Genomic DNA, 69,088 nt, shown 5'->3' on the forward strand with positions numbered 1-69,088 from the left:
GCAGAGAAGGTGTCACAGAAAACAGGCCAGGATGGAAAGAAATAACCAGTGTGGAGACGGCAGCTGGGGCTTGTGTAGCTCTCTTGTCACCTTGGGTGTTTCATGTAAGGGTATTTTCAAGGAGCTGGTAATGGCTGTGATGTAAAGCTGTTCTCTGCAACTTACACTTTGTAGGATGTATTTTTCTAAAAGATAGCAGTATCAGATGTGGTTCAGGTACATTTTATTGATGGCTGTTAGATCACATAGAGCTCAAAAAAGTGTATTTAAGAGACTGAATTGTGGAACAAACTTTGCATTCCTGAGTACACTTGCCTGTGTTACTCATTGAAACAGTTTTGGGTGTTTTACAGGCTGCAAATATTTGGCAGGTTTGTGAATGTCAGGATAGCGAGGCCCAGCAGCACTTGGAGATGGGTTTAGGGGAGCAGAATGGAAATTAATTTGTCTTTTTCTCAAGTTTTAGTACTTAATAAAATTAACAACAACAAAAAAAATCACACCAAAAAATCCTGAACTGTGACACTTTTTAAATAAACATCTTGGGTTTTTTTCTCCTTCCACTGGCTGAACTATGGGACTCATTGCTGAAGCTGACTGGATTTACACCACTGCTTCTCTGAGGACATTGAAGATGTCTGAGGTCAGTTTCAAAGCTGGTAGCTAGAAAGACACAGACCATTTGTAAAGTTGCCATTTATAAAACCCCTTTGAGAAAGTAATGGGCATCCTTACTAAGTCTCTCTTCTGCACTTAGATAAGCTTCTCTATTTGACTCTAGAGGATGCGCTAGTAGATCATTAGCGAGCTCCTTAAAACTGTGAGAGTAAACATTTTGAGTTAAAATGTTTTGAATTGCCCAAATATAATAACTAGTTTTCTACCTACAATGTCTGATTGATAATAAAGCTAAACTTTTGTAGCCTAAATATCTTTGTCCTTTGTAAAACAGTGGTCACATTTGCTTTCTCTTACTTTATTAAACAATTAGATGAGAGAGAATCTCTCAAAAAGGCTTAACTCTTAGGATGTGCATAGATACCACTTAGCGTTGCATGGCATCTGCAATGCAAGTAATGCCTGATTACTGAGATTCTGGTTCATGGTGACTTGGTTACACCTGTCCTGTCTTCTGTCAAAGGACAAATGCAGCCTGGTGACATTTGACTTCATCTTTACTTGTGGATGTAAACCTAAAACTGCTACCATTACACTTGTCCTTCATTCTGCCCTGCTGCCTTCAAGAGAGAGCTTCTGCTTTCATGAGATTTGCTGCAAGGAGAAAGCTTGGGGATGTGGGGGAGTGGAGTGTTAGCTTCTGATAACCTATAATAAGGAGAGTAATTTGAGAATGTGCTGTTCCCGCACATTGCCATTCCTCTTCCTCTTGTACTGAAAGTCATAAGCATCTGGACAAATGGGAAGCCCTGTTTGCACCCAGAAGGAAGCTGCAAGGGCACAGCCACATGATTGTGGACAGTTCATTTTTCTTTCTCAGGGTTTCATGTTGTCCTGAATCCAGTCAAGATAACGATTCACATTTGTATAAACGCCAGGTATGTCTTTGCGGCCACAGCCTATTCCCCAGCTGATGATTCCAATTAGATACATACGATCATCCTTCATACAGACCAGAGGCCCTCCAGAGTCACCCTACAGAGAAGTAACAGGTTAGTAACAATCTTTGATTGTTTTGTGTTGTTTCCCCCCCCCACTCCCGATGGCTTTAGTGGTGCACTAGTGTCTACAGAACTACCCTATGTGGTATTCTCACAAATTAAGAGCTCTTAGTAATGGCCCTTTTACATAAGCAACTCTTGTGTTCCGGACTCCCTCAATGCTCCTCTCATGGGGAGAGACCCCCAAAAAACCTGACACTAAAGCATCTGACTTTGTATGGTGCTCATTTATGAAATGTAGGTGAGATGTTGATAAGAACAAAACCAATACATTTATTCAGGCTGTAAAGATACAGGGTGTTTTATACTGCTGTGTGTAACAGTAAAGCAAAATTATTAGCTGTTTAGATGAAAAGAATGTGGATTGAATGCATGCCCTCCTTTTCCTCGTGTTACAGCTACTTGTTCTCTATCATCTTCTGGCCTTTATTCTTTTCTCCACTTTTCAGTAGAGTGGCACCCCCTTCCTTTTACAGAACCTCCTGCTGAGTGTTTTGTATGCTCACATAAGAGAAAATATTAGGAAATGCTGCTGAGGTGGAGTTTCCTGCTCAGTTTTGTGGTATTTCCTATATTTGGGGTTTTCAGTCTGTATTGTTCTGGTTTGCTCAGTTAAGTGTGGCCTGCTTTCCCAGATATGAGGGGCAGGGGAAGAAAAAAAGAAAGAAAAGCCTGCAGTTCTGTTTTGTTCAACAAAAGTCTGCTAGAACTTCTATGCAGCCAAATGCAGAACTTCTTCAAACTATTTTCTGAAGTGTTTTGTTTGTTTAGCTTAGACAGACAAGGACAGACCTACAAAGAAAAGAGGAACAGAACTGGGTTTACCTTGCAGGCATCATCAAGGTGTCTTGTGTCTCCTGCACATAACATATTGTCTGTAACTGTCCGGTTGTCTAGATGCCGTGTTGTGCACCGACTGGCTGGAAACAGTCTGACATGGCCTTCCTTCAGGTGCTCTGAATAGAATGGAGAAACTGGAAGAAAAATGACAATATAAATACGTATATATGTCTGTGTATGCATGTATGTATTTTTAAAAAATTGCAGTTCAGTTTCTGTAGTTTAGGGAAGAGTAAACAGAAGTGTAGCTGCGGGGGAAGGTGTGTGTGTGTGTGTGGCTAAACTAGTATTTTATTGCCAAAGGGTCTTTTTTAATTCTTGGGGGTTCTGCTTTGCTAGTGAGAACAGCTTAAACCTAATTGAGAGAGATATTGTTTCTTTACCAAGCTTAAATGCTAAAGAAGTTTTTGTAGGCTCCAAATGAAAGACTGCCGGGTTTCTTGGATGGATAAGTTATCTTTGCACAGTTACATCAATCAAAATGAAGTCACAGGAGATGCCTATGAAAATCACTAACTGTATGAAATAGGATCCTGGCTTTTTAGTATTAGACTTGCGCTAACAAAAATCAGATGCCTTGTCATACACTGTGCTGAGTAACTGGATAGGCAGGTATGCTTGCGTTATGTTAGAACGGAAGGGGGTTTTTTGTTTGTTTGAGGTATTGGTTTTATTCTCCTGCATAGCTGTAATTGCACAAAGCTGAAAGTTGGCAGGATGGTTGTTTTTCAGTTACAGCATCCTCTCCCTCTCAAACAGTTTATCCTGTGCTCCCTGTAAGTAATGCAGGACTAGCTTTAAAAGCGCTTTAAAAAACACTTGATGCCACACTTATATGTTAAATCTTCACATCTGTTCCAAAAACCCTATGGGTTCAAATAACGATTAGGTCTGGTTATGATGGATGCTTCACAGTCTCTGTCTCAAAGAGTTTACAAGTCAGAGAATAAAAAGAAATTAGTAGAAAGTGAAAGTAAAATAAGAGCTGGGGTTTTTGTTTGTTTTAAATACAGGTCAGCCTGTGTATACTTCCAGACAGGTTTTATTCCTGTTTATTGTAGCTCACTTTAAAAAACATTTAGACAGCCTTTTAATATATATATCTGGAATTGTTATTTCTTTAGCTTTTTTTTTTTTGCTTGTTAATCACTGCACAGGCAATGTATCTCTTACAATAATGCAACTACCTGCAAATATATAGTATATTAAATCTTGACAGAAATGGATTTCTGTCAGAACGACAATATCTAAATGTACTCAGTACAGCAGAAACGTGGCAGCCCTGACTGCAAATTTTCCATCTTTCCTGCCTTATCTATTGCACCATTTCTTTGTGTTTCTACTGTTGGAGGTTATCAAGGAAGACTCTACTAGCCCATGCAGCTGACAGAACTCAGATGAGTGAAATAACTTTCAGCAAAACTCGTTTTTGTGTATCTTCCACTTGCATATATGTTTTGTAATGCTGATATAAGCCCATATAACAACACAGGGGGTCACACATTGAGCAATGCTAAAGGCTTGAATTATTTGAGGGCAGGGGACCCAAACTTTGGACATAGTATCTTCTACTTACATTCCTCATTTCTGCCGTAACCAGAGATCTCGCATTCAGTCCAGTCGGGCAGCTGCAGTTCTGGTGTGGGGAGGCAGGCAGCACGGACAGTGTCTGTTTCAATAGCACAGTCTTCTGCATTTGATTTCAACTGCAACAGAGCTGAAGAGGGGAAAAAAGTGACCGCTTCATTAACCACAAGCTTGAGCCAGCTGTGACCCTTCCAGTCACGAGGTCAGAAAAGCTCTTACCAATATCATTGTTGAAATTTTCTGAGTCAAATCTCTGATGCACAGTGTAGTTCTTCACTTGAAACTTCTGTTCATTTTCCTCAGGAGTTGCTCGGGAAGTCCTACCCAGCACAATCTTCAGCTGATTTGTACTAAAGCTGAAGAACGAGAGTCTTACTTTCTTCCTGTGTTAACTGGAGTGGACCCCTCCTTCAATGATGTGCTGTTGGAGCTTCTGCTTATTTTAGCAGTATTATTACTTCATTACTCAGGCAGTTTGACCTCAAGTGTCCTACTTGCCTTTGGTTTTGCCTGTCTTGGTTACAGCCATCATGGCAAAGCTCCTCTGCCAGCCCACTGCTGTTACCAAGTTTCAGATGGCGCTGCATCTGTATTGACAGCTTTGTTCTTCAGCTATTTGATATTCTGTTGTGGTGCCTTAATGCCATCCTGCTAGTTTGCCCAATAAATGCCTGTCTGTAATGCTCAGCACAATTAACTCTATAGTGTAGAATGACTTACTGGGTTAAAGAGCTTTTTTTCAAGTCTTTTACCCTTCCAGTGAGGCTATATTGGATGCTTCCATTTTCCAGATTCCTCCCCCCCTCCCCAGACATTACTGAATCCTCAACTTACCCTTCCTCAAAACAGTGAGCAGCTGACAAAACCCAGCAGGAACTGATCAGAACTCCTCCGCAGAGGAAATGTTCTCCAGGTGCTCGGCGATACTTCACAAAGATGGCAGCTTGCCATGGGTGAGCTGCAATGTCTGTATAGGAGCCACCTTTAATCCTGTACTGGTGTACTCCGTGCTGCCGTAAGCCACAGGTGGCTGTGGATGACAAACCCAGAAATAGCCTTTTTGTTCACGCAGTCTTGCTCTGAGTGCGGGTTAAGAGCCTGTGAGTTGTGCGTGTTGAGGCTGCCTGGCATGAACTGTTTAGTATCTGACTCATTCCTGTTTCCTAGGAAACTTGTATTCTGATTTGAAAAATATAGTAAGGAAATCCTGTCTTTTCTGTCCTCCATTTCTGCAGTCTTCCCTTCTGGCAGAGACAAAGGCACTTCTGTGAGAGTGGAGCCACAGAATCTGTATTACAAAAAGCTTTTTTTTTTGCTTTTTTTTTTTTCCCCCAGCTCTTATTTTACTGTAAGAGGCTTGAGTTTAATACAAATGGCATGCAGAACAGTAATGCCTTAAAGAAAAAGAAGAATCAGGAGTGCTAGGATCCTTACAGCAAGTAGGGACATTGCAGTACTCCCATGTGAGCTGATTTCCTTTCAGTACATGGCACCAGGGCTTGCTGTCATTGTCAGGATTCCTGCAGCACAGGAAAGAGAAGAGCTATTTGTATTATCAGATCTGCAGGGAGTTTGGGGAGACCTAAAGATGGCAGACTGTGACCTGAGTGTACTCTTTTTGAGGGCCCAGGGGGCATGTGGAATTTGCATTTACGGAGTCTGATGTTAGAGAAGCATACATAGGTTGGGTGGAATAAAATTACTATTGTCAGTGAGCTTCATTCCCAGCAGTAATGTATTTCCTGTGCTTTAATAATCCACATAAAAGACTAGAGCCCTGCCTCAAAAGTACCACATGGAAGTTTGGTGGGATTTTTTAAAATTCTGTAACTTGACTACATACCGGCAGAAATTGTGACTACCAAGGCCCAGCTGGTAAGCATCTCTTCTCCAAGCAGTATATAACTTGTTGACAAGGATTCGAGAATTCCACCTTAAACAGGTAGCTCCAGAACTGGTAACACTGTGGCTGCCTCGGTAATCTGTGCCTCTTCCAGATTTGCAGTTGATGTTCCCAACTTCAATAAGAAAGCCGCACGTTAACTGATGGATGTGAACCCGTCAGCTGTTCCTAACTGTAATTTCTGTCAAGGCATCTATATATTAGCTATATTTATCTCAGTCTCTCGGAGTCATAAATACTGGAAACTTAAACAGGATTTAACGTGAGCATCGCAACTTTTCAGGCCACAGAAGTAGCACAAGTCCACAGAGAACCCTTACATATGCAGTCAATCATGGAAGCTCTAAAGTCCATTCCCTGTCCCCCTGCATGTACCTTTTGAACAGGAGGGCACACTGCAGTGTTCCCAGATGTACTTTCCTCCTTTATAGATATAGCACCAAGGTCTGGAATCCTCATCTGGGTTTCTGAAAGAGTTATGATAATATGCATTATTATAAAGCTATTGTTATTGGTCCCATGTCTGTCATCTAGTTTGGTAACTTAATCCTGCTCTGCAGTGAAGACGTGGACTGAACCACCAGAAGTCATCTGGATTCCTATTTTAATTATAAAATTGCAGAATACATGGAGGTGAGGATGAGATGGCCAGTAGCTAGCAGGAGTGGACAGCTTGTTTGTGCAGTTTAGTTCACGTGCAGGAAGCCCTATATTTTTAGAGTTTTGACCAGGATCTGGAGCTGCAGGAATCTGGCTTACAAAGGGAGTTTCAGGCACTGAGAAGCGACAAGGGAAAGACTATGGGGTAAGATATGTACGCATTTTGTAGTCTGTCATAAGCATCCAGTCTAGATAGATCTGAAGTTCAGATATGTCTACAGAAGTTGCAGTTGTTGCTCATGGGCTGTGCAGTGTTCTCTGGTGTTAGACTGCAAACGGACATTCCTTTGCTCTAAGCTTTTAGAATGGGCTGATTCCTGTGGCTCTGGCCTTGGGTGTGACATCAGCCCCTCACCTGCAATAGTTGTGATTGCCCAATCCCAGCTCCGCAGCATCCTTTCTTTGGCCACTGTATGTCCGGTCCATCAAGCTGTTGCTATTCCAATTTAAACATTCAATTCCACTCTCTGTCATGCTCCATGTACCCCTGTATGTTACTCCAGCATCTTTGTAGCACTTAACTTGAGTATCTGAACAAAAGGGAACAAAATGTTACTATAAGGACAGCATCCCAAACTCTGCTTCCCCAGCCTCTGTTCTGTTTAAACTTGGCTCCCAGATGTTTTGTATAGTAAGTCAGTGAAAATGCCTTGCCAGGCAGACTGTAAGTGTACCTGAAAGTCTTCAGCTCCAAAATTTACAGTTTTATTAAGAGACACTGAGAACAGCTCAGGTGTCCTCCTTAAAGTTCTCTGTAGTATTAGCTCTAGAATAAAAAGAGGCAACTTAACAGAGAGCCTAGTATACAGCAGCAGCTTCTGAGTACCTCATCCTTTTGCACTGCATGGCTAAAACCAATAGCATTGTTCACAGTAACTGACAAGTTATACTTGCCTATTTCACACTGCTTCCCAGAGAAACCTTGGTGGCACTGGCAGATGAAGAGCTGTGGGGAATAATATGCCTGTGAACATTGGCCCCCGTTGTAGCATTTATTTCTAGTGCAGGCTGTGGAATAAGCAAAAGCCAGGAAATACTGTTAGATTTTGCAGAAGTAAGAAGTTGGGAACATACATCTATCTTTCCTCTCTGGTCAGTCTCCTTTAGTCTGTTCTGGTTTTCCCTGCCTACTTGTTATTGTCATGTGCTTAAAGCCTTTTTGTGTAGTGCTTCCATTCTGCCTTTGCTCTATTCTCTCCACATAAATTATTAGGAGCCTTCCTCAGCCCCTTGCCCACTCCTGCTTAGTCCTGCCCGAGTCTGTATATATTAGTATTTTAATTTCTATCCTATTCTATTTCAAGCCAAATTTTCTGTATGACAACTCCTTCCCTGACAGTGGAGTTCTTCTTTTTTAGGATTATTAGATGGACAATCTCTCATCCCACACCATTTCCTTTCTCTTTTTCTTCTTCATACTCACCTCTGACAGGCACAGTGTGGCAGCGACTCCGACCACTGTCGCACCTACAGTATTCTATTCTGCTCCCTGAGAGCCTCAGCCAGGTCCCCCTGTGCTGGTAAATTTCTCCAGATGAATTGTCTGTGCAAATGGCTGTAATTGGAGAAAGGAAATCCTCTTTTAGAGATTCAGGGAAAAGACCTGGCTGAGCAAAAGAACTCCCTTTCCTTTCCAGGAGAAAAGTATCCATGATGGAAGCATCTGTCTAACCCGCTGCCCTTTTTACTTCTCAGACCACAATTGTCCCATCTTTCTCACTGCTATGTGGCTGGATGTACTGTTGAACGGCCTCTTTTTCTTTAAAGAAGAGCAGAGGGAGGGGAAAACTTTGGCCTCTGAGTTGTGGATAGTATTAATGGTCTGGTATTTTGCCTTCCGAATCTCTCATCCAGATAACCATGACAAACAGCTTTTGGGCTCCGTTCCCTCAGCATCATCTGCTTCCCCTCCTGTGTTCATAAAGCTTCAGGTAACATGGTTATGCTTTGCCTGGCTTACCTCTAGATCTGGCTCCCCGTTTGAAACGCATGTGTAAGCCCTGCAAGCAAAGAAGGTTAATTCTGTGAGTAACTGCTCTCTTAAGAAAACTGGGAGAACAAGTGCCTCCAAAGAGCCAGACCTTTTCTTGAGGTCTTGTAAATCAGGGGAGCTCTGAGCAACTGTCTGCCCTCCTTCTCAGACAATACAGTGAAAAGTGCCTTTAGTACCTCAGCATGGGTACTGAGAATTGTAAATCATTGAGTTGCCACAAATTACGAGGTGACTGCGTGTCATCTGAGTAACATGAACTTGGGATGCGTTGTACTCACATGGTGTGTGAAGTGATTATGTGCTCTTTGGGCATTGCAAGTGCTAACTTAAGTTTGTCAGCTTTCTGCTATTTGAAGGAGGTTCAAGCAACTAATTTCCAAAGAAGTAAACGTGAACAAGCAGTTATTTTTGCTCATTGACAGGCAGTTTCTCCATAAGCCTTTGTAGCTTGATTACCTTTGAGAGATTGTCTCCTGCAGCCAATAAATAAAATATTTTGGATAAATTTTTAAGGAAGAAACCAATTTAGAAAGCTTCTTTGATCAGGCCACAAGAGCAAGAATAACATAAAAAGAAAGAGGAAGGCTGGGATAACAATTTTTTGAGAAAGAGACTAAACATTTTAAATTGTGTAAGGTTTACTCAAGCTGTGCAATGTGAGGCTTAAAGTAAGGGGACATGGGAACCATCAGTGTCCAGCTGTAAGTGAGAGTACCGATGAAGGTGACGACAACAGAAAATAAAAGGGTGATCACCTTGGAACTTATTAACAGTGAACAGATACACCAAGAAGATCTGAAGACTTGCTTACTGAAATGAAAACCAGCCAGGACAACCATTACTGGAAATCCCAGCTTAGAGGCAGGCTAATTTGTAAAGTTTTCCTTCCTCTGACTTCTGGTGATAAACCAGATTCTCCTTCTGTCTGATGCAGACAGCTGGAGTCGATGGTAAGGAAGTGCTGCTGAAAACACAGGAGGATGGCAAGAGCATTATTTCATGCATTAGCCTCTTACCTGGCATTGAGCAGTCGTGATTGCTCCCACCAGCAGCAGGAGACATGGGATTTTGCATTCCATTCTGAGTGTTTTCCACATCACCTCCAAATATCACGTTATCTATAGAGACAAAAGAAAAAATAAGATGTTGAACAAAGGCATTTTACAGTGTGAATGGAGTTCAAGGTTGTAAGTTTAAATAAAATTTTTAAATTATGAAAATTATTTTTACATTAAAACACTGCAGCTCTCAGCCATCTGGTCTTGCTGTCCTGGTGTCCCTGGACAGGGAAAACTGCCAGGCTGGACCCAGATGTGCTTTCACTCGATAAACTTAGAAACCTGACAAAGTGTACCCTTTTACGTCTGGAGGAAACTCAGAAAGTGTTTCCTGGGGATAACACTGGCAGAAGTAAATTCCAAGTCCTCTTTCCCAAGGTTGCTGCAAGCCAACAGTATCATCTGCATTACAAGAGAGGTAGACTTGTCTAATGAAGGAGTGTAATGCTAATTGGAAAGTGTTAATTGAGATTCAGGTCACTAAGGCCTACCTAAGAGATCTCTTGCAGGGGCACAAAAATCTGTTGAAGGATCGATCGGTCTGTGGTAATAGTGGTTTAAGAGGATTTGTGTTTTCTGCACAGACTGCTGCTTTGGGTGAGAGTGAGGGCTTCTTTCGTGTAGAGGATGCATCAGCAAGGAGACTTGGTTGATGATAGGTGGGGACAGAACTGCTATGTCTTTGATTTTTCAGTATTTCTACAGCTTCTCCCCAGCTGAGCTTCTACTATTCTGCTATTGTCATATGCTTTTGCTAAAAAGGGAGAGTATGGCAACTGGCTGGCACGCTAGCTTTTGGTCTGGTGTTCTCATTTATTTGTTGCAGCACCTTACCGTGTGTCACTTCTATGCAGTCATAACTACATCTTAGTCCCTCTAATCCCTTCAGCAGCTTTACACTTCAGACAAAGCCCTCTTCCATCCCACATAAAGCGTTTGTGCTTCTTCCAGACTGATTTACATAGCCTGTCTCCTACAGCTGTAGTCTTGGGAGAGAACCTCCAATGATCTCCAGTGGGAGATCGCTGGCTGGTATGGTGTGGCTGGGGTTAAGGATGAATCTGGCTTTCTGCCTCCATTCATCTCATTTGCTTTGAAAATCTACTTCTCTCTTCGCTCATCAGAAGTTCATTTCTTATCTGGTGAAGTTGCTGCTCTGACCTGGACACAGATAGCTATAGGAAGGACATTTGGGTACTGTGATCTATCTGTATTTCTTCCTACTGTAGCAAAATTTATTTCGGTCTGGCCTTGGAGCAGGGAAGTTTCTTGGCAGAAGCATGAATTTAGATTTCTGTAGCCGCTGACTGCAGTGAGATATGCTACCATCTTATGCCCTCCCTGACAAAGGAGAAAAAATTACTTGTTTGACTGAAGCAGAGCGCCTTGCACACACGCTGACTAGCTGCTGGGCAGAGAGAAAGTTCTGAATAGTGGGGGGCACGCTCGTAACTAATGTGGCATAGGGTCCAGTGTATACAAAATTCTACTGCTGAAATTAGTGACATGGGATTTTTCCCTTGCTGTACTAAACACCATTTCATCCTCAGAGCAGAAAAGTACACTGGATGTGACAGACAAAGGCAGTGAAGGGCTTTCTGCGGTGGTCTGTTGCCTGTGAAGGCAATGTGCTTTGCTGTGGGCTTCCTGCTTCTCTGTTAATCCCTGTAGGAAAGATCCCAGAGAAGATTTATTTTGCCCATTCTTGTATCTTGGTGACCTTGTAGTAACTGTAGAAGATCAGGCAAATGTATGCATGTAAAAGCATTCCAGTAAAGCCTGACCTTAGCAGCATGAGTTGGGTAGCTAGCTAACTTCTATGTTATGTTTAGAAACACTGCTGAACTTGAGGACTTTAAATGAGGATTTATTGGTACACTAACAGGACTCTCTGTTGGGGTGGGGGGAAGGCTGTTGTCCATGGCAGAATTTAAATTAGTAAGATGGATACAAATGATTACGCAGTGTCAGAAGTTTAAAACCTAGTGTCTAGGGACTTCTTTGAAACATGGCATTAAATAGCAAGATCCAATACATCTATTAAAAATTAGGAAGATACTGATTTTCACAGTTGAATAACAGGCTTTAAGGACCAGAGTTGGCATTATTATGTAATCTGAAATCTTAAAATAAGACAAATAACTTTATCACAGGTTTCCTGACTTGAACCTGTAGTTTTCTTCCTCAAAGTAATAGTTACTGCTGCATGCAGTAATAGTAGCTCTTTTTTACGATTGAACGAGACATATGTAATCACCAGTGTGAACAGATTTAGCTTGATCCTCTGTACTAACCAAGACTGCTATAGCAGTTAGTCTAGATGGCTGAGATAATGAATCATGAGTGTGGTGTAGATGGAAACCCCCTTGCTTTGAACAAGTCCAACACCAGAGGTTCATTTTCTCTCTTTTTTAAAAATATAATGCCTCCTCTACAAACCAAGAGCTGGGAGTGTGGTAGAGTACCAGGCAAGAAGATAAAATTTCATTCCCCATCTCTAGGATTGCTCTGCAATTCCAATTCTTGGAAATAATATTCAGGCCCTGTCTCCCATACTGTCAGTTTTTTATCATCTGCATTATATGATCCCTGAGCAAGCAGAAAGCTAACCCAATTATTTGAGAAAACTGCTGCTTCCGGAAATTAGGAGCTCAGACTGTTTATATAAAGCCAGAGAAGGCAGCTGGATAATAGCTGGTGCAACTGGAGTATGACAGATGAATGAGTCATAAATTGGGATTCAAGCTAAAAAGGGAGAGAGCTTGTTTGTGGGTTGTTGCGTGTTGGGTTTTTTTTTTTACAGACTTGTTCAAAGAAAAGCAAAATGCACAAATATTCCAGTCTCTGAAGCAGAACTGGGAGTACATCAGGATAGCTTAGGCTGTGGTTTCTCATCATTAGACTGCACAAAGAGGAGACTTAAGTTGAAGTCAGACTGAAAAGATTCACAGAACAGCTTCCAAAAACATTAGTTGCTCCAAGTCTTTAGCTCACATCTTGATGAAGAGATCCCTGTAATTCAGAGCATCTCTTGGGGATTTATATTAGTATGCAGACTTCATAATATACTTTTTATATACTTTCAAGCCCTTTCTCACCTCTTAGGAAGCATTTTGCATTGTATAACAAGCCTTTTTAAAAGCTGCAAGAGTGATTTCCAAATAGGCATTGACTTCACTTGAATCTGAACTAAATCATCAGCATTTCCAAAGCTGAAGTGGATGATCTGAACTGCAACCCTGAGTCACTTGTTTGCTGCTGTAACCCTGGGTTATATTATCCTTACCCCCTGCAGCTGTAGTTCATCATTGGAGCTATGCAGGCTTGTGTTCCGAATCCCACAGCAGCAAGGTTTTAACTTGCTAATTGTTAGTACCACTGGAAATCTTTGTTGCTATCTGTGGAGAAGCCTTGAAGTTCTTACTGACAGCTTTAAGAAATGAGATTCTGCTAGCTAAGACCTTGTTAAGGAAAGGTTCATTCAGTGAAACTACTTATCTGAGTTGAGCTGCTTTGTTAGAATTTCTCTCTGGGAAGCACGGTAAAGTGTTGAGACCTCATTTCTAAGGTACCAGCTAAGATGCCCCAAAACAAAGGCAACACGGTTGGACCTGATAATCTTAAAGGTCTTTTCCAATCAAAATGATTCTAGGATTCTAAATCTGCAGGGTTTTTTTTTTGTGGGAGGACAGACTGGCAAAGCTGGCCAAACTAGTATATCAGAGGCAATCCTAGCTGTTTGAAAACAGCAGGAAAGTATAGCTAGTTTTCAGGGGGAAGTGGGAAACATCTTTTAAATTTAAAAAAAAAAAAAAAAAGAAAAAAGAAAAAAGCAGCATTTGGGTCTTGGAGATTGACATGAAAGGAGATGTCACTATTTAAAAAGCATCTGCCTGGTTTAATCAAGTTTATGGTTATAATAATTTATCCCATGTAGTCTACTATACAAGCAGATTTTAGTCTTACACAGCACATGCTTATACTGCAGAATGCAACAGAGAGTCTCTCTAAAGTTGTCTTGTGTCAGATGCCACATCCTTTCTCCCTCTTCTTTTCTGCTGTCCCTGTTCAGGCTAGCTTATCTTATAATGCAGCAGCCCGTTTTCCCCCTCCTTTCCCCATCTCCATGGGGCGATGCCTGTCCATCCATTGGTGGCTGCTGTCCCACTATGTGTGGAAAACTGGTAACAGATGTCGCCAGATTTTTTTTAATTTTTTTTTCAGTTTCGGGAAAGGTAAAACTTAGGCCAGTCAATTGGAATGTTCTGAATGATAAGCCCTATCAAACTGAAACCATATGGCTATTTGAAAAATACCATGTTTACAAGACTCCAAGCAGAAACCTGCAAGCAATGTGCTTTCTGGAAGGGCTCTCCTAAACAGTTTTGTGACTTCTGCTCTCGCCCTTTGCTTCCTCTCTGATCAAAAATACTCTAGCAATAAGCCCGGGGCCTAGATGTGGTGTTCCGACATTTTGATTCTATACTTACAGGTACATTAGGACGTTAACATATACGCTACCCTAAATGTATCTCTCTTTGCTGAAGCATCATCAGCAGGAATACTTTAAATCCCACATATTAATTTATTATTAATAACAGCCTTCTAAGCAGTAAGAGTGTGCGTATTATCTTACCAAAGTGGAATAAGACCTAGAAAAGGAATGTATCTTATCAAGGTCAAACAAAAAGTCATTACTAGAAATTATAAGTAGCTCTCCCTCCCCGTATGCATCCCAATAACCTAGTATGTCCATTCCAAAATACTTTTGATTCTGAATCTATAGCACAAATATCTTTTTTGATATCTCTTTTGATATTTCTTGAACAGCTATCTTGATCTAGTTCAAGCAAGAGACTGCATATCCTTGCTGCCTTTTCCTGCCTTCTGGAGAAAGTGCTTCTGTATCCCTTTTCTGAACTGAGCAATGAACATCAGACTCGTGCTATTTCTCTTTAAAGTATAACAGTGGACAGACCTCTGCTTTTGGGTAAAGAATTAAAAGAACCAAACCAAACCAAAAGTAAGATTCTGTAGTCTTCGAAGGCATTGGAGGAAATGGATACTTCAAACTCCGGCTTTGTTTTGGGAATCATTCTTTGGCCGCATTTAAAAAGAAGCGTGTTTAGGGAGAACTGAAGACGACCTGCCCTGCCCCTCTTTGTCCCTCTGTTACCCTGATTGGGAGCCTGGGGTGAAAGGCACAGTCTGACCTCTTCCCAGGAAGATGGTAAGTTACCCTTTCATAGCTAGCTCAATAGGTCTCTCCTTACCATCACGATATTTGTCTGTAACTCCCCCTTAAAGTTCTTTGGCTAATGCTCTTTGTGCAGGAGACTCCTCCCTGCTAACTGCTCAGAGTCTGAGGCTGTCAGCCCTTTCCCTGGAATAGCTGAAGCTTTCTTGAAACATCTGAGAGCTAGCAGCCTTAGCCAGCATTATGAATCTCTTCAAAACCTGAAAGGCAATCGCTCAGTTAGTTAACTACCGTGGTGCTTCAGTGGGATTTATTAAATAGCAACATTTAACGGTATTTAATGACAATGCCATTGATGTTGCAAACAGGACATGCGCTTTTTGAAGCAGGTGCAGAGGAGTACCTACCTTTTTGCTTTTTCTCTTCTGTGTTCTGATGATGATTTCCTTTCCAGACTAGCCTGGCTTTGTGTTTTCGGCCTCTCCGCTCTGGTCTCTCTGAGCAGCTCCTGCCCTCCTTGGAACTCCGCCCGAGGGGGCGGTGACTCCGGGGAGCGGCAAGGCGTGCTGCCCCCGCCCACCGCTGCAGGGCCAGGGGGGGCCTGCGTGCGGGGCGCTCGGGAGCGGTGTATGCTGGATTTCGCACCCAGGGTGTTCGGTTCTTTCCCTTCCAGCCAGAGAGCAGATTCGGTCTCCAGAACGACTGAACACCTTGACCTTCGGGGACGGTGAGACTCGTCTGTGTCCGCAATGGTGAACTGTCCCATCATGCTTCTAGGATGTGAGGGGTGAACGCACAGGTGCGTTACTTCTCGCATGACCGGCGGTCTGCAGTCTGTACACTTAGTCCTAGTATGGAGAAACTGTTGTTTCAAGCAAGAGCGTAGCATGCTTGAAACAACAGTGATGCTCTGAGTGGCATCCGTTAAGAATCTTTGGCAGAGAGATCTGTGACCCATATGTGGAACGGTGTCACTGGGAGAAGAAATGGTCAGGGGAGCTCTCAAGTTAAGTGGGGACAAGGAGCAAAACTTCTAAGGATACTTAGATAGAAATCAGGAATAGCATGTTGAGGACCAAAGAGTTAACCATTCACTGATACTGTCCGTCCTAGAAAATGAAGATCATTTCACCAGGGTGCAGTCACAAGGTACTAAGTTAGACGAATCTGAATGATCGGTCTTAGACCTGAAATTAGGGCCGGGTCATGAAAACTGCTGGTGACGCAATTGTTACAGTAATGGATGTGTTCTAACTTTTAGGAGCTGATTCATTAGAAATCAAGTTCCTGACACAGTGTAGTGTAAGCACAGACATAAGAAACGGTGTGTGAGGGACCTCCGTCTTCAGGAAGTAGCTGCATAGAAGCTGGGAAGCGTGGCAACGGTTAGTTTGCATATTGGCAAAGATGAAACACTGTTTACTTCGAATGTTTATCTCTTCTCTGTATGGGAGTCTATGTCACGATTATCACGTGTATTTCTCTGAGAGTCACGGTGCTGGTGGTAACGCTACTGCTATGAATCTGATTTAAGGTCAGCTGTGTTTGTTTCCAGAAGGGACTCCCAGTTGTTGAGGGAAAGATGACTGGACACTGCTGACCGAGCAGGGACTAATCTATATTATTCTTAAAGATAACAGCTATTTTCTACAGGATTTCTAGAATAAAGATGAACAAAGTAATGGCCGTGGGGGAAGATTTCAGAAGTTGTTATTCCCTGGCTTTTCACAGCTTAAGGACAACTACAGCTGGCTAGAGAGCGTGGTGTGGGTGCCTTTTGTAGTGCTTAGCATATTTTAGGAAAGCCAGCAATGACAGTGTCTCCTGTTGGCTTACCTCAAAGCCGGTCCTGTCTCAGAATAAGAGTTTCGGCAGGACCGTTTGACATAGCGATGCAGTGTGTCGTCGCACTCCAGCAGCCGGCCTGCTCCTCGGGATGCCCCTGGGCCTGGTGGCCTTTGCAGGTTCAGCGTACGCAGCTGGCCGGGGTGCAGGCCCCGCTGGGCACCTCCCGCCCGGTGCTGCTGTGGGTCTTTGCAGGGGCAGAGCAGGGCCGAGCGCCCGCCAGCCCGGGAGGACGCAGCATCTGGGCCCGCGTGCGCAGCACAGTGCTCTGGCTGGAGTGGCGAGGCGGGGAGCCGAGGTAAAGGGTGCGATTCCGTACGTTTAGCAGACGTTAAAGCAGCTGGGGGATGGAGACAGCAGTTCTGCTCTTCTACTGAACTGCGAGGTCTGCTCTCCTCCTAGGCCGAGTCCCCGACTCCGTCCCGGCCGCGACGCCGCTCCTCGGCGGCGGGGGCTTGGCGGCAGGGCCGGGCGCTCCCGCCCCGCGCGGCTCCTTTAAGGGCGGGCGGGCGTGCGCATCGCCACTTGCCGGTCGCGCCGGAGCCGGAAACGTCGGCGGAGGCGGCCTAGGCCCTGTGGAGCCGCAGCGCGGTGGCCCCGTCATGAGCCGGCCGCCGGCCCTGCAGGCGCAGACCTGCGGCCCCTGGGAGATGAAGGAGCGCCTCGGCACCGGCGGCTTCGGCAACGTCATTCGCTGGCACAACAAGGTAGGCGGCGGCCGGCTCCCCCCGGCCCCCTCGGCCCGGCGCCCACGCCCCGCGCTCAGCCGAGCCTGTGCTGTGCCCGCAGGAGACCGGCGAGCAGGTGGCCATCAAGCAGTGCCGGCAGGAGCTGAGCCCGCGCAACCGCGACCGCTGGGCGCTGGAGATACAGATCATGAAGAGGTGAGGCGGCGGCCCGGGGGACGGCGGCGCCGCCGGCCCTCGGCCTGGCGCTGCCGGCCGGGCCAGGCCTGGCGGCCACTCGCCGCCGGGGCGGGCCGGGCGGAGCGGCCGCCAGACGGGATTGCGTCACCGCCCGCGGGGGCGGCCTTTGAGCGCGCATCTAACGTCTCCGCTGCGCTGAGCGGTGAGAGAGGCCGCCGGCCGCTTGCCGCCTCTTCCGGGAGGGTGCCTGGCCCGCCATGGGCGGGCGCATAGTAGTACGCGCCGAAGAAAGCCTGGCGTTGTGTTTCGTCGGAGTCCTGATGGGTGTTGGGCTGCATTCTTCGGCGTTCTAGCCGCTGCCTTCAGCGTCACAACGGTTCTGCTATATAGCCGCTCTTTTGCCTAGCTTAACGCCTGTGCTGGGTTGTCCTTTGAGGCATTGGATTGGTTTTGTAGGGCGCGATGGCCTGATTGCCGTTTGGGTCTTTTCTGGAGGGTGGCGACAGACTGTCACACTCCTTTGCAGGGCACGTTCCTGTAGCTCCGAGGCAGGTCTGTTGTGCCTGTGCGTTGGAGGAACGTGCTGACAGCCCACGAAATACAAGGAGCTGGCATGATGCCAGGTCCGTGAAGGATGGATGAATTGCAGACCTTTGGAATTTGTTAGTTCAGTTTCTAAAAGGATTCATGGCCTTGTAGGACTTTGCGTGATGATCATGAGCACGTGGCACTGCATAGCTGTTGCAGAACAGTAATTTTTCAGGTGTTATCCTGGTTCTGCTCATCATGCGTACTTGCCTCATTTCCACTCCTTAGGCTGAACCATCCCAACGTGGTGGCTGCTCGTGACGTCCCTGAAGGGATGCAGAGACTTGCACCAAATGACCTGCCATTGCTGGCCATGGAGTACTGCCAAGGTGGAGACCTCCGCAAGGTGAGGTCCCTGGGATGGTGACGAAGGGCTGGATCAGCTTCTCTAGGGTTTCTGTTGGAGTTTCCCTGTAAAACCTCTGTTTCCACATCCTGATGCTTCCTAATTCTTGTCATGGCACCAACAGGTTTTGAAGGGTTAGTGCTTGATATTACGTTCAGCTTTTGAAGTCTTTAAGTGCTTGCTGAAACTTTTCATATTTCTTTGGTTGCAAGTGACACTGTGAGGGGACTGGACATAGAGGATGAGGGCATGTGTGAGGGATGTGCAGCAGGATGTGAGTATGGTTAAGACCATCGTAGGGCAGGGTACATCTCTGCGCTATATGCTTCCTGAAGGTGATTAACTCCTGTCTGTCATAGGAAAAAATAACACGTTAAATCTGATCTTACAGTTTTTCTAATCTTTGCTATGATCTGAGCGTAGATAAAACCCAGAGCGTAGAGCTGAGATTTGAGTCGATACTGCCAGGCACTTCACAGGAAATGGCTGTGAAGGATGGAGCAAGTAGAAGGAAGAGAATGGGGATGGCACTGACTTCTTTCACCCACTCTTTGTCTCCTCCCATGCGGTTAGACCAAGGCCTGAAGCTGTAATTGCTGCTGTTAGAGGTTACAATCCCATAGAGTTTTGTGCCTCTAAAGAATTTCATTGCTGTTACTGGAACTTCTTGCATCTGTGAGAGTTTATGGGACTGTGAGCCTCATTCACGTTACAGGAGAGAAAGACTACATTCTGTGTTGTTTTCTTGCAGTACTTGAATCAGCTGGAGAATTGCTGTGGCTTGCGGGAAGAAGCAATTCTTATCTTGTTATCTGATATTGGTAAGTGGTAGCAGTACCTTCAGTTGTCTGAACTATGGAAGCCCTTTCAGTGCCAAATCTAAGGATACGCAGCAGTGACCTTAATGATTCCATCGTAGACTGACCTTTGAAGAGTATACGTGTTTCCTGTCTTGTTCTGCCACCCCTCCCTGTGGCAGTGCCAGCCTTTGATTTTTGTTCTTGAAAATACAGGGATGGATTTTCTTGCCCAGCACAAATGCCACTCAGGATTTCCTGGAAGGTTCTGGATAGCTGAACACTTGCAAAGTGACCCTGCTTTATTGTTGCACGTCAGCCTCCACCCTTAGCTTAACAGCTGATCATCAGGACTTCAGAGTGTTTGCGATCAGTGGGTTTCCTCCTTAGTGACCAGGAAATGATACCGAGTGCTGACCGGTAACAATGGTAGATCATGTTTAGAGTGAAGTTTGTGGTCACGTGCTTGTGTGCATACGGGAAGGGGGACAGACCCAAATTTTCAATTGTATGATCTGAACTATAGCTGCTAAGAAATATTTTTGGCTATTGATATACCTTGTTCTCCTGATAGCTTACAGTGCGTGCCTAGTTGGTCTTTCTAGGGTTACTGTCCTTCAGAAGGACAGTTACATTGTTGGCATTGCTGGAAGTCTAGCTGGATCATTTCGCATTGAACAAGAGAGATCTGTCTGGGAATGCAACACTGTCAGAAGGGACACGGAGTCTTAGAGAGCAGAAAAGTGAGTCCCTTTTTGCTTAGGCCTGAGGTGTGGCTGAAAAGCACAAACTGGAAATGCTGCCAGGTTCTGTTTTTCCTAGCACCACAATTTTTGGTTTTATCCACATGAGGGGAGATATATTAAGGTATTACCTTAAGCAAGCATGAGAAAAGAGAGGACATTTATTCTGCCTTTGTACTCTTGTACTCTTAAGATGAGATTTTTGTCTTTCCAGTATAGATGGAATTCATCGGTCTGCCAGTTGTGGGGTCTCAGTGGTTCTGAGCAGAGAAAGTATGTTGCATAGAAATTTCCTGTGAAGAATTTTGTAAGTGAAATGGGGAGAAGAACACCTTGTGGACAGGACAGAACAAAGTGATTGGCAGAGCAGCTTTTGGATTGAAGGTTAAGGCTGTTGAAGAAACAGATAGGTAAAGAAAAGCTGAGTATAGCCACTCGATTGCCCGGCCAGGGTGTTAGCACTGAAATTTCTGGATTGGTAGCTCTTGTCCTTATGGGAGATTTCAACTTCCCAGACATCAGCTGAGGATGTTGTACTGCTGTGACAAGCAGGTCTTGGAAATTCTTTAAGTTTGTGGGAGATAATTTGTTGTCACAAGTACTCAGCCAACTAGGAAAGGTGCCCTCCTAGACTTGCTGTTTGTGAATAGAGAAGGACTTGTGGGAGATGTGATGGTAGGTGGCTGTCTTGGCCACAGTGACCATGCAGTGGTTGAGTTTAACATTTTCAGTGTAATGAGTAAAAAGGACAGCAGAGTTGCTACCCTGGACTTCAAGAGAGCAAACTTCAAACTATTCAGGTAGCTATTTATCAGAGTACCCTGGGAATCTGCTTTTGAGAGCTTAGGAGTCCGTGAGTGCTGGTCAGTTTTTAAGAACCACCTTTTAGAAGCATAGGGGCAGGCAATTCCTATGTGTTGTAAGTCAAGCGAGCGGGGCAGAAGACCAGTGCCTAGCTTCCAGTCCATGGGGCCTGATGGGATTCACCCCAGAGTACTGAAGGAGTTGGCAGATGTTATGGCAGGACTCCACTTCATTGTCTACCAAAGATCTCGGGAGTCTGGGGAGGTCCCTGCTGACTGGAAGCTAGGCACTGTTACTTTAATTTACAAGAAGGGTGTGAGGGAGCAAACTCTGTGTCCAGAAGTGTTTGACGCTGACTTTTCCTCTTGCACTTAGTGAGTGTTCCATTGTATGTTCAATTGTACAATATTTGACCCAAAAGCCATGGTTACACTAGGTAGAAATTAATCCAGACTGAGTTTATGCCAGGTACTGTTAGTTACACTCTTACAAGTGGCTTTTTCTGTCTCAGCGTCTGCTCTCAGGTACCTTCATGAGAACAGGATCATCCACAGAGACTTGAAACCAGAGAACATTGTGCTGCAGCAAGGAGAGCAAAGGGTAAGCAGGAACCAGCTGTCTCTGCCTACACAGACAAGTAAGTTTGAGGAACATGCATGTGCTTCATGCAGTTACAGTGGTCCCTCTGCAAGAGCGCTCAACCCAGGATAACAGCTAGCTCAGATCTGTATGTCAGATGCAGTATTCTACGTGCAGCTGAGATGAAAGGTTATATAAGAATTCTGGTAACACCTGACATTTTGATTTTCAGCTATTAAGGAAAGAACCAGACTGTACCAGTTGACCAAAGATATGAATTAGGAGTAATGTCTCCAGCAACGTGTGGATCAAGCCAGTAACAACTTTACATACTTTGTGGTATTAGGAATCCACAGGAGCCTCCTATTTCCGCTTCCATCTCTCCATTGGCACCTTTCCTGCATACCTTTGACGAGCGTAACCTTTTCTTTCTCTGCTGTATGGTGTGCTTTTTAACAGGACTTGTCTCTAGTGTTATTCTCTGTTGTGTCTTTCAGTTGATACACAAAATCATTGACCTTGGTTATGCTAAGGAGTTGGATCAGGGTAGCCTATGCACATCCTTTGTTGGGACTCTACAGTACTTGGTAAGGAAGGAATTCAGCTAGAAGAGCAGCTACCACTTTACAGGGGCATAGAGTTAACTGTTATCAGGTTTTGGGCTGGGATGAAGGTTTTATCCTGTTATGGGGTGTGTTTGGGGTGCTGCAGCTAGCAAAGGTAACTTTTTTTTGCTGACACCGGGTTTTCACAGTGTCTGCTAGCTATGTCATAAATAAGAAGTGCGAGTGCCTATAACCTCTGCTGTTCACTCTGAGAGGATCTCAAAGCTCATGAGAGGCAGAGCATTCAGCACCATCTTTGTTGTACAAACATTAATAAACTCTCGGGATAGAGAGAGCTAAGAGGTAGGTGGCTTGGTCTCATGTGTGTGTAAACTGCCTCAGGCTCCAGAGCTGCTGGAACAGCAGAAGTATACGGTAACGGTGGATTACTGGAGCTTTGGCACGCTGGCCTTTGAGTGCATTACAGGCTTCCGACCATTCCTACCCAACTGGCAGCCAGTCCAATGGTGAGTGAGCTGGGGCCAGGTGATAAGAAAAGTGCATGCAATTCAGCTGTCCTGTTTACAGGAAGTAGAAGGGTGGTCCTTTGATTCTTGGGGCAATAGTCCTATGTTTCTTGCCCATATGGAGACAGGCTCCCTTCACAGGGAGTTTGACCTGCCTCAGCAAGTTCAGCATTCCTGATACTTGCTCTTTGGGATCAGGACTGACTCCTGCTGGGCAGGTAGCAGAAACCAAAGCGACATCTGTATTACATCTTTCAAGACTAGCTCTAAGAGCCTACTAACATGCAGGCTGGGAAAGGCAGGTGATTCTTTCACCATTGTACTTGCTTGAATTCATTAGGCATACAAAAGTGCGACAGAAGAGTGAGCTGGATATTGTCGTTTCAGAAGACTTATCTGGAGAAGTCAAATTTTCTAGCAGTTTACCCTGCCCAAACAATCTAAACAGGTGAGGACTAGAAGTCTGTTACGCCATGCTGGGATAAACTGTTTCTTCTGCAGAAGGACCGGGTTTATATTATATGCCTTTCTACGTTAATCTGTGAATAAATTGAGTGCTTGTGTCCTTTGTCTGACTTGCGTAATTGTGAGTCTCTGTTTCTGCCTTCTAAACACTGCATTTGTGATCAGGGTAGGTGGGTAAGTTGTCAGTCCTCCTGCAGAGACCAGGCCATATGGTGACTGCAAATGCACTCTTACCTCTTCTGATCCCCTTCTTGTATTGGTTCTAACAGTGTTTTGGCTGGGAGGCTGGAGAAATGGCTACAACTCATGTTAATGTGGCACCCACGACAGAGAGGTACAGATCCTACATATGGACCCAATGGGTGTTTCAAAGCTTTGGATGACATTTTAAACTTGAAGGTGAGCAATGGGTCTGTATTATCCTGAAAGGTTTTCCAGAGGGCAGTTGCCTGTAGCCCATGAGAGAAGAGGCTTGAGTCACAGATGTAGAAGGAGGAGCAGCACAGCATCTCATTTAGCTGTCTCCTGACCGTTAGTGACAGGTGCTTTCCTCATGCTTATTTGAGGACAAATACTCCCTGAGCTTGTTGGGATTAGCATGTAGCTTCTGTGTGTGCTTGGTTCCATATTCTGGTAGAGGATTCTGCAGCTGAAGCTGTTTAATTGCCGTGTGGCCTCTCTTCCAGTTGACAGAGGACACAAACTTTAGCATAATGTTATGAAGTAGCTGCAAAGTGACTTTTTGAGCCCTGCAGGTGCTTTGAACAGTTTATCAGTGGCCGGTGTCTCAGTCCTGGGATCTCTGCTCAAACATGACCAATGTATCTTCAGCCCTTCTCATGTCACGCTACTCTTCTAGTTGCTTCATGTTTTGAACATGGTTACGGGAACTGTACACACCTACCCTGTGACAGAGGAGGACACTCTACAGACTGTGAAGGCCAGGATCCAGTCAGATACGGGAATCCCAGAACAGGACCAGGAGCTACTGCAGGAAGCTGGCCTCGCGTTGTTTTCTCAGAAGCTGGCCACTAAACATATAGCTGATAGCAAAGTGAGTCTGGATATTTTCTTCCTTGCTGTTGAGGGGATCAGCAGGCACTGTTCTTGCTTCGGGAGCACAGCACTCCCTGGTGTTCTGGCAGGCTTTTGTCATAGTAACCACACAGACTTAACAGCCCTTTCAGAATAGGCACACTACTGCCTTTGGTGTTCAGTCTTTGGCTGAGGAGGAGTATTTCTGTTTATGGTGTTACTCAGGCTTGCATTTTCTGAGAGAACCTAGTTGTGTCTTTTGTCTTCTGCAGGTGAATGATACTGCAGCTGTGGACACAGACCTCCTCTTCCTCTTTGATAACCAAAAAGTTGCCTATGAAGCTCAGGTTGCCTTGCGTCCTCATCCAGAAAGCGTTGACTGCATTCGTAAGGACTTTCTCTAGCATGAATGTGAGAGGTTGTCTGCATTTGAGAGGGTTGCCTGTGTTCTCTGGTCTGTATCATGTGCAAATAGAGAGAGCTTTTGCATATTGGGACTGAAGAAGCAGTAGAATGGACTGGCATAGCATTCATTCAATTTGTCAAAATAACTGAGGAAAGGAAGCGTTTGATTTTGATACACTGGGGAAGCTGCATAGGGGTTAGCCAACAACAGGCTTTGCAAGAGGTAACATGCCCCTCAAAGAGTGATGTTTGATCTTTTTTGTCATGTGGTAACACTACTTTCAGGCTTCATGCTGATACGTATGTTTCCCGCCCCCCCTCCCCCATCTGTTTCCAGTTCAGGATCCAAAGAAGAATCTCCACTATTTCCAGTTGCGGAAAGTGTGGGGTCAGATCTGGCACACAATCCGGATGCTGAAAGAGGACTGTAACCGGCTTCAGCAGGGGCAGCGAGCAGCCATGTACGGTGGCAGTTTCTCTAGAATACTTATCTCTGCCTTTCCTCCCTTATGAAAAGGACAGGAATGGGACCCTCTTGGAATGGGGAAGCCCATGAGTGGAGCTGTTAACGAGTAATGAAAAGCTGAGAGTTCTGTCCTCTGACAGAACTGCTTTTGTGCTTACCGCTACACTCTGAAGTATCTGCTTCTGATAAAAGTGGAAGTCTGTGTTTTTTAGTTTGGGAGGGTAACAGGACCTTCTTCTCCATGCAGGATGAATCTGTTGCGTTACAATAGTACGCTCTCGAAGATGAAGAATTCTATGGCCTCTCTTTCCCAGCAGCTGAAAGCAAAGCTGGACTTCTTTAAAACAAGCATCCAGATCGATCTGGAGAAGTACAAAGAGCAGATTGAATTTGGAATTAGTGAGTATAGCATCTGGCAAATGGGTCATTTTATGCCTCTGATGCCCACAAAGTATCTACCTTTTCCTGTATGAATCTGAGAAAAACAATCATTCTTCTTTCATTCCTGTAGCTTCTGAGAAGCTGCTGTTTGCCTGGAAAGAGATGGAGCAGGCTGTGGAACTTTGTGGACGGGTATGTTTCTAAATCTAAATGCTTATTCTAAAGTAAAAGGCTTGGTTTTCTTTCCTTTTTTTTTTTCCTCTCCTTTTTTTCATTGTCCTCCCTTAAATAGAAACTTCTTGTGTCTGGGCTGATTCCAGATGTCACATTGCCTTGGTTTGGGTGGCAGCGTTTTTGTCGACAGTACTTCATGAAGCTCACTGTGTTTGTAAGGCTTAGGGGGAAGAAGGGAGATCTTGAGGAATGCGAGAGGAGATTTTGCAGCAGTTACACTTACATATTCTGCTAACCAAATCCTGGAGCCAGGATAGCCGAAAAGAGGATAATGGAACATAGGTTAAACTGAATGGGAAAGCGAACGATTAGATGACTGAACGCAAGAATTTTAAGCATCAGCCTTGAATTTTGAAAAGGCAACAGTTTCCCATGCTTAATGCACATTCCATACCTGCTCCCAGTAAGGCATTCAGCCTTTTGACACAAGACAGTAACCCCTGTAAGTAGGGCCGAGGACCATTGCTCCAAGATGATGAGCAAAAGGTGACTAGTTCCTGTCTTCTTCTTTTCCAACACTCGGTCCTCCTCTGTTGTGAGGAGGCATAGGGCAAAATGTCTGCCTTAACAAGTGGCAGCTTCTGCATGTGAACAAGTTCAAGTGAAAAGCAGAATTTGGGATGCCAAGAGTGGATGTGGTTGTGTGCTGAGGGAAGAGGGGAAAAGCGGTGATGGACAGGATGAGAGAAGAGATCTGGAGCAGCCAAGGAAAAGGAAGCATGATGGCCTGGGAAGTAGCAGTACATTTACTGTGAAGTCTGACCCTTCGGTAGCTCTTTGTCGCAGGCTGTATTTTTTTATCCAGAAATTCTTGGAAGTCATTTTATCCCAGAGCACCAAGCTAATTTGCTTGAATTGAAATTACTCATATTCTCATTTGTCTTTGTCCAAGGCTGCTGTTTGCATCTCGCAGCTGTGAGTCTTTAGAAGTGTGAATGAGAAAGGAAGAGCCAGTGTAAGCGGTATTGTCTGTTAGTACAAGACTGTCCCATTGTTTATGTTCCGCCCTGCTTTCAGGAGGATGATGTGGATCAGCTAGTGAAGAGAATGATGGCCCTGCAGACAGACATTGTGGACCTGCAGAGAAGCCCACTAGGTCGTAAACAAGGAGGAACACTGGAGGATTTGTGAGTTGAACTACCTTGAACTTCAGATGCAGGAGTATTGCTAGCTAAGCTTGTTCATTGCAGGGCAATGAAAGTGCTATCTCTTCAGCCCAAATTATGGGGGACTGGGAGGACTTTAATACTAAAAGATAGTTTTTGACTCCTTACCTGTCGTCGGTCTGAAATGGCAGATGGTATATAAGAGATTTGAGTTCTTAATGCTACTTGTTCGTAATTTAGGTTCTAGAGAAGTCCTTTGTGTTCTGTGCCTTTTTCTTCTAGAGAAGAACAAGCCAGAGAGCTGTACCGGAGATTGAGAGAGAAGCCAAGAGGTAAAAGACACTTTAGCTCAAGGTCAGCTTGCTTTGTGTGGATAGTAACTTTGGAGATGCAGTAATGAGCACTGAGAAAACTTTCTCTGCATTCTAGGCCTTCCCATTTGCTAGCTCCACACGGACTCTACTGGACTCGTCTTTTTTTTTTTTTTTTTGCAGAGGAGAGTCAGGGAGTCAATTTTAAACTAGGCCAGCCTTGCTTTCTCAGCACCTTCTGAGCTCTTCTTGAAACTCCTCTGGAGCTTTTCTCAGAGCAAGCTGTTGCTGCAAGCATGTGCTGCTGCTTCTGTGTAGGAAGGATAAAAGACATAGCTGTTTTCCTTTGAGCGGCTATACAGCCCCAAGACATTAGACTCATCCTACCAACACTGCTTTCCAGTTCTTATAATTTTGAGTAAAGTGGCTGAAAACCAGTGCAATTCACCACACTCAAACCTGCATGCCCTGAACTTGGGATGTTTCAGGATTGAAGAAGCAGTGGAAACAAGCCACTAAGAATCTTCATCCTCTGTCCTATAAGCCTACCTTTCTGTGTAATACTTTTCTTATTTCAGATCAGCGGACAAGTGGTGATAGCCAAGAAATAGTACGACTGCTCCTACAGGCAATCCAGACCTTTGAAAAAAAAGTCCGAGTCATTTATGCTCAGCTCAGGTGAGCTTTGTAGAGTCAGCTTTTATTGAGGGTTGAGAGAAAGCATTTTCTCTTTCAGCAAGAGGTTTTGTTCTAGAGCTTTAAAAAACAGTGTGTACAGCTAATAAGATCTGAGAGTGTTACAGGAAATAAACTATAAACTACAGAAATGTTCCCCTACTGCAGCTGGCCATGTGTGATCCCATTGGTTTTTTTTAATAGTAAAACTGTAGTTTGCAAGCAGAAGGCTCTGGAATTGTTCCCCAGAGTGGAGAAAGTGATGAATCTGATGAATGAAGATGAGGAAACAGTTGTTAGGCTTCAGGAGAAACGACAGAAAGAACTGTGGAACTTGCTGAAAATTGCTTGTGTAAGTAAATAAAAACTCCGTTTTAACCTGAAAGTATGGTTTGTAGCACAGGTTACTGAAATAATTAATAGTAAATTTAGTATGTCCTATGGTTCTTTTATCTGTTAATTTGAATTAGTATTAAAGCCAGGTTCCAGGCTATCTCATGGTCCTGGCTGCTGGAAGTTCGTGGAAGTAATTGCTATCTGTACCTCCTGTGTTTTCTTCAGAGTAAAGTACGTGGTCCTGTTACTGGCAGTCCAGAGAGCGTGAACACATCACGTCTTGGTAGCCCCAGTCAGCTGCTGCTGCAGGTCCCTTCTGGAACCTACGATTTATCAGAATCTGTCAGAAAAAGGTGAGGTAGAGTCTGGAGTTCTGTAGCTGCTAATGCCAGCACTACAAAGCTGGGGCTCCTGCTTTGTGCAATAAGACACTGGCTTTCTCACGCTTCCATTGTCAGCAGTCTTTTCTATCTAGTAGCTGGACTTCCTGGGGCTCGTGAAATCTTCCTTATGAAAAATGGGGAATAACATAGTTTCACTTTCCCCTGCATCAATAATAAAGGGTTTGCTTTATCTGGAATGGTTGGGCTCACTTGAAGTACACTGCCAAGAGGAATTGTTGGAGCATTGTCATGTAAGGTGATAGTAGCTGAGCTATATCGTAAAGGAGAGACGGCTATAACCAAGCATGTGTAGTTCTGGCTTGCTTAAATGAACTGGGTCACCAGCTGGAATGACAGACCTTGCTTTGTTTATTAGTATGTTGCTTAATCCTTTAGTTTATAGGCTGTTCTGCAACTTTTTCTCTAGCAACAGCGACTCCACATAATAGGAATCCAACTCCAACTTGGAACATGCATCCTCTCCCCTGTCCCAGTAAATCTGGGGATGCCACCAACTTTCCCGGTTGCAATATGAATTACTAGCTTAAGAGCCTGCCTGGTAAAGGTTAATGATGTTCTTCAGTGCTCTGCAGCATACCTGCCAGAAATACTTCATAAAGGTAGGGGCAGCATTTCTTAAACAAAACTGCCATGGAAAATAATTGTGTGATTAATTGTCCCTTTCAGTGAGGAGCTACTGCTGGAATCACAGAAACTCTGTATCCAGCTAGAAAATGTGATGCATGACACAATGAAGGATCAGGAGCAGAGCTTTATGGTAACATATTTCATATTCTTCTATAAATGGCCTGGGGAAGCTTATGGCTTCAAACTTCTGCTTGTGTAATTTTGCCACGAATGTGACTAATAGAAATCGGCATGTTACTCTCTTGGACAAGGAGAGAGTATGAGTTGTAGGAGATAGATAGAAAGCACCCACTCTCCCACTTGAACTGCTGCCATATTTCCTGTTTGCTGAGAAGGGGAGCCATGCGCTGGGGACTTCAGTTGTGCCAAACGATGGGGGAAGGCGCTTGGCTGTTGTACAAAAATACTGTGGAACTGCACTCTTAAAATTGGGATGGCCTTGTGGTGGCAATACATTAGTGGGCAGCGATGCTTATTAAATAAAACAGAATATTGAAAAGAAAGTAAATATGAAGAGAAAATAAGTAGCTTAAGCTTACTTTGCAGCAGTTGCATGGTTCATCACAAAACTGTGTGGATGAACTTGTTCACAGTCAATTTTTAAATCTTCAGTTTCTTCCCCTTTATTCTGGAAAATGTCAACTGTAAGCTAGTGTTGAACTTTGTAGTTCTGTTTATTCTTTAGGCTCTAGATTGGAGCTGGCTGCAGCTTCAGGTAGAAGAAACTAACAGTCCAGAACAAACCCAGATGTAAAATCACTTCGGTTGCCTCTGAAGACCTGCTACTTCAGGAAGCCAACTGTGAAAAGCTGCTGCCTCTGAGAAGGGAAGTTCAAGTGCCTCCTTCTGTTGTCTCCTACTGCTTATGTGATACACATGGCCCAGCTGATAGTATCCACCTCTCGGACACTTTTTTCACAAAGATACATTAGGGAAATGCCTGTTCTAAGTGCTTGGAAAAAGCTAATCGCGCCTTAAGACAGCAGATATTCTCTGTCCTGACGTATCTTCCTGTAAGCATCACACATGGTTGTTTTGCTGCCTTTTAGGCTTTCTAATGAACAATGGACAACGCATGCAATCAGCTTGCACAGTCAGTGGTAGACGTCACCTTCCTAGTATACTTGAACTGTGAACTTGATTTCTTAACTTTGCTGATTTGCACTTTTTTCCCTAAGTGTAACGGTTGTACTTACCTAATACTTGTTTCCTATATGGGAACGAAACTATCTACAGCATATAACCTTTTGGTTTGCTCTTTTTGATACCCTCAGTAACATTTTAATGAAAAAGCTGCTTTTGCTGTGCAGGTTTCAAATATGAGAAGTATAAGGATGCCTAGAGACCTTAGAGAAGGAAATCTTCAGTATAAACATATAGTTTAACAGCATTTGCAGATTATCTATTAACCATGCTTGAAGTTGCACCAAAAAAGAGAAAGCACAGTTGGATGGGAGCAGAGCTTTTCTGAACTTTACTAAGAGACAACACACAACAATATTATGTTCCAACTGTGACCGACCAATTTATTTTATTCTGATGTAAACCCAAATTTCCACTACAGCACAGAGACCAGCTTTTATAAAAGGTTGTGAACTACAGGACATGCAGGATGCAAATACAATAACGGGGAGAGGTAGGGTTTTCTTCTGTTTTTTGGGACCAGATTTAAAATAGGGGCAACTGAAGTGAAATGTGGCACAAACATCACAAATTCCATGCATGCCTTCAAGTATCTTCCTTTGATGTGCTGGCACTCTCTGGACTTCAGTGTTGGGTTAAAATGATTCTTTGGAAGAGTACAAAGTTCACACTTCTTGACATTTCAGAGTAATATTAAGGCCGAAACACACTGGGTACATTTGTCCTTCATCTTCCAGAGCACCACCTGTTGTTTTACTTAAAGCTGCATTAAGCTTCTAGCTCAAATCCCAGCCCAACTTTGTGACCTCCAGCACTGAAATTCTTGCCATCGATCAAGCCTGAGAGGGTCAGCTTTACACCTAGGAAAACAAGTAATGAGACCCTTCAAACACAGCTCTATCCCTGTACAATGCCCTCCCTCAAGTACTTGAGCCTCACTACATACACATCCTTTACTTCTACGAGCCTGTGTAAGATTTCTGGCTAATTTGTTTATCTGTTCCGTTCTAGACATGACAGTAAAATGACCCATAGTGCAGTATGTAATGTTATTTGCTGCTACCAGTTAGACTTACGTACCAGGCCGGAGGGCATGAGTGTAACCAATTCCAATCAGGCTGGCATTATTGACTTTAGCCTACAGTAAAGAAGAAATCACAATATTTATACACTGTATATAAATATTCAGACAGAATTGTCCCAGTCCCCTGAGAAGGTGGCTTATGCATTAGCTCTTTCAGCTACTCGTAGACTAACTTCTAGCAGAGGCATATTCCAGTCTGTTTCTTTTCTCTTCTAGAGCTTCTAGCTTAAGTAATGGTTCCAATCTTGCCCTCAACTTGTGACCTATTATGCCTACATAAAATGCCACCCTGTCCTTCACTGCCCCCAGCATTGTCTCTTTATATCCTTTAAAGGACTAGTTACTACAGTCCCTTAGTAACCAATGAAGTCTGCCTCATTCACAGACCCCCCCCGCTCACAAATTGCTTCGTAGTGATTTTTGTTTTAATGAGCAATAAATACATGACTATGCAAACCTATTTTTGCATTACTAAGTTTTGAGCTGTTTACAGTAGTATTTCCCATCTTTTAATTTTGCCTGAATTGTCCTAGAACTAGTTCTTGTTTTGAAGCATAACAAATGCTCACTACTTTAGTTCTTGGTGTTGGAACGTACACCTACTTGCTTTTATTCACTGTCACTTCCCCCTGGACGTGTTTTGTCTCCTAAATCGCGCGCTCGCTCTCGTGCAAATTTTGGTTTTTTTGGGCCCTAGCATTTCTGCAAGAATTTGCAAGCATCAATAACAACACTTATCTCAGGACCTCAGCTGACTTTCAAGGGTTAACTGATTGTTATAAGGCTGTACACTCAGCTGAACTTCCATCATTTTACTATACTACAGTTTTACATTATGCATTAGATAAAAATTAGAGAATTAAAAAAGGACACTGCATCCTCTCATTACCTTCTGAAAACACATTTTGCATAGGCTCCAAGCACACTAGTCAGACGAGTGGCTATTTCACCATGGACAAAAGTGTGCTTTAATTTTTTTTTCATTGTTTCACAGATATGACCTGGGAGGTCCCAATTCAAATTTGAACCACTACAGAAGCCACAGTTTGCCATCTACCGTACTTTCTCAGCAATTATTTAAAGCAACTACTTCATACCACAAATTTTCAATATTTAAGGGAGCTTGAAATACTCATTCCTTTAACAAAATTCTTACCACAATGGAAGTCTTCTCGTCCAGCTGGTACTTAGCAGCAATACCAAAACGTGTGTTGTTACTGCCAGCAGTCCATGCAAGATTGACTGATGTCTCAACCTTATTATTAACCTTCTGATAAATAGACCCACCAAACTCGGTGCCATCATTCCTGTGTGTAATAGATACAAGCGTGTCAAGCCTTGCTTTGTTTAGTAAATAGCAACTCTTTAGATAAACGCTTCCCCACAATCATTTGATTGTTACCTCTTAAAATGAACCAAGAGCTCCAGTACTTCCCTGGACCCATACTCATCTACTTCCTAGCTGGAGCTGGCAGACTCCTGCTCACTTTATTTTTTTTTTACCCAAAACATAAATTTTGCTTGCAGAATGGAACAAGACTTTCCAACAGCTGAAACCTACGTTTTGAGGTTCCGATGATGAAAAAAAAAAAACCCACAAGAAGATAACTTGCTTGCTTGCCTTAAGTTAAGAAAGCAAGCCTGCGATAACACATAAAGGGACAAATCCAGAAGGAGACTTAAGTCAGTTATGTACACGGTGAGACTGAAAACATATTATTGCATTGTAGTTGTTTAAATACACCATCTTCAAAGACTCGAGCATCTGAATGACAAGACTAGAGCTACACTGCAATGATGGCTGGAAACACTTAAGCACAATGCAACACACACCTCCCTCCTCCACCTTGGGCACTTCTGAGCCAGAAGCTTTCTGTCTGGTGGGGAGGCAGGGAAGGTACAGTAGCTTAATTGAAGGCTCTTTTATCTAGCGCCAAAATAGAAGTTAAAGTTTACAGACTTTTAATGCCAAATTAACATTATCAAGTGCCTTTAAGCCCTTATCTTGTATACACAAAACCCCAAAATTACCCTGAAACAAGGTCTCAAAGACGGCCAAGAGTTTGAAAGTTGTACCGAAAACACCAAATATAAATTATTTTTGGAACAAATCAGCATGCCCTTCCATCCACCCACCTTTCACCTAACGCCATCAGTGCTCACTATTCATCTAGTTTGGCTCTTCTGATGATGTTTTTCTAGGCTCAGATAATACTTACACATTAGTGTGCAGCTGAAAGTCTCCTGCCTTGTATCCCAAGGCAAAGTTATTTTGCGAAAGCTTAGACTTGGCTGTATCAAAAGCCATCTGGTAACCAGCAAGCCAGCCTTCATAGCCCAACACTGCCCAGCCATAGATGGTTGGTCCAGAGAGATCAATGTCTATGTTGCAGCCTAGATTTACATATTCTCTTTTGTAGGAGGTCTTCAACTTTCCACTCTTCTTCCTGCAGAGAGAAACATGCCATTTTATCCCCAGTAGTATACAAGTATGTATTATATGTAGTTTTATTCACATATATATGCCCCTTAAGGCCAGTTAATTAAATGACTGTAATGCCTATTCAAAACCTAACAGTAACAGCTGCTGAAGAGGGCATGGGATAAGGGTAATATTGGTACTATGCGTATTTACGTGGTGCCACTTTTTCTTTCACCATCTCAAACTCCTTAAAATCCTCAAGAAGTGAAAAAGACAAAAACCGTTTCTGCTTAATGCTCTAAAACCCATCAGGTTTAAAATTTTGTACTCCACAAGTGAGCACAATGCATTATGGCATTGTCAGGTTCTTTCAGGAGCATCCATAATGTCCCACACTGATAGCCGGCCTTCTGTCCTTCAGTGACTTTCTGTCTGCTCTGTTCTCTCCACCGTTCCTTTATGTGCAGCACTTGCTTTCCTTCCTGCTTCACTGCTGGATACTAGTCTCCTCTATTGAAAAATGATTTCCTCATCCTCCGGATATCATCCACTTCGTGCTTTTCTGTCCCTCTGGAGAAGCCTCTTCATCTCTCTCCAATACATCTTTGTGTTCATTTTGCTACCAACTCAAACCTAACATAACTGAGACAAAATTTTATCACCTCCTTAATCCCTTCCACAGCCTCCTTTCTCTCCCACTGAAGACACAGCAGAACACCGTGCTGCCCATCACTCATACCCAGGCCTGGGGTCTCATTTTTGACTTAGCTGCTGATCGCTACATCCAAGCAGCATTTAAAACTCAGTATTTTTCTGATAGGCTCTCCCCAGCAATAAATAAATACCAGTAATTATTTACAAAGCAGTATCAAGCTTTGGGCATTATCCAGACATAAACACCCCTCTTTTGCCCTCCTGCCTACCAAAAATAAATACATGGTAACTGAGAAAGACAAAAAAAAGTGCTATTCCAGTGCCTATCATAATACCTATGCGGTTCTGCCTCCTCATTCAGTTGTGCATAGACATCTGCCCAAAAGCATTAGGAAAAAAAATAATCTTCCTTTGTGTTCCTAAGGCACTAAGTTGGCAACAGTAGGACTGTTAACAACATGACAAAGATGGTGTAAGTTAAGTGGTCCATATAAGACCTAGCTGGTTAAGGGGAGAGTTACAAAAATATACCTACTGCAAAAGAACAAATTTGCCAATGGCCAAAAAGCTGAAGAATCATTTTCAGTAGACCTTGTCTTTCCAAGACCAGCATTGTTCATTGCCTTCAAAATATTCTACACTGCCTGCAGAATACTCTACAGTAGATTTGGAGTATTTACACAATTACCAGAATAAGCATTTCTAATTAAAAGTCATGGGAAATTCTACCACTCCTTAGATAAAGATAACAGAAAATATTTACCCTGTGTTTGGTACAAATGTAGTGTCAAGAGCCACCTTCAATCCTTCAGCCAACTGCAAAATAAAAGAGATGTCTGCTCAGAACTCTTCTGAAATGCGATCTGTTATATTCCACTACTATAGCTCTACTTCCTGTGTAGTGTAGAAAAGACAAAACATTACTGTAATGTCTCCCATGTGTTTTACAACGAAAACTGAAGATGATGAGGGATGAAAATTTGGACTTTTTCTCCTCACAACGAGGCCCTACAACAGCGCACACTTTGTAGATACGTTACGACCGGAAGATTTCAAATCTAGTGTTGACAAGAAAATTGAGCGACTATGTTAAAGAAAGCTTCGGTTCATGTTTGCTTATTCCCTATAGTGCCAAGAATCCGTAAGGTAGCTCAAGAATCTCTCTCTCTCTCTCTCTCTCTCTCTCTCTCTCAGAATCTACAGGTATTCTTTTAAGACACAGTACTACTTCACAGGCCAAACAGTGTACCTGCCTCAGCTTTCCCACCCTTGGACAGCATTTTAAAGCACAGGTAAAAGTACAGAACCGTAACTACAAAAATTGATGGCCATACATGGCGGAGGGCACCGACAGACCTTTACTACCTTTGGCACCATTGCCTTACACTTCAGGCATTAAGTGAAAAGCATAAACCTATTTGAAAAAGAACTGCAAGGTTCGAGTGTTGTATGCTAGCAACCCTTTGTCTCAGCAGTGCCAAGCTGCAAACACTAATCTTTCTCTTCAATCTTACAATATATACTCAATCTCAAGGCAGCCAAACTTAAGTCTTTATGTATTATTAGAGCATGTAGAACTACAAGACACCTCTTTTGTTTCCTCTGCATGACTGCAGCAGTGACAGTTCTACATAGCTAGAGTGCATCTTTAAACAAAAACTCCTTTTTGGAGTGGATAACAGTGATACTCATTCAACCAGCTAGCTAATTTTGCGTGCCCATAACTGCAGTAACTCTTTACCTTTGGATCACTATGTAGCAGCACATTGCTACGGGAATGCTTGCACCTTCCTCCCCCAAAATTCACGATGCTCCCTCGCAAGTCTGTGCGTTCTGCAAATATGCGTAACTTTTTTTTTTTTTAGTACTCCACATAGTTTTGTGCAACTTTCACTCTTCAGTGTTTTCTGCTCAACTCAATACTTTCTCATAGCAGTTGCAGAAATGTTTTCAGGGTATCTACTTCCTCTTACCTGATCCTCCATGGAAACTTCTGTTCCCAATGTGTTGTCTGTGTTCCACTTCTGGGTGAATGTAAGTCCATAGTCTTTGATCTTGTATTTGGTCTCTAGACTGCCTGAAGCCTTGCCGGTGTCTGTGTTGGAAGAACCAGTTGCAGTGAATTCCTGCCAAGAGCGTAACATGAATTTCAGCACTCTGATATTTAATTACATTCAGTTTTTCCACTTGTCAAGCGCCAGCACTCACACTTCCTGCCCTCAGGCCTTTTGACAGAACCCTCAAAATCCTCCTCTTCCCTATCCCCATGAAAAATAACTTTTGCATCACAAAACGCTACTCCTTTTGGCGTCTCTGTTCTGGATATTTATTTTATTGAAGTGTGCTGATAGAGCCCTGGAACTTCCTTAGGTTGGAAAAAGCACTATTACGCAGAGACCTGACAGCTTCACTCACTTTTCTTCTGCATCGTGATTTGATTACCCTCTCCCCTCCTCTAATTTTTACTGCTCTTTTTTTTTTTTTTCCTAACTTAGCCACCAACTTCCCCCACACCAAAAAAACTTTTCCTCTCATCTTTTTTCCACTCCAAAGTGGCAATTGTTGTTTCAACATTCCACAGCTTGCTCCGTACCTTCACGTGGATCCACACACAAATACAAAAAGATACTCACTTGGGATACAAAGCTGCTTGTATCCTTGAGATTTTTCCCTCACAATCTCCTCTAATTCCCTTTATCATCATACCAGTACTGTCCCGATTGCACGTGAAACAGCACCCATTACAGTCCTTCCGGAAATCCACTCTCCCTTAAGAAATGCAATCCTACATCCAACTTATGCTGCTAGATGAAATATTTTTACAGTGTTCTTATTGTGGATTGTCGGACAAAGATTGCAAATGGCTTTACATGCATGATCATACATCAGATCAAGAGCTATGGACACAGTCAAACTTCATGATGTGGATGGTAACATGACTAAAAACAATGGAACAGTTTATGGATGACAATATGCACCGCAGAAAACCTCACTAGACAAAGCAATGAAGAGCCAACATGCCAAAACAGTCACTAGTCTTACCAGCTGAATAAACATCCAACATGAAAGTTGCATGGAAAAGGAAAAGCCCATTTTAGAACTTAACAGAGTTGTTCATGTTCCATCTCATTCATAAGACAGCATAATTAACCATTAGCATATTATGTGAGAATCAAAATTTTCAGCCAGGAAAACTATGCATATCATGAGATGTCAGTAACTGGTAGCATTAATAGTATAGAGACCACATAGTTCCTCCTGCCTACATGTTCCTGGTGCACAATGCAAGTAATCCATCAAAAGCTCAATTGAGACAGAACTCAGTAGTACAAAAGGAATGACTTACACCATTTGCATGATAAGAATGCAAGAAAAGGGGGGAGCTAAGGCAAATTCGGTAACGAAGCAGACTGAAAAGCGGGCACAACTTACCAACCAGAACAACATCAAGTGATAGTGCACACAGAAGTGACACTCGGTGTAAGAATAAGCTTATCTTGTACGTGGTTAAAGACCAAAATTACAAAATCCATGCCTGGTTTTGCCAGTCCTCCTGTGAAATCATGAGGAAACTCCGCTTCTCCATCATTAAAGTGGGGATCATGGTATTTTCTAGTTACCTGAAGTGCTAAAGCTTAATGAACGTCTGTAAAATGCTCTCAAGTTCTACCTAACAGGTAACGCAGGAGGACTGTTTAGTTTTAATTAAGTCTTGAATGTAAGCACGGTGGAGATGAGTGAAAATTAAGTTGAACGGTCGCTCTTATTTGCCCCTTGGCTTTTTGAATAAAAAGTCGGCCTGGACTCAAAATCCTATAAAAACCAACAACAGCAGAGAAACTGAGTTGCATTCATAAGCAGAAATAAGAGCTATTTAGGGTGAAGAAACTCTTGTTTGGGATGTGGCAATGGGAACAGGGAGGAAAGCCACATGTCCACAACAAAATGCGTGAAAATTCTTGCACACCACAGGAAGAGTACCACCACACCATTATAGAAATACCTCAGTCAGCTACAGGTTTTAAAATGAGAACTGAGAGAAGCAACATCCGCTAGCAAGTTACTACCCACAGCCAGTTCAGGAATTTGTCCTTCCATCGCAATGCTGGTGATGTTGAAAGCCCCCAATACTTACCACCCCACTGGAAGACTTGGTCTTCAACTCTAACTTGACCATTCCAAATCCTGAAAATAGAAGAGTACACAGCGTCTGTTTCATGGCAGCATACATGCAAGGCTTATTTCCAACAGGCGCAAAGTACACCAGGTAAGGTACACTGACCTGAAACAGCCTATTTTCATGTTTCAACAGTTGTTGATCTTACTGAGGAATGACTGAAGGAATTCTGACAATTCAAAGTGGGTGGCCTCATAATTTATAGTCATAACAGTCACCCATCATCAAGTAAGTCCACCTTCTGTAGCTACCTGCAGCCTGGGACCAATCAATACAGTTATCATTTCTTCTGACTTATGCAATTTACTTTTATATTTCTGATTGCAAGGCACTAATTTTTCTTTTCCCCTTCTCTGAGAAAAGTGTGTTTCAACTTATTTCAACAAGTGCCGTACACGGAGATACTATTGTTTTCTTCCTTTTCTTTCTGATCTGCTATGAGTTGAGGGAAATACTGGGCCCTTGCACAGAACGGAAAAGCCTGAAACAACTGACACTAAAGCAGGGAACCTGAGTTAAATTTTAGCAAAGCCTGAACTCCAGGGTGGCAGTGACCAGACCAGAGTGCTTTTTAATTTTATGTAGCACATGGATTTGGGATACAAATGCAACCTTTTTGACACACTCACAAAATCAGTTAAAAAACATCAATGCTTTTAGTACCGCTCTAATAATAGTATCAGAATTTCTGCATTTAAATTCTTCAAAGAGGAAAGCAAATGCTGTGAAATTATTTCCGCTATAGCTACGACAACAGGCTATTCTGATTAACGTAAAAACCACTCTTCCTCAGGAACATGTTTGTTGCCACATACGGTCTCCTATGGCAACCTAGGTGAGTTTGATTTAATGCCTCTAAATACAAAAACCGGAAGGTTAGGAATGCAGCATTCTTCAGAGACTGCATCTTAAGGCCAAACTCATAACTTTTGCCTCTAACTCTTTGCCTACTGCAGCATTTCCATGATACATGTCTAAAGTTCAAATTCAGAAGGGGCTAGATGCTCTGGGCCTCTGCTGAATTCCTACCACAAGGTATTTAGGAGATCTCTGGGATAGTAATGTTTTTATTGTCATTTTCAAGATGCCTAAGAAAAAATACAAAAGGTTATCAAACCACAGCCACGTTACTTACCATATCCCTTGTTGAATACATCCCTGGCAGACTTTCCCAAGTCGCTGTATGATGGTGGGACAGCCATTGGATCTGAAACACACTAGAAGCTGTAAGAATCTTCGGTTTAACAGCATAAATTCTAAACTACATCCAAAGCATTTATAAACGTCCATGACTAGTAGCCACTGTGTACTTCACCAATGCTGAACTGCAAGACCTTTGAGGAACATTCATGAAAGTCATCCTTGCATCATCATTGCTTTGTCGGAAACAAAACTTTAATTCAAACAAGTTATGAAAGCAAATCCATCATTTGGAATCACGAAACCCCAGGAACAGTATTACATTCAACTACATACGTAGGCTCACATTCTTACGTTGCAAAAAGAGCTCATGGGAGCCTTATTGCTGTTCCGATAATAAGCAAACATTGCTTTTGCGACAGGACCCTTTCTGAAAGGGACCCCAAGTGGCAAAGCCGCTTCAGCACTGAACAATCCCAAAGGAAACAGCTCACATGACATATTTAATGTTAGTTACCACAATTTAGGAATTTTGCATCAGAAAATCCACATTAAAAGAAGTAGGAAAACACTTCCCTGGTGGAAAATTAGTCTTCCCCTTCTAGAATAAGTTTGCATAAATGTGAAGGCGCACCTGCTCCAGAAAAGAAAAGCTATCAAAGACAATGTGTTTGTTTGATTTTAAGGGTAACCCTTTACCACTTAATCCTTCCTACAGCCAATGCATTTGTTGATTTTCTTCTCTGCAACACCTGACACTGGAAATCCCTGATCCCCTAGTTGTTACTTTACCCTACTAAGAAGTAATAATAGAAGCAAAACATGTAAAACCCCTAAAGGCATTGCTTCTCTTCCACCACTTTAGTTGCTTACCAGTACTTGGTCTCTCTGTCACAAATGCAACAGCATCTCTATTAAGCAGTCAAGTCCTGTTTTCAGACAGCTAGCCCTTTCCTAAAATGAAGCACTCGGGCAATTCACGTCCCATAGTAGACAAACTCTATATTCAGTGACTTAACAACTGACCTGTACTATGCATCTATCAATACATGGACTCGATGATCCTTATGGCTTCCTTCCAACTTGAGATATGCTACGGTTCAATGAATATTTACCTGTGGATTTAGAGGATCTAAAATAGCTGGACCTGACTGCAGGTTCCTTAGCTGAAGATCAGTACATAAAACAGGTAGTTTTCAAAATTAACTATGTAAAATGGCCTTTTTACCTGTCAAACATGCAGGGAAAAATTACAATCAGTGAATCATTAAACTGATGAAAGAGAAACAGAACGTGCACTTTTATGACAGCATAGTTTAAATTATTACAACAGCTTTAGCAATACAGCTATGGAGCAGAGCCTCTTTTAAAATGTTTTTTTTTCACACAAATCTCTCAACTCAGAAGTTTCAACTCATACTTTAAATTTGGGGTTTCTGGTGTTTTGTTTTGTTTTTTGTTGGTGGTGGTTGGTTGTGTTTGGGGTTTTTTGTTTGTTTTGGTTTTTTAAATAGGTTTGTCAGAATAGTTCAACCTGTTGACTTCAAAAGCTTAGCAACTCAAGTTTTTTTGAGGAAGGCTTATGCTTGGACATTTTAACATGGTGATACTCTACATATGCAGTAACTGCCTAACATGCTCTTGAACCTCGAACATTTTTTTTTCCAGAAAAACCAACATGAAAGAGAACTCCCTGCATAAGAATTTGTATCACACACCAGCAAATTTTTTAAAAATGCTCTTCAGTCACAGTTGGCTTTCAGGGAACTACCCAGCTGTTGAAAACATGACAGCAACAGTCCATAATCACATGGATTTGTAGCTGGTCTCCAAACCACATAACCTAGTCTAACAATAATCAGTGGTGAGCCACAACACATTTTGGGAGTTGGGACTGACCTATTCAGAGTTTAGAAGACATTGGTCTACTCTAACTTTCAAATTACACGGAGAAGTTACATCAAACAAAAGCAAGAGCTCAGGTAACAACGCCCCACCCCAGTTTCTGAAAACATGCCACACTTTCTGCCTCTTAAATCCTTCTACCTCCCTGCACAGAGGAGGATGGACTTTAGAAGACAAATGACATCAGAGTTGACCACCAAGTAGTCTTGAGGCTCTCCTCACCAGCTTCACTGAAAGGCTTCAAGTAAAGGAGGACTTTAGCATCCTGTTCAGCACCTTCTCAACCTAAATCTCATCCTTTTGTCTGACAGCCTACTCTGTTTACACCTCATTTTCATAAGGCTACTGAGACATCTTGACTATTGTGAGCCTGCTCACTCTCCTAACACGTCTCCTCTCTTTACAGCTGTATTTTCTGTATTCTACATGTTTTAATGCATATGTTAAATGTTATGCAAGTATTTAAACAGTATTAAAGAAAAAAAAAAGAAAGATTCTACAGGTTAGCTCATGCTGAAATACATAAATTCTTTGCTAATAACAAGCAGCTCTACTTGCAAGTCAGAATTGTTTAGAGGAACGGAGCCCACAGTTCCACAACTATTAATGCTAAATTTGAATTGGTCTCCATCAACCAGAAGCGATGACAACAGCCGACAAAACACAATGTAAAGCGGGAAAAGAAACAAAGCCAGAGATCTAGAACTAAGCCACAGTACTCATTTTAAGCACCTTGGCTTTAAACAAAGCCTCCTTAATGTTGTGCTTTGATTTTTCCCTCCCACAACAATAAAATTACAACTACAGGCGAGTATTTATCAAGGAATAAAAGGTGGGAGGCAACCAACGCTTAATCCAATATAGCGCAAGTAAGCCAACGTCTGTATATAAACTGCAAAAAGTTAACACGAAATTGGAAATTTCAATGAAGAAATAAACGCAAGGATACCCCCACCGGTCTACGGAATAACTGAAAAAAATAAACAAGAAACGCACGCAAGAAAGCAAATTGAGAAGAACCCCACTTAAGAGATGCCAGCTTCATTTTTACTGGCGGGTACCGCAGCAACGCCGCCAGCGACAGCTGCCACCCACCCTTCGGCGGATGAGCCGAGGAGCGGCGGTGCCGGCTGCGCGGCCCCGAGAGCCGCCCGGCAAGGCAACGCGCGGGCACGCGGGCGCGCTCCCGAGCGGCGCAAAGCGGCCGCCGCCTTCTCCGTTACTGACGCGCGTTACGCAACGGATAACGGAGTGCGGGCCGCTGCACCTCCTCGAGTCGGCGGCGCGCCCCGCCGCCACCTCCTCTCCCCAGTGAAACAGCAGCGCCGCGGGAACACTCGGTCGCTGCCGGCCCCAGAAGTTCGTGCTTCCCGTGTGAGAAAGCGGAGCGCTGGCAAGACCCCCGGCCGCCCGCCCGCAGAGCCAGGGCCGGCCCGCCCCCGGGACCATCGCCTCGGCAGCCCGCGGCCGCGCCGCCGGGCCCGAGGACGCGGAAGCGCTGGCTGGGGCGAGCGCCCGGGGCCCGCCCGGGGCCCCCTCGGGGCTCTGGCCCAGCCCCGCCGCGGCAAGATGACTCGAGAGACGCCCGCCGCCGCCACCGGGCCCCGTCGCGGGCCGCAGTGAAGCCAGCCACGCGCCGCGCCGCGCCCCGCCCCGGCCCGGGCCGGGCCGGGCCCCCGCCGCTACCTGCCAGCCGCGCTGCCTCCGGGTAGAGGTCTCGGCGCCCCCAAGCCCGCATGCGTGCCACCACCCCGCCGTCGCGCACGCGCGCCAGCACGCCTCCCGTTGATGCGGCCCCTCCTACCAAGGAGGCTGAGGGCCGTGTCGGGCGCGGGGCCTAGTGCTCGGCGCGGCCCCGCGGGAGTAGGCCAGGTCGCCGTACCCGTCTGCGGGAGGGCTTCTGGGCGCCAGGCCCTCCTGCTGGCGCGAGAAGCGGCGGCGAAGCGGCCGGAGACAGCTCCGGTCTCGGCGGCCAGCAGGACGTTGCAACACCCGCTCGAGGTGCGTGGTGGGGGGCAGCGAACACCAGGCCCTGTAGTAACTGCCCCAGGCCTCGCGCACGGACCGGCAGGGCAGCTCCACTTCACCCAGCCCGTCACAAAGCCGGTGCGAGATTCCAGTGGCTGCTACAGCCACCATACCAACAACCTCCCTGCTCCTTGCCATCCCTGTTCTGAACTACTGCTCAGACAGAGCCCTTAGTAAGCGCCATTACAGCCCTGAGGCTAAAGGAGGAGATAGGCACCCCCAGTCTCGATGTAAGAGCAAACACTGCCAACGGTGCAGCCCCTGTTGCCGACAAATCCCAGCTGCTAGTCTGCACGAGGTTTACAACGCCTCCTGTGACTCCCAGGTATCTTGCAGTCCAGTTCTAGAGGACGAGGAGCGAAAGAACTGCAACACACAGCAGCCCCAAGTACGGGCCAGCTAACGCGGGGCTGGGGGGGTGGAAAAGACGCATTGTCAAGAAAAACAAACATGCGCAGACTCTGAACAAGGCCTTTTTCTTCCATTTAGAAGCATTCAGTGTTATGGAGAAATCCTGCAAGGCCAGCAAATTCTGCCTCAAATCGCAAGACGAAGTAGACTTCTGGACTACCTGTTGAGATTGATGGAGAACCTATCAGTGTAATGCGTTCGCTGCCTAGGAAACATTCGTAAACGTGGTAAGGTAAGCTTGTATAACTGCATTTTGATGCTCTTAAAATTACAGCTAAAAAAAAATAATCAAACAGGATTGCACATTCATGATTAAGTTCTCACTTACTTTATTCCCACTGATTATTGAAGAAAACACTGAATACATCAGCTATATATATTTTACTATGAGGCATCAGAAGACTTTGCATAGCACCAAGTTAACTTCTAGTCACTGTACATACCGCTGCATGCATTAGGGCTGGGGAACATTCCCAGGAAATAATTCAACTCCAAAAGGAAAACCAGAAGCAAATAAAGGGATAAGCCAGAGTATCAGTCTATAATCTCTACTACTAAGACTGATCAATGCTAATTATATAAGAACAAGTAAAAAAAAATGTAGTAGTTCTGTAGCAGGCCTAAGTCAGATAAAAATAAGAAACAGTATTACTCCTGTCTTTGTCTTACGATTCAAGTCAGGTTAAGTAGTCTGACAATACGGATGCAAACTCCTCTCTGTCCCCATAAAGGCAGACAGACGACCTCATCATTAACAGATCAGGAAAAATGTTATATAATTAGCAATAGTCAATTTGACTATGTATAAAATAGTCTTGCCTTTTCAAGCTTGCAATTCTGTAATACATTTGCCTTATACTCCTACAAGGTATTCAAATACAGTATCAGCAATGCATTCCATGCTGCTGCTCTATAATACGTCCAAGTTAGTTCACTAACTAGTTAAGTTTTAAGCTAACCAACAGAATCCCTGTCCCAAATACAACTAGTAATGAAATCTTGATGGGATCTTCTCTCACATCCAAAATAGTTATTAGCTTTCACAATGATTTAAGAGGAGCTATAAAATCAGAGCTGACAGGTTTGCATATAAAAAAGAGCAGATTGACTCTATAGGGAGTGGCTGAAATGCATCAGTTAATCAGACCGGTCTTCTGGGTAACAGCAAGTTGAACTAAATACAGAACACTGCAATCGATAGTGCTACAACATATCTAGGAACAAAGAACACGGGTCACATGCAACACGAGAATGGTCACATTAGCATATGGCCATATTGAAAGGTTTTAGAAGGACACAGAAACAGCTTAGCATGAGCTTCAGCACTGCACTAGGACACTTAACACAGAGATAAGGAGATACAGATAGTAGTTGAAAATGGTATTCTTTAGGAGTACTTCAGGACACAGCCAGCTTCCTCAGTCTTGTGTCTACACATACATAGAAACAGATCAGAAGAATGATCTAGCAGACCAATACGCAGCTGAGTGGGGAAATGCCTACATCAGTTCAAAATGTCAATCCCTTAATCAGGAGAAGGCTGGTTAACAGAGAGAAGAGGTGCAGTCTGTCAGAAGCAGAATTGTTGCTGCTAGATTAAACAGTTATCTGTTAAAAGCCTACATTACACAACTTTATATAATTGGGTGGCTGGGGTTTTTTTGTAGGTTTGGGTTGGTTTTGGGTTGTTTTGTTTAGTTTTTTTGTTGTGTTTTTTTGGTTTTTTGGTTGGTTTTTTTTTTTTTTTGGGCAGGGGGGTGGTGTGGTTTGAAAAAAGTGCTAAAACCCAGAGACTTTGCTTATTCTTCATCACTTGACATTTTTGAATCAAGGCTTGATGTCAAAAAAAAAAAAAAAGGTAACATTTACATAAAACAATAGGATCTGTGACCTTCATCAAGAATGGATCTTTCTGTCTTTAAAAATTTATGCAGGTATAAATCTCTGTATGTTTAAGAATATCAGGAGAAAAAGAAACACAGGTTGTTTTTTCTTTCAAGGTACCAGGACAAATGCACCACAAGGCAAAGTATCAACACTGTTCAGAGCCTGTACAGTCTGTCCTCTCTAGGGAAACACAGTGTCATTTCTCCTCTTCCTTTCACAGCATATTTCAAACATGTGGCTATTCACTGTCAGCTGCCTCCTCTGACACTAAATTAGCCTCAGAGGTACACCCACAGTGCTGCTCTGTGTTGGTGGTTCCTTTACTTTGTAAATAAAAGCAAGGTCCATCCTGGCAAATGCCTATGTCTACAAACATAATCTCCCATTATGTCACACACAATGGCAACATTCATTTGTTTTAGACTCAGTTATGAGGAATGGGGTAACTGCACAATTCTTACAACAGTAATCTAGTTAATGTGCATAGTAGTGTTCTTAGATGAAAAGAAAGAAATTGAAGGCTTTCTGCTATCACCATCTTTGGGCAACACAAAGCTCTCAGGAGCTCCCAACAATTGCAAACGGTCATCTGCATTGCTTACCACTCCTAAAGCTCATTACACTAAGAGTTAGGCGCAAAGTAAAAACTGCAAGCACTCATGAACCTGCTTACCCAACTGGAGAAATGGATATATAGAAAAGCTATTCTGGAGAACTTCAAAGGAGTTCAAAGACACAGAGAACAAAGACAGGCAATTGTGTAAGAACAAGCTCTACACAGGCGCACATCCTTGTGGTTTTAAAAGCCACAACAGCAGTTCTCCCAGCCAGTTCCAGCTGGACAAACTCTATAGGGAAGACATTATTTAGTACAAGAAAAGTATACCACTTTAAAACAGCAAACTGCAGCACAGCTAGTGCAGAGGAGGCAGAAAATAATCCTTTTATCAAGAATTTCCACGCATTTACAAAATCTCTGTGTACCTCACTAAACCTGTAATAGATGCTTAGCCAGTAAACAAGGATTAGTTTCTGGCTAAGAGAAATATCCACAAAGGGGACACGAATTTGTTCAGAACTGGCAAGGGAAGGCTCTTGTCCAAAATAAACCACACTTCAGCATGCACGACTATGTAATGTTCTGTGTTCCTTATACAGGAAAGCATGGAAACCTTACGATTTCTTCTGAATGTCTTAAATCATTTCAGTAGGACATCTGGGGCTGGATAAAAGGAGAAAGCCAGAATGAAGCTGGGGAAGGTCACTAATCCACAGCCAGGGCATGTTAACCTTGATTTGTCACAGGGAGAGCAGCGAGGAGGAATCAGTGGACAAGATAGAGTGGCTGAGGAAAGGACGGAAGGGCAGATCACATGCTGCTTATCATAGGTCAAGAGGGTGAAAGCTGCCTTTGCACCTCAGGCTGTACTTCTAGGCTTTACTGCACGCATCATCACCAGACCAGAATCTGCAAGCCAATTAGTTCTCAGCAACATTGCTCAACATCCAGAGTTTTTTCAGCACTGTGACCGTGGCTTCAGTTCATCTTGTCAAACACTAGTCAGTAGAGCAGCACAATGATCACACCTGAGCACCTGCCAAAAGACTAAGAGATATTAGTAATGCAAAGCAGTATAAAGGGATGTCCATTTTAATCTAGTTATTTGTGCACTGTGCCACAAACTTCCCTATTCCACGAGCTAACATCAGCCTGCAACACATAAGCACCTAAACACCTTACATTTATTTCAGTGCATAACCCTGCATGATGAGCAATAGCGTGTCCAATAGGCTGACCCAGTGCTAGGAGATTCCCTTCCTTTCTCCCTAGGCAAGCAAATTAAGTGAAGATTAGTTTCTTTAAAAGCTCAAAAGAGTATCTTAAAATCTAGATGTCTCAAACATTTCCACGTAGAGTCGAAATAACCTGTAATGTTTAACAATGCTTCAAAGAAAGCAACTGGCCCAGCAGATCTCAGGTTCTCCGTTATTGGAGGTTTTTGACAGCAGCCAACAGAGACATGAATAATGGTTTAAAAATTCCACTTCAAGACCGGAAAGGGTATTCCAAAGACATGTACCCCATTTCCTTTTTCTACTTGCTCCAGTTACTGCAGAGCTTGAATATAACATCCTTGTTCAATTTTGAAGTCCTACAGAAAATCGTTAGTTATCTCTAGCTTGTGTGTCACGTTCATTCTTCTGTAATCACATAAAAGTGTAGCATTTCAATAGCACCAGCAATGATGACTTTGCATTCTATAACTATGTGCCAAGGTGCAACTTCAAGACATTTCTGCCTTTCATGTTTCTCACTAGTCTTAAGTGTTCCAGCAATGTATTTTTAAGCAAAAAATATTGGAGGAGTTAGCTGTGCAACTAAGCACATGGGCAGTCTCTTTTTGGCCTGATTTCTACGTTCCAAAAAGCCTGCCTCAACATGTTTGCTGACTGGTTACACGAGACATTGTTTTGTGTAACAAGTATTAAAAGTTTTTTATTCTTTCATCTACTCAGCAGGGGTGGGAAACAGACTTTTAGGTGCCTTCTTCCATCCCCTCCCCTTCAAATACAGATTTGAAACAAGAGACATACAGAGTCTGAGATCTAAGTGCAGTAAGAATAATCTTGTAATAATTATGGCACTTAAGTGTTGTAAGAATAATGCTCTCCTAATACAATTCTTCTAGTCTCTCGATACATATGAAACAAACCAGTCTCATACTGAAGTTTTAGAGCTATTAAGTTTTCTTAATTGTGCAACGCCAGTACTAATTCACTGCCATGACCAAATCTGATCTATGGTTATAAAGTGCCTACTGCTACACACAGATGCTGTCAGATTACATATACTCAAGCAATTTATTCCAGCAGCTTCTATTAGCAAAACCTGCATTTGAGCATTCCAAGATGCTCTACAGACATAATCACTCAAACTGCATTCAAAAAAAAATTTAAAAAATAAGTCATGCATAGTACTTGATGAGACAATTTCCAACAACCACACAAAAGCAATAGTTTCACTTCCAAGTCTTTCAACCTCAACAAAGTAAACAGCAAAAAAATTACATTATTTCCTCCAAGAACTGCCCAGTTTTTAGACATTGAACAGACAGTAATGTTTTCAGAGACTACGTCTGTGTATATGATATTAAAACATGGAAGCATCAGAACTCTGATTGTCTTTTGCAAAACTACAAGAAACAAGCTAAGGAGGTGTGTTCAGTCTGAAATATCCAGACTTTTCTAACAACGATCACAGCCTAAGGGCTACTAAAATTATTAGGAAAAAGCCTCGATCACCACAAGTATTATCAAATCAAAGCACATAGCCTTTTATAAAAGGCTAATATTGTTTTGTAGGACTTTCCAGTGACCCCAAAGAACCAGCACTAATTTTGATAGACAGCCATCATCTTCCAAGCAAGCCACGAGAAATTTAATATGATGAACCATTTTGCGTTTACTTCAGAACTTTCTGCTCCTCAGGGGTTAAACAGAAACCTGTGATTTTCCTGATAGTTTTTTATTAAATCCCAAAGCAAAAGACAATATGCATTCTCTAAGGGGTCTGACTGCCATACCACCTTCCCCACAGGATTCTGTAGTATCAAAGCCCATTCAGTTAAACCCAATAAATGTTTTAATCAGCTTTAAGGAAGGGGGCAGGGAGAGGGAGGGACAACAAAATGAGATCTTACAGGATTTAATCTTCACTACACTTTCTGTGCTAGTGCCATGGACTTGCTTTAAACATCAGTAATGTACGCTTGTTGCAATAACATCCAAAGAAATTATATGCACTTCGTATGTTCATAAGAAGATATGAAAACATATCTCTAGGTTACAAACCTAGAGAAGCAGTTATTCACTCCGATCCTTTGGCTCTCGATATTTCCACTGGATATAGTCAAAGATGTCTTTTTCACATTCTACTGGTAGGGCCTCCCCAGCAACTCCTGCAAACAAATTATAGATGCTATTTGAAAGGTGGAAAGTCTGTATGATCCTGAAATGCCAAATGCATGGCAAGATTAAGACAAAACTGCCGTAAGAAAAACAGACTTAAAAAACCAAACCGAAACACACCCCCCCACCCCACCCCCCCGACCTTTTCATACAGTGTTTAGGTACTGATTTTCATTAGTGTCAAAGGAAGTAAGGTAATTAATTAATTTTGGGGCCATGCATTTATATTCATGTGTATATCTACCTATAGTCACCCCCTCCCTCCAAAACAAAAAAACTGAAGGACATGACTTATCTTGTTAAAAGAATGAGAAACCACGTATGTGCTGTGCATGACACTGAAAAAACAAACTTCAGGTCAGTAAGACTTTAATTAGATTAGGTGGCCCACAGAGGTAACTTTGTGCCACAGCGCTACCTATACATAAGTAGGCTGCCTCTTCTTGCTATAATGGTGTCCGATACCAGAAAGGACACTGTGAAAAATTTCATTAACTACAGTATTTATCAGAAGTATTTCCAGTACACCAGGAAACCAATTTAAGAAGATCACACAAAGCATGTAACTAGAAGGAATACTCTGTGCAAAGGCCCAGACTGACCAGTGACACCCAAGGGACGAATTGTATACTCATTGATCGTGAAGCCCATTTCCAGAGCATGAGTTCTCATGTTCTTATTGAATATATCACTTCCTGTGAAATACAGTACACCACAGTAATACTGATCTTTGGGGATAAGCCTACAATAAAAGTGGAAAAGTACAGATTTAGAACAAATGTAACAAAAGAGTTACAAGCCATTTGAAATTCAGCCATTCAGACACCGTTCTAAGTTTACTTTCTATTTACGTGCACATATTCTGCAACTCTATGCATTTGATTTTCCCACAAGCCAGATGCAAGAATGAAATGAACTGCATGTCAAAGAAAGCTTCAGCACATCCATCCTGACCCAGAAGTTACTGGTTAAAGTCTGTTTAAGCCACTGTTGAAGCTACTACATGGTTATAGTGCTCGTACTCCGGCCAAGAATTAACCTCAAAGCAGTATGATACAATAGGTCACAATTCTGAAACTGGATACAAAGTCATGGTTTACAGCATTCTGGCTAGTAACCCTGGCAGTTTCCCATACCTCAAGGGAATTAGAAACTAGTACATGCCATGTTCTGAACATGGAAGTAGAGATTTGAACAGAACTTGATGCAAATGCCTGCTATGTAGTGGACAGCTAAAGTAGAGGTTTTGCGGGGCAGGGTGGCGTGTTTGGTGTATGTACCGAATATCAATTCTCCTATGTGGATAGGCTGTTCCATCTTCTTTATCTGGCAGCTGACAGACACCCTGTGAGGAAGTAAGGAAAGCAAGAAATTAAAAATGAAATTAAACAGATTCGAGACCCATCTTCACCTCACCACCCCTAAACAACCTCTCAACAACCCTCAGTTATCCTGGAGAGCAAAGTTAAATTCCCACTGAACCAATTAAGTATTTTACTAGCACAGGTGGACGCCATAGTACTGCGAATCACTATTTTACACTGCTAAGAGGACTGGAGCTCAATGTAGCGTATAACTGCTTAATTTTTACTACAGCAGGAATGATCACAGGACTTCTCATTTCCCATTTCTCTGCCCTATTATCAGGCTCTTCAGTATGCACAAACATCAGCAACTTAAGGAAAATGCAGATGAAGCTCAAGCTAATAGAAATTTAAAGAAAGAAAGTTTTTTCTGGAGAAATCCTCTGCCACTTTCATTTCAAACTGCTTTGTAATCTTAACTAATTGACATCTCAGCCTTTTCATTTTTTTCTCTAGTCTACGATCACCTTAAATGACACTGCAGTAGGGGGTAGGGACATGAACCATAAGGAATGATGCGAAATGTTTACATACTAAACCATTTCACCAATTTCAGCTTCATGCTGAGACTTCTATTCTTAGCTTTGTTTTGAAAACTTAGCATTGCTTATGCTTTTGAAGTTACATTGTCTGTCTCCTTACTGAGACTTACTTTTCTCAGTTTCTCAGCTGCAGTCCCATTTCCCTTTTCACAACATTCCTTTCTTAACTTCCACTTTGAAGACAAGAGCTATTCCACAACCATTTAAGACTGACAGGATTATACAGAGTAAATGGTCAAACTATAATGAGCTTGTTGAACTGGGAATGCACACTGGGAATGCAGTGTCTCTGCATCTGGCTCACAGATGCACACTTAGCTTTAAGCCCATATGTATTCACACTTAAACCACTCACAAAAATGAGAGTGACTTTCACTTATTCCTCCTAAGGATCAAGCCAAAAAAAAAAAAAAAAGCCATCAAGTTTCATTCCCTCTCAGACACAACACAAACTAAACTGAAGACAAATTCGCAGGTTCTTGTAGCTCTTATTTTAAGTAAAACCAAACCAAGTAACAAAAAAATGAAATAACTTAGTGCTCCAACAGCCCCTTTCATCTTAGGAAAGCAAATATCTTTACCTGTAGTATTACATATTTATGCCTTCCAAAAGATTAGCTGGATATAACATAACAGTATCTTGATTCTTGAACAGAAATTCCTAAGTCACAGACCTTTGGTGAACCTTCCTGGCAGGACCACTCCTCTGAGCTTCCAAGGAATTCCATAAAGCCAGTATGAGTGACTGACAGCAACTAACCAGTCCTTATTTCCACTCAGTATTGCTTATGGTTCTACACTTCTCTGTTAGAAGTAACTTTTAACCAGTCTGTAAGACCAGGATACCTGGGTCCTGTAAAGAAAACTAAGCGAAGCAAGATAACACCCAGTCCACATGTTTAAGAAAAAAAAAGTTTTGCTGTGAGCAAGGGACCTAACAAAATGAATGTTCCTGTAATTCATTACTTTCTTTAGGCACTCCATATATTCCCTATTATATCCTGAGTCTGGCAGCTTATCCATTAAATCTGCTCTGCAACAAAATTGACAAAAAAAGGAGACAAAAGTACATTATGTATTACACAAAACAAGGTAAACATAGGTCCAAGATCAAAGATAGCGTTTCCAAGATCTTGAGGACAGAGTTACAAAAGCAGTCACTGGTGTGACCACTGGAAGGAATGAGGTTGTGCTAAGGTTCTGGGGAAAACATCAAGCAAAACAGAGAAACAGTTTGCATTGTGTGATGAAGGTTATATCAGCGGAGTTCATAACTACATAAATACCTGTAGATTTTCTAATACTGAAATCTTACCATGAGAGAGTCACTAGGAGTTAACTGCAGAAAGTTTTTATGGGGGGGAAGAGGGGAATTAAAAAAAAAAAGTTAAAAAAGAAATCACAACTCCAGCAGTCCAAACAACGTATCTTGTATATATCTTAGCTTTTGTCAGGAAAGGTAATCCCCTCCAACATCCCTCACCAGCAAAAAAGCCTTACCATGAATTTGGTGTCACCTTTAGACAGCACATCTGTGACAAAGTGGACCTTTTCCAGTTGTTCTACAACTTGACGCAGAAGTTTTGACTAGGAACAGCGACAACACAGAAGAAATTATTTCTCAAATAACAAGAATATCTTACCAGTTTACCAGACAATAGCTCAGATAAGTAGAGAACATCACTATAATGGTGTGTATTATTGTACATGCAGTTTGACCCGGAGGGGAAAAAAAGATAACAATACTGAAGCAAAAGCTAATAAAATTACAGTTATGCAACATAAAAAAAAAAAAATCACCAAAATCCCCATGTTAGCTTGCTTTCATTGGAAGTGACAAAACTCATTTCTTTGTTTGAATTTTCAACTTGTAGGAAATAAATCTATAGAAGCAACACAAGACATACAAACTGTCCTTAAAACTTCTCCAGATTTAGTCCCAAAAGATTACAAGGCCAACAGGACATTTCCTTCTCATCCAAAAAATTATGGCTACAATAAAGATACTTACTCTACCTTTAATCCCTGCTTTATCCAGCTAGCTGTTACAGTTCTATGTCGTAAAAGCAGATGAACTCGAGGGGGTGGGGTGGGTGTGTGTGAAGAGGAGGGAGAGAAGGGTAAGAGTAAACATACTGAATAGTTCTTCGAGAGGAACGCAACATAATACACAGATGTAAGAAGTGATTATAACTCCTCAAAATAAACATGGTGATCCAAGAGGAGTTTACTATTACAGTAATGAAAAGATGCACGAAGCTGCAATTCAAGTCTGAGACTACATATCTTCTGAATTTAAACATACCCTTCTGAAAGTAACACACACGCTGCCGATCCACAGCAGCAGAGAAACACACCTGTTTGGATGATTCAGATGTGAAACTCGGATGGGTCAGGAGAACATCCATATCGCCACTTGACTCTGCGCCTAGGCAAGTAAGAAGCAAAGCAAAATCAGTCTGTGTATGAAAAAGTATACTAACATTGGTGAACATCCATCTAACCTCTTCCTATAAACATGTTTTTCTTGTAGAAAAGTCAGTCACTATTCAAGATATGTGCAAAAAAATGATCTTAGAGAACCTTGTTCTTCCATCAAAAAGTTTATATCCCTGCATGTCTCAGAAAATACCCAAGAATTTCTTGCTGTACTCTATAGCAGTGAAGCACAAATGTTGTTGATGTGAAAACAAAGCAAACAATTCACATGTTACAATATACTACTCTTTTTGGGGGCAGGGTGGAAAAGGAAGGATTTATGTGGGTGCTTCATCACCCAACTAACCAGTCAAGACAATACTGACAGGAAAAAGCCAGGTTCCAGCACAGACTTTCTCTCTAGAACAACAACATACATAGTAATGAGTCTTGCTTAGCCCAAAATAAACATAGTAAGATCACAGAGTGCCAACCTCTTCTAAAACTGCCACAGACTGTAGCAATATAGCTTGGGTCCAGCTTCTTTACCTCTTTCAGCACAATTTCCTATGTAAAAAGGAAAGATGTGTGTTTAGGGGTGTCAGTCATTCACTGGCCATCGGTGCCTCACATCCTCAATAAAGACATTCTTACCTGCATTTGCAGCATTTCTTCCCTCGGGATTCTTTTCTCAAAATCTTCAAAATATCTGCATATATAAAAATAAAAGCATCTGAAAGGGTAGCAAGGGTAGTATCTTACAATTTCATTCAATTATATGTATATCAGAGGAAAGAATACAACTTACATTACTGTCACATCACAAAAAACTCCTCAAACGTCTTAGAAAGCATCTTGCCAAACAATGGTAAAAACTCACTACAAGCTTAACAATGCTTAGAAGATGGTTTCATTGCATATTATTTCCACCGTATATGAAGAACTGCTGTGAGGTGAGAGTAATATTACCATATAACCAATTGGTATATATTTACAGAGCCCTCTGAAAATACAAAAGGTTCCTGACAAAACTCAGTCCACCAGCAAGCAGGAGAACAGGTCCCTTGGCCATGGTCAGAGGTGATCTACATTGGAAAGAGCTAAATGGAAGCTCACAAGTCAAATATAGCTCCTGATATCTTTGCATGCAGCTGTAAAAAACAAGACTGCCAGCATGCTGCTTGACTGTGGAGAAGAGGTCAGGTGATACAATGACACACCTGACCAGCAGGCACATTGTTCACCCCTCCAGCAGCCCTTAGAGCCACATGTTCCCTGACACTCATTACCCAACCATCCCAATCCCAAGCTCTGCAGACAGAACTAATGCACTGGAACAGCCATTCAGCAAGCAGCATTCAAGCTGGTAAGTACTAAGGGACAGACACGCATTCTGCATGGCATTCTCAAGTTCAGATATGCAAAGGTTTTCCCTTGCTCACAGCACGTAGCAAAAAATAGCACTGCAAGCTTGCTAAAGTGATTCTCCAAGAGCTAACTGAAAAAAAGTTATTTTAAATTAATTTCCTTCTGGATGGAGACTAAGCCTACTGAATTTCAACTCCAATGAAACAAAAGCTTAGAATAACTGCTGAAAAGCATGTAGAGCACGCAGAGAGAAGAGAACCTTATTTGGCCTGCGTAACCTTACATTACATCCTGGTGTCTGAAGGAGTTATTAGAAAAGCCAAGCACTGGCACCCAAGAAAGCTTACTTCAACCCAATTCGCTGGTGATGGGTCAGCTTGTGCTCATTTTTTCTTAGATCTAGAAGAATTAAGAAAAACAAAGTTACTTGAGGACTAAAAATCTTACAGTAAAGTTTCCACCAATGCAAAGATGATGCACGCAAGGAATACATAACAAGAAAACAGCAACCTCAAACACAAAGCAAGAGATTTTACACTGACCCTCAACAGCTGATAGGACAAGTACAAAAGCATAGGGCACTTCCCAGTAAAGACTTCAATAGACCATTCACCTCAAAGCCAAAATCCTTGTGATTTTCCATGTAATCTCCAAGTACTTTAATTTAGATATGTATGTAATGCCTTTAGCCTGTGCACTAACTTTAGCATCTTACACATTTTCCTCAAAGCCCAGGGCATATCTGCTATCACAGTACCACTGTGGAACAGACAACTTGACAGAAAACAACATTACTGGAGTGTGAACTGAGGACCCAAAGTTACACTTACCTTCTAAAGTCTTAATTCCTTCCTCAACAAACTTCCTAGCAGCAGCAGGACTGCAAAGAGACAAGGCAATCTGCCATCAGGAACAACAAGAATCTTCTAACACTGAAAAGGACACTAGAATTCACTGTAACTGCCTAGGTTCTTCAAGGCCAAGACTGAAGCCACTTCTGATGCTTACCCTCTTTTCAGCATAGACATTTCCAGTTTGTACTTTCAGTTAGCAGAGATGGCAATCCAAGGCTTGGCCTGCATATTTTTTACCATTGATACAACTATATAGTGCTGTATAATTGTAAAAAATAAACAAAATCTCACCAAATAGGCAATATTGCTTTAGACAACAATACTGAATGATTCTAAGAACTACTTTAACCACAGCTGAACCAGCTTAAAGCAACAGCAACACAAAAGTGTCTTTAGACTAGCACTTGAAAAAACCCAAGGCGGCTCCAGTTTGGAACCTACAGTACTGCAGGCCCAGCTCCAGTTTGGCTGGAGAATTTGCCTTAAACACAACGCTCAAGTGAATGGCTAAACCTTTTTCTCCTTTAAGGGTTTGTCATTAGATTAATCTAGATGACTCTGCAGGGAAAGAGCGAGTCTTCAACTGTCAGACAGGCATTCAAGTAATGTTACACCCAGAGAACTATTCACTGTCTCAAAACACTGAGAACCACAAGCCTGGAAGCATAGTACCTTCCCGGGGAACTACTCCCCAACTACTCTGGAATCCCACGGTTACAGCTCCACCACCCTTCAAGACCTCGAATGCACTTCCTCAATAAAACTCTTACAATAGAATTAACAGATCTTGACCTGTCATTTACTTCCTTTCTTACCCTTCCCTGCATCTCTTGCCAGATTCCAGACCAAGAGAGGAAACTTCCACTGTCCTGAGACAGGACAGCACTCAAGCTTCTCCTTCTGCATCCCATCCCAATTTCTCAAAGGCATTCTCAAAGCCCAGTACATCCTCAAACTTTGAGCACATTTTCCCTCAGAATTACTTGAGAACGATCGCATTCCTCATCTGAAGAGTTTCAAACATTGCACAAAGACCCTGATGGGGGTTTTTTTGTTTGCTTGTTTGTCTTGTCTTTTTGTTTGGTTTTGTTTTGTTGCCCATTTCAGGGCTCTACTTCTCCTTTTACAAACACACAACCAAGCATCATCGTCCCTGGGCCCAACTTCCCACCAAAAGTCCCAAAGGAACTCCTCACTTACACTGTTCTCAGTCTTTCGTGCTTCTGTTCTTGACCAGCTCCTCTCTCCTTCCCCTCTCAGGTTACACAGGAGCTTCCCACTGTCATTCCTCTATTGCAAAGCCTGTAGTCGACTATTCTATACCCTTTCTTTTCAGCCAATTGACATCACAACTATGGTGTCTCAGTGTTAGCATTACAGATCAGCTCAAACACATTCTCTTCGTTATTTGCAACCACAGAAATTCTGTTCATAACTCCACCAAGTAAACTAGAGAAGGAAAAACCAAAACCAAACCAAAAAAGCTTTACCCAATGCCAGTAACTCGTGTCAGGAGGCCGATAGATGCACTTGTATCATCTTGTCGGATCTGCAAAAACAAACCACAAACCAAACCCTTCGTTAGTCCATTTGCAATAAACAGAGAAATCCTGAGAAGATAAAACAGCTTAGTCAGACTCTGCTTTGGAGGCTCACTATAAATCGATGCAAAAGAGTACCAAGGGTAGTACTGCGTATCACAATAATGCCATACGTACCAAGCCTGAAAACTGCCTAACTACCCACACTAAGGTGAACAGCATGGTTAAACCACAAAACTCCACAGCCTTCCAGAGGCCAAATTCCACTTCTCAGAGAAGACACTCACATGCTGATTATATAACCTAGAATATTTTCATAAATAGACAGTTTCGAGGCTTTGGCTGAGCTTTTTGTTCCCTGCTTTCTACTCGCCTTACACTCCATGTCCACCATTCTCAACCTGGACATCAGTCTCTCCAGGGACAACAGAAATTGCATAAAGCAAGCAGGGTACTTTGCAAGTTACAAATAAAAGCAATTATTGAGAGACAGAGTAAAAGAAACGCACCTTTTCCAATTTGCGTAGTTTTCCAGTGGATAAGAACTCATCTATCTTCTCAGCTATTTTAGCACCTACTCCATCCTAAATTTGGAGGGGGTGGGGGGGCGACAAGTTAACTTCAAGATCACTTAAAGCCATTATATCTAGGAAAAAAAAGGAAAGCTCCCAAGATTTAGAGCCCAGAAAGAACTATGAGGCCACCAACACCAATAAAACATTGAACCATAAGGGAGCACAAGAATTCAAGGGTACGACACAATCAACATAAACACTGTAATTCAAGGGCTACATAAAAAGTTTCCCCAAAGCAGTGATTTTGAACAAGGCCTTATTACGGCTTGAGTTCCCCTAATTCAGTAAAGCAGTAACAGAGCGAAGGGGAACTTGCCGCAACAGAATCCTTCTGCAGGCAGAGACGCAGCTGGCGCCCCCAGTTGCAGCTGTGAACCCCCTCCAGCATCCGCACCGCAGCCCCGGTCCCGAGCCCCGACTCGGCCACCGGGAAGAGGAGGTGGCATCGGCGGGGCCAGCCTCGCGCTGGCCCCGCGCTTGCCGGAAGCCCCGGCACCGCGCCCCCGCTCCAGCCGCCCCAAGGACCTCCCGCCGGCAACCTGGGCACAAGCACCCACCAGCTTCTTGGCTTCGGCCCCGCTCCGTATCTTGCTGGGATACCGGGAAATGACCGAGGCTGCTTTCCTGCAGAACAGGGCTGGTCAGCGCCCGGCCGCGGAAGGCGCTGCTCGCCCGGCTCGTGCGGCGGCAGGCGGCGCCCCAAGCCGGGGGCGCCGGCGGGGGAGAGGGAGGCGGTACCTGTACGCGTTGTACTTGTGAATCGCCCGGTTGACGTTGCGCTCGTAATTGGCCAGCTCTACGGGGAGAAGGGCGGTGAGAGCAGCCGGCCCGCGGCCGCCCTGCCTGCCTGCCTACCACACACACCCATACCCCCCCCCCAACCCCCCCCACCCCCCCACCTACCTGTAAGGAAGTCGGTGATGCCCTCGTTGGGGCTCTCCTGGGGAGCCTTCCGCTTGCTCATGGCCGGTGGAGACACCGGGAGGCCGCGGAAGCCCCGGCCAGAGAACGCAGGGAAACGATTCCGGCGGTGACGTCACAGAGCGCGGCCTCCTTCCGTACGCCTGCGCGGCGCGATCCGGGCTGCGGGCGCGCGGTGTGGCTCGGTGAGGAGCCGGGGGCGCCGCGGTGGAGGGCGGAGGGGCTGCCGGAGCAGACACGATGGAGGGGATCAGCAGATGCTCCGGGTGCGCGGCTGTGAGGCAGTCTGGATGTAGGTAGGCTTCCGGCACCGGACTTCCGGTCGGCCGTGTTGGCTTGCTGGGAATACCGGCAGCAGTGGCCTTCCCGCGCCTGGCTTCCAGTTGGCCGTTGGAGAGCAACTGTCTTACTGTTAAAGACTGAGGCAAAGGCAGCATTAAGTACCTCAACGTTTTCCTCATCCTTTGTCACTATGTTTCCCCTCGCATCCAATAAATAATAGTGACTCTCCTTAGCTCTCCTTTTGTTGCTAATACATTTATATTAATTGAGTCCAACCATAAACGTAACGCTGCCAAGTCCACCACTAAACCATGTCCCTGAGCACCACTTCTACACATCTTCTTCTAGGACATGCTGGAAGGCATAGTTCTCTACAGGAGCTCTCAAGTGAGTTGCGTCTGAGATGCAGCTGAGTCTGCATCTGCTCTCCCAGCCGGTTGTTCTGCCCTCTCATTTGTTTCGGTGCAGCTCCATTCGGTCCCCAGTGCGCTCTGTTCAACTCCCCCTTGAGCTCGTTGCATCCCCAAGACTTCTTTCATCTCTCTAGTCCCTTCAGGGCCATGATGATGCCTCTTGTTCTGTCAGAGCCTTTCCCAAGCCACAGGTATACTCCAGAGCAGTCTTTGTTTTCTGTCTTAGTGTGTTTCTCTTTGGTACCTGGTAACCCAAAGATGTCTATTGTTGGCTCAGATCTCCTCTTGGTTTTTTCAGAGAAGGTGATAGCCTTCAGCTATTTTTGTCCACACATCCAACATGGAGGGTTTTGTCATGTTTTGCAATTCATTTTTGTTCTAGCTACTTAGATGTTAAGTAGGCTGCTTCATACAGTTTCTGATACATTTCTTGTATTTCCATGGGTTTTGTGTGTTTTCTGTCCTTTGGGGCTCATCTAGTTCTGTTGAGGGAGTCAGTTGGAGACACCTCCAAGGTAACGCTGAATTGTTGTCACTTTACAGTAAATAATTTACTTTGCAACTGGAGATATTTTTGAGAAGCGATTCTTAGAGGATCTAGTTCTGCTTTGTCATTTGCTCCTATCCAGAATGTCATTCTGGTATAAGTTAGGCAGCATGGGTGCTCTTGCCAGAAATGAAGCATAATCCCATAGCATTTTGTTTTCTTCATAGGAAGCTAAAGCACATCACTTTTGATAACAATATTGTTATTGTATTTAAACAAGCTACTTTCCTACACAGCTTGGTAGGAAACGTACCTGTTTCTATCTATACCCCAGAAAAATAAAGTTGAATTCCCTACCCAGACATGTTGCTGATGCAATAGATGTAGGTGCAGTAAAAGAGCAGGTATTGTCACTTCCAGTACAGGTGGCTCTCTGCTCAGCACCTCACACCCCACAAACCGAAGGTGCTGGCGCTGCTGGAGGTGACATCTCTGGAGCTGGCTGGATGTGCCCACATCGAGCTTTGGTCGTGGAGAGAAGCGTAGTCATCTTTCCGAGGTAAGAGCTGGGGGACCAGTTGAGGTTCAGCTGCAGATATAGTAGAAAATACACTTGTATGTAGCTTTTTTATTTTTTGGCCAGTAACTTTGTTTTAAGTGTTTAGGGCTGACAAAATGGTTTAATAGTGTGTGGTTTTTTAAATTTTATGTGTATTGCATTTTCCTGCAATCCCTGACTATGGAAGATGGAAACTTGGGGTTTTTTTCACCAGTTTGCTGTATATTTTGTAAGCGGCAGATACCTTCTCTCTTTCATAGGACTGATAGTGAGATTGTCTAGCAGGGGTTAGGTTGAGCCTCTTGTATGCATCTGTATATGGAGCTTTAGCTTTTCTCAGGAAAGCAGCAGTGACATAAGGCATAGCGTCTTTCAGGGTCTGACATGGCTTATCACCTTTCCGGATCGCCGGCAGAGTGCCATGTTGTCTCTAGAGCCTTTGTGGCTTGCAGCAGTGTCCTTGTAGTTTATAAGCATGAGGACTTCACTTACTTTATGGGCTTGTAGCAGAGCCAGAGTTTGTGGGATGATAGGAGATAGGAGGTGCCCACAGAACATGGGGCATGGCTTGGAAGAGCAGCTCCTGAGGAGCAGATGGTGCAGGGTGTTCAGGGGTGCAAATACAGGGCAGGAGCTGTCAGGAGGGAATGGGGTTCCTTCCCTGACACTTCAGGAGAAGGGAAAGTGGTTTATGAAGTTTTGAGGCTGAGGGATGGTTGGGAAAGGGAGGAGAGTTCATCAGCCTTTCTCAGATCAGTTTTGCCATTGAATTTGTGTGTCAGTGAGGTCTGTTCTGTTTTAGTCTCTCTGTGGCTGATGGGAGGTGTAACAAAGTCATGAGAGACGCAGCAAAAACCATCCAGGCCTCTGCATCACAGTAGGCAGGGATGAAAGTCAGATGAGACTTGTCTTGTAAAGTGGTAGGTAAGTTAAAATACATCCTCCTGAACTGTGAGGTCTCTGCTTCTCTGTGCGTTTCCTTACTTTATTCCCTGAATTAGTTTTTGCATCTGTCCCTTCACTGTCCATCTGGATGTCACAGTCATTGTTACTTGGAGGCATTGACTGGGCACTTACATCCAGCACAGGTTTGTGTCACTGTCTTCCCTGGAATTTCTTGGAGAACAGGATGTGTATTATTTGCGCTTGTAACAACCTGCAGCCAGGGATGTGTCTTCTATTGTAGTCCTGGATATGCAAGCTTTTTCTTTTATTCCAGTTTTGCCTTTTTCATTGTGTCCAATGAGAGGTGTTGTAGTACCAGTCATGGCAATTACGGTTTTGTGGGTTTTTTATCCATTGCGTGTTTAGCACCAGGTTCTGTAGTTGTAAGGTGTCCTTCTTAGTTCTGTGAGTCGCCATGTCATACCATAATGGGTTTTTCCATTGGCTGACCACTGCTGTAATTCCCTAAGGGGCTTCGTTGGTAAGGAGGTAGTTTGTGTTGTTTGTTTTGTGTGTACTGTAGCATGTGTTGCTCAGGTCTTGATGTTCCCATTGTTTTGTGCTAGGCGGGCATATCAGTGGCTGTGCTGAGGCTGTTGTGTGCTTCAGCTCATCAGCATAATGCTAACTGAGCACTTCCTTTTTTGCATTAGAAGCTCAATGCACAGATCTATCTGGTGTATCTCATGTCCAAGAAGTTTGCGGATGGTCTTGTCTTGCAGCAGTGATCCAGGATGTGTCAGCATATCTGTTGTTGAGTGGTCTATTTTCAGAGCCCTTTTCTGGGACAATTACTTCTCTGCATCCTTTTAGTGCTAGGTCTTGGGGCCCGGCTTCTCGCGCATCTGTCATTGTGGTTGTGGCCGTATGTTTTTGTCATGGGCTGTGGCGTTTGATTTCTGGGGTAGCTGTAGATTCTTCTTCGTGGCCCCCTAGGTTTTCTCATCTAAAGGTGTCTTCCCTCTGGGAGTAAATCTTCTTGCTGAGAGTCTTTTTGTCTCTGGGTCAAGTAATTTGCCTTGTTTGTGCGCAGCGTCAGTCTGCACATGTGTCTGGGTTGGAGCTGCTCTGCCCAGGGGTGTAGTGATGTTAGGCAGGGGAAGACCATACAGTCCACCTCGGAGCAGGTAGACCTCAGCAGCAGGTGAGGATGTTGAGGGGTGACAGGAAGTATTTGGGAGAGGCTGCTGAAGTGCTAGTTGAATGGATTGAGTCTCAAAGGCATTAAGGCTTGTATGCATAGGGTTTAGCATTGCTTTGGGGTTTTTTGCTGGCAGGCTGTTGTTGGAAACTAGATGGTGTTCCTGTGTGGAAACAAGACCTCTGGATTTGTTAAGCTATTGATCTGCATCCAGGTGACTTGTTCAATACTGGTTTTGCAGATGCAGGGGCATGAGCCATGTGCCAAAGAACAATGGAGGAGAGGCAAGCGGAGGGCTGTGAGAAGGTGGGTTGGCAAGTGGTGTCAGAGGGAAGATGTGACCGGTGGCTATATGGCTAGGTCATTAGTTTTGGTTTGTTTATTTTGAAGGTGTGAAGTGGGATATTGGCACCAGAGATGACTTGGGCCAGGTGAGCCATGAATGGCGGGCTGAAGTAGCGGTGATTTTTCAGGTGTTGTATTGGTGAAGTAATTGGCATCCCTTGTTGTTTGTGTTTTACAGGTGGTACCTGCGCCTCAATGTAGTAACCTGTAAATGGCAGAGGTAGGGTGGCTGAGTGTCCGAGGTGAGGGAGCAGAAGATGAGAATGGGTATGGGCAGGCTGTGGTTTCAGGTAGTGTCTCAGCATGTCCCTTCTTCATTTTTGCAGAAAGGAGGGTGAAGCTGCATGCTAACAAGAGGTCTGAGAAGTTGAGGTGGTTGTCAGCTGGGTTGGTGTCTAAGAGCAAAGTGTTATATGGCAACTCAGTGAAGCGTTTCTCTCTGGTTTTGCAGGTGCTGTGTGGGCTGTCTTTGGAATTGGATGAGCATTTGAGGTGAGCTGGGCTAGTAGAGAGGAGTGTGGGTCTAGTGGTTTCTTCCAAGCACAACAGCAGTTTTGTCTTTTGATATCTTAGGTGCCACAAGCGATGACAGCTGCAGTGTCCAACATGGGAATCGGTGTAGAGCCAGGTGAGTGGAAGGCCATGTTCCTTTTGAGGAGGAGGGTGTTGTGGAAGAGGCCTGTGTCAGCCGGTGTGGTGCTTCATGCTGGCACTGTGATTTGGCAGATAATGAAGAGGAACCTGGCGACTGCAGGAACAACCCAGTTAGCTGATGTGTTTTTTCTTGAGGATGGAGTCAGACCTCTGGCCCTCTGAAAGCTAAGTTGAGGGACCAGGGACCACTGTCCTGCAGTGTTTAATTTTGGCTTCTGTTAGACTTTCCAAAAAGGAAATCTTTCTCATTCAGAGAAGTTGTTTTATGAACTTCCCATCAGCATGCATCTTCAGAGACAATGTAATTTGCCATAGAAGTTACCAGCAACAAGACTTTCAGCTCTCTTAAAAAAAAAAAAAAAAAAAAGAGAGAGAATTTCCTTCCAAAGACCCAAGCACAGATGTGTTCGAAAAGTTGATGGCATCAGTGGTCTTTGGGTTCTTAGTTGTAACAGTTGAGATATAATTAAAATTGTTCCTCTGCATGCTTCAGTACACCCAAAAGCATTAGCAAATCATCCGGTCTTTTTTGGTAGCCTTATGAATTGCAGCACTGGGGATTTGAATTTCTTTTTCTTTAAAAGTAAAACTGTATAGGGGATTTCTTATCCTTATGATTTTTTTTCCCATCATAAACGAAACTTTAAAAGCATTAAAATTTTATGATTTACAAATTGACTAGCATTGTTTAAACTTAACTGCTGAACAACTATAGCATATAATTTATTATGTGTACTTAAGCAGTTACTTAGGTATTTTTCTAAATCTTTAAAAAGAGAGGGAACTGAATGTTATGGGGTTTCTTCCCAATGTTTTGTCTGTGCTCTGAAGTACTTTTTTTTATTATTATGTAAAAAAGCAGAGTCAAATTATAATTACGTATTTTGGAGACACTGATTACAGTACAACCTTGTCCTGCAGCCTCAAGGTTATCTGCTTGCAGCAATGCTGTAACGAATGGATGGGACATTGTCCAAGATCAGTAAAATCATTCACTTTTATGCCAAGAATGTGTTCAAAATTGTATCGATTAATCTTAATATTGATTTTATGTGTTCAAATCATTCTAGTTTTTAAAGGTTGTGTTGTATTTCAACCTGACCTCCTTCAGCTCAGCTACTATCCTATCCCTTATTCGGACTGAATTCTTAATATTGAGTGACAAGGCTGGCAGAGGAAGTCTTGTGTGCATGGAGGGTTGGGAGAGCAGAGTACAGATAGTACAGGGGCGATGAAAGGTGTGAACAGCGGAGCCCAAGGAGCACCAGTGTGTTGTGCATTTGCTGAGCAGCCACTTGCACCGGCTCAGCTCGGATGCACTGTTTCCTGATAAACGTTGCAGCCCCTCTTTCAGAAAGCAGTCTTTTTTCATGTGCCTTCAGCGTGGCCTCTGTTCCCTTCCCCTCACCACCCCAGCTTCTGTTGACTTGCTGCTGTCACTCCCACCACCCTGATGTCACATGTGGATGGATACAGCAATTGCTGGGGCTTACTGTGGGGGGCAAAAAGCCTCTTCCAGAGGTTCCCTGTGCTGCTTCTCCCCCTAGGTAAGGGGAGGAGGGTAGGGACAGAAACAACCACCTGAATGTTAATGCAGGCAAATGCAAAAGGCTGAAATGCTCAAACCACGTGGATGCTTTTTTGTACAAGGCACTTAATATCACTGCTGGGGCTGCGACTGGGAAAAGGGCGGAGAAATGTAATCCCTGAACCCCAGGCTTACCGACTTCAGATGGTATAAACGGGGCTGAGACACGGATCTTTGCTGAGCCTGCTGGCTGTTCGGACAGACTAATTAAGGTAATGCTGCCACCCTGTGACCAAAATTGGGTACTGCAGCTCGGGAGCCGCGCACGCGCAGTAGCGCAATTTTGCCGTGCTCGCGGCTGCCACTGGGCGCCGGTTCCGTCGGAGGCGGTGGCGGCGGGTGAGGGCCGAGGCCACCGGTGAGTCAAGCGAGCCCCTTTGGCGGGTGCGGGTGTCTCTCCTGCCCACTGGCCGCTAGGGAACAGAAAGCATCACACCCCCCGCTGTGGGGGGGGCTCCTGGGCGAGCCGGGTCAGGGCATCCCCAGGGATTTACCCGGGGAAGGGAAGAGGGGAAGGAGGCGGACGCGCCCCGCAGGCACAGACCCCGGGTGCCTCCCCAGCTCGCCAGAGCTGCCCCTGAGCTCGCCCCGGCCTTGCTTGCTGCGTGCAGCTGCCCCCAGCTTCAGCACCTCCCCTGAAGCCTCTTGCGTAGCCCCAGATCACCCCCCAGCCCCATCATGAAAGTTGCAAACTTTCCCTTGAATGCGCTTGAGTATCCCTTAACGTGGGTGCCCTTGGCTGCAGTGCAGGAAAGAGTGGTGTCTCCAGAAGCCACTGTGGAAGGAGGGGTTTTGTCCAGGGATGATCTACGGTCATAATTGTCACTGTTTCTCCTTTCCCTCTCCCAGAGGCTGCGCTGAGGGTGGGGGATTTTTTGTTCCTCCCCTAGGGATGCCGTTGACTGCACCTGCCTCAGGCCTGCCTGGGTTGTCATCTGTGCCTGGCCTCACTCTTCTCACGGCGTGGGGGTGAAAAGAGATGGGCGAAGCACTTACTGGCTGTGGACGGGAGCTGCTTTGGCCTTTTTACTTTCTGGCGCTCTTTTTTTTTAACAGCTCCCTGTCCCTATTTCTTAATTCTTCCCTCTCTGCCCTGTAGCGTGTAGCTCTGTGGTTTGTTTTGTGTTGTTCCCCCCAGCCCCCGACCCCTTTCCTCCATTTGTCACTGTGCTGTGACACGGTCATTGTGTTCTCTGTCCCTGTTGTTTCATCATCCCTCTCTGCCCTGGTCTCTTGTCACTCTTTCGTCTTTCTCCATCTCTCTCTGTCCCGCTCTTCTTTCCTCCCCCTCTGTCATGCTGCCTGTCCCATTTTTTTTTCTGCATCTCCACTTTGCTCCACGTCCTTCTTTGTCTGTCTGTCCTCCTCCCTCTCCCTCTCTCTGATGCCTGTCTTCCTCTCTGCTGCTTCTTTCTCGATCTCTGTTGGACTAAGCGACCCTGTCCTTTTGCTGTCTCATTCCCTGCCTCATGCTTTCTTGCTACACGCTCCTGTCCAGCTGGCTGCCACTTTTCTCCTCTCTTCTAGTGTCCTAGAACACTTCTAGTGTCCAGCGCCCTGCTCATTTTTGGTGGTGTCATGGTTTAACTCCAGCTGGCAGCTAAGCCCTACACAGCTGCTTTCTCACTCCCCCACAGTGGGATAGGGAAGAGGATCGGGAGTAAAAATGAAAAAACTCTCGGGTTGAGATTAAGACAGTTTAATACATAAAGCAAAAGCCACATGCGCAAGCAAAGCAAAACAAAACAAGGAATTAATGCACCACTTCCCATCAGCAGGCAGGCCTGCAGCCATCTCCGGGACAGCGGGGCTCCATCACGCGTAACTGTTACTTGGGAAGACAAATACCATAACTCTGAACGTCCCCCACTTCCTTCTTCCCCCAGCTTTATATGCCGAGCATGATGTTGTGTGGTATGGAATATCCCGTTGGTCAGTTGAGGTCAGCTGTCCTAGCTGTGTCCCCTCCTGACTTTTTGTGCACACCCAGCCTGCTCACTGATTGGGCATTGTGAGAAGCAGAAAAGGCCTTGATTGTGTAAGCACTGCTCAGCAGTAGCAAAAACATGCCTGCATTATCAACGCTGCTTTCAGCACAAATCCCAAACATAGCCCCATACTAGCTACTATGAAGAAAATTAAATCTGTCCCTGCCAAAACAACACAGGTGGCCTCAACCTCTGCCCAGCAGCCCATTCCTCCAGGAGCTGACTGACCAACTATCTGTTCCCTGCAGGACTGACGAACACAGCTCTGGGAACAACTGCTGAGGTATCCCAGGGGAAGACCCTGAGCCCTGAAGGAGACTCGCTCCTGAGACTTGTTACGTGCGTGACTGAACACACACGCGCTGTCTCCTTTGCCCTCCCGGCTGCGTTTGCAGTCCCTTTGCAGCGGGCGAGGGGCTGTGAGGGAGCCCAGGGGAGAAGGTGCTGCCCTGTGGGGGTCTGGTGACAGCCCTCTGCTCCTGCGGGGCTCCAGGTGTGGGCAGGAAGGCTGATGCCAAGGGCCCCTTCCTGGGAAGGGGTGGCTGCTGGTGGAGAGTCTGCTGCCCTGCCCCATGGAGGGGCCAGTGTGAGCCACGGGAGGAGCGGTGCTGTCGCTGAGCATCGCTGGGCTGCGGCTGCACTGAGGGATAAGGTAAGCAGGGGCCGGGTGATTGAGCAGTGGGTCCTGGGGAAAGCCCTGAGGAGGGTGCTGGGGTCCACGTCGGAGGCACAGGGCAGGGGGGGGTGCTGCACCATGTCAGAGCTGGTGGCGGGGCCTACTTAGAGTTGTGCTGGGGAGTGCACAGGGCTCAGCAGAGCTTCTGGGTGCGGTGGCAGCAGCGGGGTGGAGGGGAAATGGTGTCGTCTCACAGGCTCAGAAAGCAGGAAGGTGCCTCTCGTGGCATGTCAGGAGCTGCAGTCCTGAGGTGCGGGGCTGCCATGTTTGTTCCCGAGGCATGCCAGGAGATGCCATGCAGTCTCTGCGGGGTGGTGCTGCTGCACCTGCTGCACCTGCTGCTGGCCCACACACACACCGCTGCACACCCAGCGCCGGACCCCCTCCTTCTGCCGTGGCCGTGCCGGTGCTGCCCCCGGCCCCCCTGCTGTGCTGCTGCTCATGGGTCTGCTGGTGCTGCCCCCCCCCATCCCCCAGCGGCACAGTCCCCTGTGGGCATGCTGGTGCTGCCCCCGATCCCCCTTGGCACCGCATCTAGTGGGTGCGCTTGTGCTGCCCCCACCCCCCCCTCCCCTTGCTGTGCCGACTCCCATGGGCACGCCAGC

The 69,088-nt window shown here is 44.1% G+C and overlaps 4 protein-coding genes across 11 annotated transcripts; 1 reads left to right on the forward strand and 3 right to left on the reverse strand.

Moving 5' to 3' along the window:
- Positions 1-206: 206 nt before the first annotated feature.
- Positions 207-15,423, reverse strand: PLAT (plasminogen activator, tissue type). The gene is made up of 14 exons (XM_009957299.2): positions 15,325-15,423; positions 9,679-9,780; positions 8,630-8,669; positions 8,093-8,224; positions 7,564-7,677; positions 7,025-7,199; positions 6,385-6,476; positions 5,950-6,124; positions 5,541-5,626; positions 4,941-5,136; positions 4,326-4,462; positions 4,096-4,236; positions 2,505-2,653; positions 207-1,653 (listed from the first exon to the last, which is right to left on the reverse strand). The coding sequence occupies exons 2-14, from the start codon at positions 9,757-9,759 to the stop codon at positions 1,495-1,497; spliced, it is 1,677 nt and encodes a 558-aa protein (XP_009955601.1). The 5' UTR covers positions 9,760-9,780; positions 15,325-15,423; the 3' UTR covers positions 207-1,494.
- Positions 15,424-15,538: 115 nt separating this feature from the next.
- On the forward strand, positions 15,539-30,231 carry IKBKB (inhibitor of nuclear factor kappa B kinase subunit beta). 2 transcript variants are annotated; one of them, XM_086477244.1, is made up of 21 exons: positions 17,365-17,469; positions 17,552-17,646; positions 18,445-18,562; positions 19,314-19,383; positions 21,418-21,506; positions 21,983-22,072; positions 22,433-22,557; positions 22,898-23,005; positions 23,292-23,421; positions 23,882-24,076; positions 24,330-24,444; positions 24,800-24,923; positions 25,176-25,327; positions 25,440-25,501; positions 26,561-26,670; positions 26,932-26,981; positions 27,539-27,638; positions 27,840-27,987; positions 28,197-28,324; positions 29,042-29,132; positions 29,688-30,231. In XM_086477244.1, the coding sequence occupies exons 1-21, from the start codon at positions 17,365-17,367 to the stop codon at positions 29,754-29,756; spliced, it is 2,274 nt and encodes a 757-aa protein (XP_086333370.1). In that variant the 3' UTR covers positions 29,757-30,231. The 2 variants fall into 2 exon arrangements, with proteins under 2 accessions (XP_086333371.1, XP_086333370.1); XM_086477245.1 differs by lacking the exons at positions 17,365-17,469; positions 17,552-17,646 and adding an exon at positions 15,539-15,644.
- A 271-nt stretch (positions 30,232-30,502) lies between these two features.
- On the reverse strand, positions 30,503-43,244 carry VDAC3 (voltage dependent anion channel 3). 5 transcript variants are annotated; one of them, XM_086477247.1, is made up of 10 exons: positions 43,214-43,244; positions 39,618-39,689; positions 38,441-38,490; positions 37,348-37,350; positions 36,279-36,431; positions 35,069-35,121; positions 33,449-33,676; positions 32,386-32,536; positions 31,226-31,283; positions 30,503-31,005 (listed from the first exon to the last, which is right to left on the reverse strand). In XM_086477247.1, the coding sequence occupies exons 2-10, from the start codon at positions 39,682-39,684 to the stop codon at positions 30,914-30,916; spliced, it is 855 nt and encodes a 284-aa protein (XP_086333373.1). In that variant the 5' UTR covers positions 39,685-39,689; positions 43,214-43,244; the 3' UTR covers positions 30,503-30,913. The 5 variants fall into 5 exon arrangements, with proteins under 5 accessions (XP_086333373.1, XP_086333372.1, XP_086333375.1 ...); XM_086477246.1 differs by lacking the exon at positions 37,348-37,350; XM_086477249.1 differs by lacking the exons at positions 37,348-37,350; positions 43,214-43,244 and having other exon boundaries at positions 39,614-39,683.
- Positions 43,245-44,271: 1,027 nt separating this feature from the next.
- On the reverse strand, positions 44,272-59,480 carry POLB (DNA polymerase beta). 3 transcript variants are annotated; one of them, XM_086477255.1, is made up of 15 exons: positions 59,388-59,480; positions 59,223-59,280; positions 59,042-59,108; positions 58,419-58,493; positions 57,859-57,917; positions 56,345-56,394; positions 55,862-55,913; positions 54,801-54,855; positions 54,641-54,713; positions 54,086-54,156; positions 53,229-53,315; positions 51,103-51,167; positions 50,425-50,564; positions 49,706-49,812; positions 44,272-47,448 (listed from the first exon to the last, which is right to left on the reverse strand). In XM_086477255.1, exons 1-14 carry the CDS (start codon positions 59,446-59,448, stop codon positions 49,718-49,720), a joined length of 1,008 nt encoding a protein of 335 aa, XP_086333381.1. In that variant the 5' UTR covers positions 59,449-59,480; the 3' UTR covers positions 44,272-47,448; positions 49,706-49,717. The 3 variants fall into 3 exon arrangements, with proteins under 3 accessions (XP_086333381.1, XP_086333382.1, XP_086333380.1); XM_086477256.1 differs by having other exon boundaries at positions 47,442-47,459; XM_086477254.1 differs by lacking the exon at positions 44,272-47,448 and having other exon boundaries at positions 49,479-49,812.
- Positions 59,481-69,088: the final 9,608 nt, after the last annotated feature.

The sequence above is a fragment of the Leptosomus discolor genome, chromosome 23 (genome assembly GCF_034619465.1).
Source record: "Leptosomus discolor isolate bLepDis1 chromosome 23, bLepDis1.hap2, whole genome shotgun sequence".
Taxonomy (NCBI): Eukaryota; Metazoa; Chordata; class Aves; order Leptosomiformes; family Leptosomidae; genus Leptosomus; species Leptosomus discolor.

Excerpts from the sequence above, each read along its gene's own strand:
- IKBKB (XM_086477244.1), top strand. The coding sequence starts at position 17,365 with ATGAGCCGGCCGCCGGCCCTGCAGGCGCAGACCTGCGGCCCCTGGGAG. Across the intron at positions 17,647-18,444 it reads GAGATACAGATCATGAAGAG|GCTGAACCATCCCAACGTGG; the intron begins GTGAGGCGGCGG and ends TCCACTCCTTAG. Across the intron at positions 24,924-25,175 it reads CAGGGGCAGCGAGCAGCCAT|GATGAATCTGTTGCGTTACA; the intron begins GTACGGTGGCAG and ends TTCTCCATGCAG.
- PLAT (XM_009957299.2), bottom strand. The coding sequence starts at position 9,759 with ATGTGGAAAACACTCAGAATGGAATGCAAAATCCCATGTCTCCTGCTG. Across the intron at positions 4,463-4,940 it reads GCTCACTGTTTTGAGGAAGG|CTTTAGTACAAATCAGCTGA; the intron begins GTAAGTTGAGGA and ends CTCGTTCTTCAG. Across the intron at positions 2,654-4,095 it reads TTACGGCAGAAATGAGGAAT|TTTCTCCATTCTATTCAGAG; the intron begins GTAAGTAGAAGA and ends TTTTTCTTCCAG.
- POLB (XM_086477255.1), bottom strand. The coding sequence starts at position 59,448 with ATGAGCAAGCGGAAGGCTCCCCAGGAGAGCCCCAACGAGGGCATCACC. Across the intron at positions 56,395-57,858 it reads ACACGAGTTACTGGCATTGG|TCCTGCTGCTGCTAGGAAGT; the intron begins GTAAAGCTTTTT and ends GTCTCTTTGCAG. Across the intron at positions 51,168-53,228 it reads AAGGTGACACCAAATTCATG|GGTGTCTGTCAGCTGCCAGA; the intron begins GTAAGGCTTTTT and ends ACTTCCTCACAG.
- VDAC3 (XM_086477247.1), bottom strand. The coding sequence starts at position 39,684 with ATGGCTGTCCCACCATCATACAGCGACTTGGGAAAGTCTGCCAGGGAT. Across the intron at positions 35,122-36,278 it reads AAGTTTCCATGGAGGATCAG|TTGGCTGAAGGATTGAAGGT; the intron begins GTAAGAGGAAGT and ends TTTATTTTGCAG. Across the intron at positions 33,677-35,068 it reads ACATTTGTACCAAACACAGG|GAAGAAGAGTGGAAAGTTGA; the intron begins GTAAATATTTTC and ends TTCTCTCTGCAG.